The sequence below is a fragment of the Setaria viridis genome, chromosome 7, assembly GCF_005286985.2.
Source record: "Setaria viridis chromosome 7, Setaria_viridis_v4.0, whole genome shotgun sequence".
NCBI lineage: Eukaryota > Viridiplantae > Streptophyta > Magnoliopsida > Poales > Poaceae > Setaria > Setaria viridis.
Genome location: NC_048269.2, coordinates 7551323 through 7623411, shown reverse-complemented (window position 1 = coordinate 7623411; position 72089 = coordinate 7551323). Strand labels below are relative to the sequence as shown.

The window sequence follows — 72089 nt, the reverse complement described above, 5'->3', positions numbered from 1 at the left end:
CACATCTATTCCTCTAGTCTAAGGGTCAGATCATAAGTTTCTTCCCATCCAACCCTTTTATATTGCTCTCCACCAACCCAAGTACACTTCCCCACCTTTTCTGTAGCTTTGCTACCAGTGTCCGAGCTTTAACTTGCTAGTGTTGCTGTTGAAATAACCGTCTAAAGTGCTAACTCCTGCTTTTGCTTCGTGTAGAGTTGCATCTCGCTGATGGCGTCTACGAGCTGTACCCGGCGTCAGAAGACGGAGCTGTAGCCAAGCTACTGCTTCCAGAAGCCGAAGCCGCCCCAGCAGAAGACCAGTTCCCTTCCTCCTCGCTTGAAGGCAAGCCCCGGAGCATGAACCCATCCTTCCAAACTTGCACATGCCTTCCTTCTTATGAATGTGCATTTACGTATAGGAGTTGTTTGCAACCATAGATGCATGACTTAGTTCCCTTGATCTGAACACTAGTCTGTTGGGTTTGAGTAGTGGCAATGCTTAAAATAGGACTCGGTAAAAGTCGAGTGATTTCCTATCACTCGCGAGTTATAGGAGTTGGTTGTTTCTCTTCTGTTACAGCTATAAGGATGATGGACGGGGTAGGGTTCTGGTTAACTTTTGGTGGTCGGCTGATTGCCCCGTCCGTCTATGGAATCTGTTAAGGCCCGACAGTGGTGGTGTTCGTGATCAAGTGTTTGAAAGTACTAACCTCATACTCAGTATGGGATGGGGAAGCCTAGTACCTGATTGAACCTAGACGTGAGCGGTCGCCCCATTGTCCTTGGAACGGAGTTCCCCTGCGGCTGCACGTGGTGGCAAGTGTGGTCACAGAACAGCAGAGGCCGGGTCTGTTGAACTTTGCACCAAAGGAAATGGGCCCAACACGAGTTGGGGAATTGATGGGGAAGGCCGACACAGGAAGCAACCCTCGGTGGTGCGTGGATGTCGTGAGGTTAGGTTCACCATGCATGGTTAAAGAACTCGAATCGATTCGTCTGCCTCTCACAGTTTGAGACTGCTTGATCGCTATGCTACACTGAGTAATAAAGGAATCTGATGACGACATGGTCTTGATGATATTTTTATACCCTTTGGTTGGATCTATGTTGCTTAGAGTAAGTTGCCAACTTAGACCGGTTAATGAACCTAGAATCTGAGCTAAAACTTTGAAAATAAGGATCTACTTAGTGCTTTTGGCAAACAAACCCCTCAACCAAAGAGCCTCGCATGTCTAGAAGTGGTGGAGTAGTTTTACTCCCGGTCGGTTAAGTCTTGTTGAGCTTAGTAGCTTAGCCTTGTTGTGGCTTTCTTTTCAGGTGAAGTCGCAGCTCCTGAGTCTGCTCCTGTTGGCACTTGGCCGCCCCAACTCCCTCCGGGTTGGACGGTCGAGTGGGATCCCTCCTCGAACGGCGAGGAAAGGGATCACTGATGTCTTGGCTGGCCTCACCAAGGACGTCCAACCCTGACGCTAGCTTCCGTTGTTTTATCTTTCCGCTGCTTTTGAACCTTGTAAAACTCTGATTTTAACCAAGTGTGTAACAACTTGTAATCTACTGTTGGACCTGGTGTATTCTCTGGAACCACTCACCTTCGTGTGGGTTTGCTAAACTCGGTCCTGTCAAAGTGGTTAAATCGGATGAAATCCGACGGCATCTCGAGTTAGCACGATTAAGGCATGAGTATCGCATCTAAAGCGATTTAACTGTGCTTTAGTTGAGTTAATCCGAGGTGGTTCCGCCACACTCACTACGAGGAATCTTCTAGCACTGGGGCGCTCATTGGAAACTTGTTACTATCAAAGAAAAGCAACCTAAGGCCAACCATCGCTATACTCGGATCCATGTCTCAAGCAACGATAGCCGAGGGACTATTTATAGCCGGAAGGCCAGGCAGAATAAGTGCATCCGTGACTCCACAATAACTCGACTTGTCCTACTCAAGGACAACATCCACGTGAAAGCCTGCCTGAGCAAAATCAAAATTCACACATGAACCATTTAGAAAACAAACCGCCAAGTTCTTCATAGTACACTCGTGTGTCCTTGCAACTTTACGGCAATAATGCAACGACCACTGCGATCACATGTGCGCTCTCTACAACCATCTGCAGCAATTGGGGCCTACATGGATGACTTCTCACAAGACTAAACAATGGAGATCCGCAAGCAAGTACTCATGTATACAATAGTCAAACACCCCAAGAGAAATAGCAGATACTTGTTTAGACACATTAAGTCTACCAATAAAATTACAAGTCTATACAGCAACCAAAAACTACTCTACATTGATAAAGCCCGCTACACGCTCGGCGACCGGCTCCAGTTCCTCCAAATACCATGTATACGTTTCATCGCTACAATCACCGACGATACCGTCAGCAACCAGTGCCAAATTTGCCTTTAGATAAAAGGACTTCACAATTGCCAACACCTGCTTGCAAACGGACTTTGTCATATTGGTGATCTGGGCCGGTGCGTCCCTCAATCTAGCAATTAAGGAGTGGGACTCCAGTCCTTCTTCAAGAGGCTCTATCACATCAACCAAAGCTCGCGCTGCATCAGATAATTCTTTAAGATCTTGCTCTTTCTTCTGCAAAGTAGCCGCATGACTTCTGACAGCAAGCATAGCTTCGGCCAACAAAACAACAAAGTTTCATCACCGGCCCCTCTCTCTTTCACAGTTTTCCCTCACCTCTGCTAGCTAAGCCATGAGCTATTCAACCTCATCGACGGCGCGACTATGTGCATTCCTCCAATCCAAAACTTGGCTACTAAGTTTGGCTTCTTGACCCTTTAGCTCTACAAAAGAACGAAGACAACACAGTCAGAAAGATTGAGAGAATAATTTTGATCAACAAAATACGAGTACAAGTACTCACCCTCTAGCTTCTGCTGCAATATTTGTTGTGGGTTGCCAGACGACTCCTTTCAACTTCAAAATCGTGCCTTTCAATTCTAAAGGACTCAACGGCATCATGATATTTCTTCAAGAAATCAGTAGTGCGGTGGCACTCCTCAGTAATATCTTTTTCCAATTGTGCCACGCGGCGCACAACCTCACTCTGTTCTTGGAAAGTTTGGATATTCTTGTGGGATCTTTCATATAAATTTTGCACAATCGTACAATTAGTACTCTTCACGAGTGCAATTGGCGCTAGGCTATGTATTTAAGCTCTCAAAAGCAGTACCTGAGTATAGGCCATCATCTATTGATGCAAGTTTACAAAGTCCGATATCGGTGGCAGCTCTCCAAGGGCTTCTCAAAAGTTCAACTTTCTGTGGTAGCTCCGGGGCCTCGGTCACCACATTTGGTGTAAGGATTTGTTGCTGAGAAAAAGAAGCTCTAGCCTCTAAAACATCCTTCTTCGATGCACGATCAGCAACTGGCACAACTTCCTCCTCAGACGCCGTGACACCCTGCAAGACTACCAGAGCCCCCCTCTTTGATGCCCATCACTATTGTAGTCGCTGCATTTTGGCTGCGGGAGAAGGTTTTTCATTAACATTCTCAGGGGTTGGCAGCGCTGGATCCTCAAGCAAAGATATTACATCCCACAGTATGCCAGTTGTGATAGTTACTGCACCTGTTTGCGCCAACTCTTCGATAGTCAAATCAACAACGGTACCGCAGCAGAGTCAGCGCCTGATGGATTTTCAACCTGTTCTAAGTTTGTCTCTTCGAGAACAATATACTCGGAAGTCCTGACATCAAACACGATTCAAGATCAATAAAGTGAATACTAATCGAAGTCGGTAATCACACCATTACAATAGAATACTTACTTGGTGGATCAGGGAGGAACTCGTCGACATCTCTTCAGCGCGGGGGCTGGCTGTACACTTGGAGTTGGCTCATTAGCCGGTATGGCTAGTAATTCCTCAATGTCTTCACCAAGACCTGAAAGAATCATCTCAGAGACAACGTACGCACGACTACTACCAGTACTCGCGTACTCACCGCTAGCAGGGACTTCGGACAAGGCAGCATCAGAAACCGCCTCAAGTGTTTTCACAGGTTCACTTATAGCAACTTCTGACAGATCGCCTGCCCCGCCACTCGAAACTTCAAGTTCAATGGCCTTAGAAGATGTTTCCAGAGCAATCATGCTGGCAGCCGTGTCTTTCGCTATCGTGACTACATCATTAGAGGTAGTCTCAGTAGCTCCGTACGTCACACCCGCGGCCTCCTCAATGTCTTCATTCACATCATCAACAACCTACAAGCACAAAACAAGTCAATTAGACTACTCATAGAAGTTATATAAGTACTCATACTCCAAAAAGGTAACTACCGGCGGCGGAGCTTTTAACGTCTCCAAATGCTTGCTGACCAATCATTATGTATCTCGGTCTGTCTCTTTTTTGGGATTGGAGCCTGGACCTCTTCACCACCAACATCTTCCGCTGGACGCTTTGAAGTATCAGCCCCAATTTGATACCCTTTAAGAACTCAAGGCTGCACAAAAGTTTCATCAAACAACTTAGAGTCAGATGACGCTATATCTGAATCACCAAGCAGCTCAGAGCCCTCATCATCATCCTCCTCTTCTAAGGAATCATTAGGCAAGCGCACATAGTACACAGATCTCACATTTTTTGCAACATCAGCATTAGGAGGAGGAGGAGGAGAAAAGTATAAAAGAACATCCTCCTGCATAAGGAATTACTGGTTGGCAAACACGATGACTACTAATTATGGGCACTCAAAAGGAAAGCAAGTAGCAAGTTACCTCTCTGGGTTTATACCAGTTGTAAAACTCTTGAATAAACTCATCAACCTTGGAAACTCCTTGAAAATTCTTGAAAAATTTGCCCAACAACTCCTCAACTGCTTTATTAGATATATCATAAGCAGACATCCGTGAAGGATCATCAAAACCTGAGTACTCATAGCCCCAGGTTTGGCGCAACTGCAACGGTTGTACTCTTCTTTTCAAAAACCTGCGGCCATGTTAACCCCAGTCAACCTGGCCCTCTTCAAATCTGTGATCCTTTGCAGCAACTCGGCCACCTGATGACTATCCTCAATGCTAGGCTCTTCGAGCCACTTGCTCGAGTACTTCGGCTGGTACCCGGTGATCACTAGCATTGGAGGATCATGGTTCTCAATATAAAACCACTTTTCTTTCCAGACGCCGTGGGACGCCGGAGTCTCATACTCCAGATACAGATTGGAGTCCCTTAGCTGAAACCCCGCACCTCCAAGTACTGCCATCTTATCTTGAATAGGCTGGGGCTTGCAGTGGAAAAGCTTACGGAACAAATGTAAATGGAGCTGTATCCCCAAATATGCTTCATAGAGATGCACAAAAATGCGATATGTAGTATCCTATTGGGGTTTAGATGAACAAGCTAAAGGTCATAAAAGTTGAGGATACCTCTAAAGAACTCTGATGTAGGAACAGTGAGTCCTCTCTCCACAAAATGAGCCTAAATTACTATCTCTTTTGGATGGGTCTCAAAATTCCAGAGATTGGCATAGGCGCACCTCCAATTCACAATTGCCTCCGCCTGCAGCAGTTTTGCATCCACCAACTCTTGGATGGCCTCTTTTTTCATGGTGGACATCCTCCAAGCAGATGCTTGATTCGGCGGGGCGATCTGATCGGTAGGCCCACATTTGGGTGGGGAAGCTGCGGCTCTTTTCCTTTCTTGGACTCCTTCATCGATCCCCCCGCGGATCCCTCTACGGCCTTTCCCTTGGACTTCTTGGTTTTCTTTGTAACAACTCTACCTTAATTAGGTGTAGTTAAACTTAAGAAAGTCATTAGTCACTAAGTAGAGGAAGTGAAAGGTCCAATTTGCCCCTAAAAAGCTCTTTCTGGAGTTAAATAGGAAACTTGAGTTTTTATATACAAACTTGAAATTTTTCCCAAATAGGAGTTGTAAAACATTTAATTTCAAACAACTTTTATTAATAACACTTTGACTAATTTGGAGTGGGAGAAGGTCAAAAACAAGAATCAAATTAGGAGTACATCAAATTCCTACAAATGACATGTCCTGGAATTCATGTTTTTCTTCAACTTTGCGACCTGTTATCTCACAACTTTTCATACTGACCCAAGTCTAATTCACAACCAAACATGTTCAAAATCTTTGTCAAAGTTGCTCAAAATAGTCAAACCAGCACAAATGCTTTTCTGCGCTAAGTCTAGAAGGACACCCAGAGCGCGCATCTTGGCAAGCCTGTTTCTCCTAAAAATTGAACAGAACTTGAGAAAAGTCCCTGCGAGGAATTGGAGTCCTAAGATCAAAGAACAATTCCTTCAATTACATCTTGGCATGATTCAAATAGGAAGCTGATCAAAATCTGAGCCAAAGTTGGCCAAAATGCTGAAAAATAGAAAAACCAAATTCTGTCTAAGTCCTAGGAGGCTGCCACCAATGGAGCTCTGGCCCGCAGCCCACAGCGCCCCTCCGATCTTATCCGCCCATGCCCGGAGCAATGCCTCAACTGGCCGCTCCTCCTGGCCCGATAAAAGGACTTATGGCGCTACCTACACCGCCCTCCGCCACCTCTAGCCCCCTCTCCGACGCCCTAACCACCGCCAATCGACCCTAGGTAAGCACGCACTTCTCCCTGATAGCTTCTTGCCCTGGCCCGAGCCTCGCATCACCGGAATCGGGTGAAGATCACCGCCGGCCGCCGCCAGGGGCCCCCCTGTGTCTTTTATCTTTTTCTAGGGGCCTTAACGCAAGAACTAGGGACCTTCGCGTGATTAAACCTTAGACGCGAGGGTTAGATCGCAAGTTTGCCTCGGTTTATTGTTTTAAATCGGCAGAAAATAGAATAAATTTTGTAAATGCACCATAAATTTTGTAGAAAAATCAGAAAAATGCCAAATAATTTTGTTGGACTCAGTGAACTATCTAGTTTCATGTAAAAATAATCTTGCTCATGTTACTCTTGGAAATAATACCCTAGAGTTTTATTTCTTGCTTAGGAATTTTAAATCATAATAAATCAAAGAAAAATGCTAAAAAGGTAAATCCAACTCTGTAGTGTATGTTTATGAGTTTGGAAGCTTGGAAAAATAGTGAAGACCCTGGAGTAGAACTTTGACTGAAGCTTGGTGAAACCCACCTTCCTTTTTAGAGTAAGATAAATAGGAGTAAAATATGGCAAATAGTTTTCCTTTAGTAAAAATCATGAAAAATTCACCAAAGTCTCTATAACATGCCTTCAACCCATTGTTAAAGTTTCACCCTTAGAATCTGTGTAGGTTTTGAGATAAAAATGGTTAAGTACATGCTACCCTTGGTAATAAAATAGTTTTAATTGTTTTTGTGCTAATCCAATGGATCCCAAATTTTTACAGTAACTCAGTGATGACATGAGTGAGGTACTGCTAATTTCTCAGTGTCATACATTACTGTTTGCTTGTGGAAACAAATTTTAGCTGAGGAATCAGTTTAAATGAATAAGGAAATGTCAAATCCTAGTAAACTTAATTAGTAATTTTTGGAAGAGGTACAAAAAAACATTCAGAAATAAATGACTTTCCAAATGAACCCCGAACAATCCTAAAAGAGACCCCACCTTCCTTGTGAAACTCTAAGTTGTAAGAATCTTAAATATGTACACAATCACCATCAAAGTCAACCCTGAGTTTTAAACCACAACCCACCTTACTCCATGAAGATAATGAAAGTTAGAACCTTGTTTAGGTGAATGTGGTCGAAATGCACTTTCATTCCAGCAATAAGTCATGTCTTGCATCCTTCATACAAAAGCATGAAAAATTTGAACTCTTTGCATATGCATGTTGTGTAGAAGCTAATATCGCCGACGGAACCTACGAGCTCCACCCTACGCTGGAAGAGGAACCCGTCATAGAGCTACATCATGCGGAAGTTGAGCCCAAGCTAGATCAAGACCCCGAAGACCTGCTAACTTTTGCTGAACCTGAAGACAAGCCCCGGTGCATGCTTCTCTATTTTAAATTTATGCAATATGTTGATGCTTATGATTGTGCATTTATGTTTGTAGGAGTTGATTGAAACCGTAGATGCATGAACTTAGTACCTTTGATCTGAACACTAGCTGCTAAGGTCGAGTAGTTGCTGTGCTAAATAGGACTTGGTAAAAGTCAAGTGATTGCCTGTCACTCATAAGTTATAGGAGTTGTTTGTTTACTCATACTACAACTACAAGGATGACAGATGGGACTGGGAATGATTCCAATGTGGTGGTTTGCCCCATCTGTCTAGTGATGAACTTGCTAAGGTCCAAATGTGCCGGCGTTCATGATCAAGTGTTTGAAAGTACTACTCTTATACCTAGTATGGGATAGGGAAGCCTAGTACCTGATTGAACTAGGGTGTGGCTTATACTCCTGCTGTCCCTGGAATGAGGTTCCCATGGTGCATCATGTGGGTGCAAGTGCGATCACAGTACGGTAGAGGCCGGGACTATGGAGCATTGCATGCCAAGGGAAGTTTGGCCCTGACACGTGCCTAGGGATTGATGGGGACGACTGAGAAGTGAAGCGACCCTTCGTGGTGTGCGGATGTCATGGGATTAGGTTCGCCATGCATGGTTAATAAATTTTAATTGATCCATCTGCCTCCCACAGTTTGGAGCTGCTTGATCGCTATTTTGCACTGAGTAAAGATGGAATATGATTGCTTGTTCTTTAATTGTTTGGAAACTATGCTTGTTTAGTATAAGTTGCTAATCTAGACTGGTTAATGAGCTTAGAACTTGAGCTAAAATGTTGAAAGTAAGGACCAACTTTAGGCGATTTGGCAAAAACAAATTCACAACCAAAAAGCCTTGCATGTCTAGGAGTCGGTGAATAGTTATCACCTGTCGGGTCAGTCTTGCTGAGTATTAGTTGCTCAGCCTTGCTTGTGGCACCACTTGGCCCAACCAGCTCCCTCCAGGTTGGACAGTCGAGTGGGATCCCTCCTTGGACAGCGAGGGCAGGGGTCATTGATATCATGGTCGGCTTCACCATGGTATTATGTATCAACCTTTAGCTTCCGCATGTTTTACTTTTTCGTTATTCACAACCTTGCAAACTCTGTTTGAATTTTGAAAACTCTGATGTAATAAATTGTTGAACTATGTTAATGCAATGGGAATGTTGTAATGCCACTCACCTTCGTGTGAGCAATGCTTCTCGATCCTGAGTAAGTGGTTTATTGGATGAAATCCGACGGACGACCAAGTTGACTTGGTTAAAGTGCATGATCGCGTGTGAGACGACTTAAGTGCATTTTAGTCAGGTTAATCTGGGCGGTTCCGCCATAGCTGGCATCAGAGCTCGAAGCATGGTATGGAGAACAACATACCTTAAACACCTTTTTCTGAATAAAACTTACAAGAAACTAGTTTGAAAAATTCATAAGTTCGTTAAGGATGAACTTAGTACGAGAAGCCCTAGGGGAATTTTGGGTTATTTAAGGTGGCTAGTAACTATTGGTTATTTATACTGACTTCCAACACTTTTCGCCCACGTTTATCATACGTGTGCAGAGTTCCGCATCGCGAGTATGTGAAGGGTGATAGGATTCAAGTCGAACGAGTCTATCATCATGGTTGTTCGCCCACGTTTATTATACGTGCGCAAGATTCCACATCACGAGTATGCGAAAGGGTTATAGGGTTCCATTCCAAGGGACCTATTTCCACGGTTGTTGCGCTGTCCATGCAGTGTTAAACGCATGGGTGCCATTTCTATAGTGAACAGTAATGTTTGTGGATGCTTTCGTGATGTGCTGGCACGAAAGGTTCGAGTTGAAATTTTTCTGCTAGTACACTAGCCGCGTTGACGTACGAAGTGATGATTAGCAACTCGACTAGCTACTATAGTGAGAGCCGTATTGTTTGCCTTGCCACCGTCACTAACTATGTAAGTCCAAAGCTTTTGGCAATTATTTCAGTTGTGAGGCCAACTAGGACATACATGCATCATGAATAAAAAAAAATCGCAACATAAGAGACGCACTTAAACTCGCTTGTGAAATCTCCTAAAAATCTTAAGCGCGACAAGGATTATCTAGTTATCTTGCTCCGCTGTCCAAATGGGTTAAAATTTTGTTTAAAATATTTTCTTTAAGTCTCCTCCAGAAACTTTGTGTAAGAAAGTTGTTAAAAACTTCCTAAACAAAATACTGTTAAATTTGATGAAGTTTTCCCAAGTAAGCTGTGAGTTCTATTCAGTCTAAGTGAACCCTTGTTGCTGAGTGGTCAGTTGTGCACCAGTTGAAGTCTTTAATTTTTCGACCACCTTCAGGACTTTTTCTGTTATGTGTCCTTTAATAAAAGTTTCTAATAACTTAATGAAGAACTTTGTGGTAAAATTTCAGCTCCACTGGGTCTCTGGTTTGAGAGCTATGCTCAGTTTACTTCAGCTCTGTTTCTGAAAATTCCAGCATGTACCACTTGTTAGAAACCTGAGCTTATCACCGTGTTAAGTTTTGTTTTAGATCCACCTTTGCATACCAAACTTGTCACACACTATCTAAAGAACCTTCTGGTAAAATATGAGGAATTTTGGATGAATACTTGATGAGTTATGAGTTTTTCTCTAACTTACCAGAAATCTGTTTTGATTTTCGAGTATTGATTCCGTTTCTCACTTGTCCTTTTTGTTCCAGATGGCCGACCCTGTGTACGTCGTTGTTGGCATGGATGGCACCTTGCACTTGACGTGCCTCCACTATGAGGATTTTCCTGCCATACTATGGGACACTTTGCGTTCATTTAGGTACCCGTCACCGCCCGTTTACGCGCGACGCGCGTACTAGGATCACGGGATACCCCAAAGCTGCATGCACGTGAAGGTGCCCCACCCCCTGACCAGCCACAGTGGCCACCTTTGGAGGTCGTGGCTGAGGGGCATACGCTGGAGGATACATGGGAGTTTGCAGCTTTGCAGGCACTGATACTGTTTTGCAGGCAGCATCCCCTTGAGATTGTGTTGGACCCGATTGGCTTGTTCCCCACCAGGGATAAGAAGAATGCGGATTGGTTGGACCGCATGGAGCATATGGATTGGTTGGGTATCTTGGATCCACAACGCATGATATTTACTTCATCTTGCTGTATGAATGTGCCCTATCGGATGATTGGGATGTAGAGTAGAGCTATGACCACCGTGATTGGGATGGCAGTGGCCAATCAGGTTGCTCTCACCACCGTGCAGAATGGTATGGTGTATTTGTCGCTCGAGTTGGTGCATAAGGATGTCCAGATTTCTGACATGCAGACCCAGATTTCTAAGTTAGAGAAGGAGATAGAGGACATGGAGCATGACATGGAGTTGTTATCCAATCAGTTCTATGATGTGAACAAGGAGTTGGTAGATGCTAATGAGCATCTACAGGAGCACCACGCAGAGCTTAACGCTATTCACACCTTAGAGGTGCAACAGGATGAGTTCATGGCTAAGGAGGAGGAGCTCAAGGAGATTGAGGGCTTTTTGAGCACGGATTTTGAGGAGGCCGCACCATAGGCGATGCTTCCTCGCCTACACATAGCTTTGCCTCAGTAGGCAGCCTCGACGAATTCTAGATGTATCGTCGTGTCATGAGTAGTTTCTTTTTATTTTACTCCTCGGTGACCTATATTTTGGCTAGTGATGTAATAGGTTAGCTTTGAGTTGAGAACCCTTGTGTTGAAAAACTGGTTGCAAGCACGGACTTGCCGTTGTTATGGGTTAGTTGTAATGTCTAAAAAATTTGGCAGAATTTTAGTGGCTGTTTCTCCTCAGTTTTAACCCTATCTCCACTCATTTTTGATCTGAGGTTTGAATACCAAAGTTGTGAAAAAACTTGTTTTCTAACTGCTTGTAACATTCTAGCTGCCTTGGATCTGTCAAACTCGTGTTAGAACCAAAACTCTGCCGCTTAGCTTCCTGAAAAACGGCCATGACAGCAACTCGCTTAGTTGACTAAGCGACCCCTTTTCCCTCCTTTTCGGTTAGCAAGCATAGAATCACAATTGTTACATACGACATGACCTAACCGTTGACCAAGGATGAGAACCATTGTGTACTTCGAAGAAGAGATATGCACCTACTCAATAAAAGATATAATTGTTGTTTTCCCACTATCGGCAAGACCAACGCTTATGATTCCGCACATAATTTTTCCTTGTGATTAAGCAAGCTTTTGAATTATGTGACTAATGGGAAGATGAATCTTGCAGCTGGTGCATAGCACACGCTCCGGCTCTGTTCCCAGTAGCAGCAAGTAGAGGCAGGTTCCTCCACCGCCTCGCCTCCGCCCATGCTAGAGGCGATCTTGGCCGCTCAAACTGAGCTACTGAGGCACATAGCCCAAGGGCAGCAGCAGCAGCAGCCCCAGGGAGGAAGAGCTCCTCAGCAACCTCATGTGGCTCGCTATGAAGACTTTTGGGGGACACAACCTCCTCTGTTCTATAAGACGGAGGACCCGCTCGATGCCGACGCCTGGATTCGTGCTATCGAATCCAAGTTCTCCCTCCTCGCTGCACATTGCCGAACGAGAACAAGGTCCGGTTCACAGCACAATAGCTGCGTGGTTCTACCTCATCTGGTGGGACCATTATCACGCCATGCTGGCAGCCGACCACGTCGTCAGCTGGGAGGAGTTTAAGACAGCATTCAGGGGCCATCATATCCCTGAGGGTCTCCTGGAGCGCAAGCTCAATGAGTTCCTGGCTCTCACCCTGGGAAGCCGCAATGTCCTGCAATATGCACAGGCTTTCAATGACTTGTGCCGCTACGCAGGCTATCATGCGGATTCCGATGAGAATAAGAGGGATCGCTTCCACAAAGGCTTAAGTCTTGAGCTCAAGGAAAGACCGAATCCCATCAAAGTGGATTCTTTCAATGAGCTGGTGAACTTGGCAATTTCCGAGGAGGATTGCATGAAGGCCCTCAAGGCCGACATGAAGCGGAAGGCTCCAATGCTGTCACCCAGCCCGCTTGCTCAGAAGTACCGGATAGTTCCCGCTCAAGCACCTCACAGGCTAGCACAGCCTGGGAGATGGGTTGCTCAACCCCCACCGCAGGCAGCACCTCGTTTCCTCAGATTCCAACCATAGGGGCCATGGCCTACCCTTCCAATGCCACCGCACCCTGCCACTGGAAACCACTATTTCACCTCCGGGAATACGGGACACTTTGCCAAGGACTGCCCCCGCAACAAGAATCAATGGCCTGGCCAGAGCAATGTGATGGGCAGCAAGGGGAAGAAGCCCAAGGTGTAGGTTCGACAAGGTAGGTTGAACTTCACCAACCTTGCCGAACTCCCGGAAGGCGAACCGGTGATGACGGGTACATTTTCTGTTCATAACCAACCCATCCTTATTCTGTTCGATTCGGGAGCCTCTGATAGTTTCATCGGGACTAGAACCAATGCTAGGTGTGGGTTGAATTTCTGTCACACCAAAGGGTCATATATGATCTCTACCCTGGGTGGGAAAGTAGCCTCATACCAAATGACCCGCCATGTACCTATCAAGTTAGGAAGAACCCTTTTTAAGGAAAACCTCCTTATCCTTGGTTTAGAGGGGATAGATATTATCTTGGGTATGGATTGGATGACTCGGCACTAAGTGGCATTAGACATGTCTGCCCGAGCAGTCCACATAAATTCACCTAGATATGGTAGCTCAACCATACACTTACCCCACCGAGAGTGCAAAAATTCTTGTGCCTATCCCGTGGCTGAAGCTCGATTGGAAGACACTCCAGTGGTATGCGAGTATCCCAATGTGTTTCCTGATGACTTGCCGGGTATGCCGCAAGATAGAAATATCGAGTTTGCTATTGAGTTGCAACCAGGCATGGAACCGATTTCAAAAAGGCCATATTGAATGCCACCCGCAGAGCTGGCAGAACTGAAGACCTAGTTACATGAATTGTTGGAAAAGGGTTTCATTCGCCCAAGTACATCACCGTGGGGTTGTCCAGCCTTGTTTGTGAAAAAGAAGGATGAGAGTCTGCGCATGTGTGTGGACTACCGACCTCTCAATGCGGTGACAATAAAAAATAAGTATCCCCTACCCTGCATTGATGTTTTGTTCGATCAATTAGCTGGAGCTAGAGTATTTTCCAAAATTGATCTTCGCTCCGGCTACCATCAAATCAAGATCCGGCCGTGTGACATTCCCAAGGCTGCTTTCTCTACACGATATGGACTCTACGAGTACCTAGTTATGTCATTTGGGCTTACTAATGCACCGGCTTATTTCATGTATCTCATGAATTCGGTGTTCATGCCCGAGCTTGAAAAATTTGTCGTGGTATTCATCAACGATATCCTAGTATACTCGAAGAATGAAGAGGAACATGCAGAGCACCTTCACACTGTTCTCCAACACTTAAGGGATCACCAAATGTATGCCAAATTTTCTAAGTGTGAATTTTGGCTGGATAGTGTTAAATTCTTGGGACACACTATATCCAGCGACGGCATAGCAGTAGACCGAAGCAAATTCCAAGAGGTGATGGACTGGAAGCCACCCACTTCAGTTCATCAAATTCAAAGTTTCCTCGATTTAGCAGGCTACTACTGGTGATTTATTTCTGACTTCTCGAAAATAGCTAAGCCAATGACTGAATTGCTAAAGAAAGGAGTTAAGTTTGTGTGGAGTGACAAATATGAAGAAGCCTTCCACACATTGAGGAGATTGTTGACCTCCACACCAGTTCTAGCTCAGCCTGACACCACTAAGCCGTTCGACGTTTATTGCGATGCCTCTGGCACTAGACTTGGATGTGTTCTTATGCAAGACAACTGAGTCATTGCCTATGCCTCGAGAGCATTACGGCCACATTAGCTGAATTATCCTACTCATGATCTTGAATTAGCAGTGGTTCTTCATGCTCTAAAAATGTGGAGGCATTATTTTATGGGGACTCACTGTAATATCTATACGGATCACAAGAGTCTCAAGTACATCTTCACTCAAGCTGATCTTAACATGCGTCAAAGAAGATGGTTGGAATTGATCAAGGATTATGATTTAGAAGTGCATTATCACCCTAGCAAAGCCAATGTAGTTGCGGATACTCTTAACCGCAAGGCCCATTGTAACTACTTGTCGGCAACCAACTTTGCTGAGATATTATGTCATGAGATGGCAAAGCTCAATTTGGAAATTATCCCTCATGGCACCTTAAGTCATATTTCCATTGAGCCTACCTTGGATGACCAAATTGTCCTAGTGCAATTAGTGCAATTAGAAGATAAAGAAATCAAACTCATCAAGAAGAAACTTGCATAGAAAGATGAGGGATATAACACTTCCGATAGGATTGGACGGGAGTTGTACATTATGAAGATCGGCTAGTTGTTCCAAACAACCCCGATCTTAAGAAACAGATTATTGATGAAGCACATCTCTCCAAGTTCTCAATTCACCCTAGTAGTACCAAGATGTACCATGATCTCCGGCAAAATTTCTAGTGGTGTGGGATGAAACTAGATATTGCACGTTATGTCTTGGAATGCGATACCTATCAACGAGTTAAAGAAAGCCACTTGAAGGTAGCTGGCACTCTGCAACCGCTGCCTATTCCCTCGTGGAAGTGGGAGGATATAAGCATGGACTTCATAGTCGGATTACCTAATACCTCCTGCAACCATGATTCCATATGGGTTATAGTGGACAGACTTACTAAAATAGCACATTTCCTTCCTATGCACACCACTCACACCATACAGAAATATGAAGAGTTGTATCTTGACCGGATTGCTTCCCTACATGGTGTGCCGAAAATGATCATCACAGATCGGGGTAGTCAGTTTGTAGCACGCTTTTGGGAGCAATTGCAGTCTTCTCTTGGCACTAAGCTGATTCGTAGCTCCACATATCACCCCCAGACAGATGGACAAACTGAAAAAGTCAACCAGATATTGGAAGATATGCTACGCGCTTGTGTCATTCAGTACGACAAGAGCTGGGATAAATGTTTGCCCTTAGCAGAGTTTTCATACAACAATAGCTACCAAGCTAGGTTGAAGATGGCACCTTTCGAAGCCTTGTATGGACGTAGATGTCGAACCCCGTTAAGTTCATCACAACCAGGAGAAAGAACGGTTTACGGACCCGACTTGGTAATGGAGGCAGAAGAAAAAGTGAGAGTTATCCGAGAAAACCTTAACGCTGCCTAGTCCCGACAAAAGAGCTATTCCGATAAGAGGAGGAGGCCTATCCAATTTGAAGTTGGCAATTATGTATACCTCCAAGTATCACCAACTAAGGGCATACAATGCTTTGGAGTAAGAGGAAAGTTGGCTCCACGCTATATTGGCCCATATGAGATTGTGAAAATTTTGGACCTGTAGCGTACCAGGTTAAACTCTCGGAGAAGCTTGCCGCGATACACGATGCTTTCCACGTCTCACAACTCAAAAAGTGTGTTCGAATTCCAACAGAAATTCTTGGACCTAAGGAATTGGAAATCGAACCCGATTTGTCTTACAAGGAGTATCCTGTTAAAATCCTCGACCGGAAGGAAAGACATACTTGAAGACAAATGGTGAAAATGTTCAAAATTCAGTGGAGTAACCATACAGAAGATGAAGCTACGTGGGAAACGGAGGAATACCTCAACACTAATTTCTGCGGTTTTCTTTTCGATCAGGGAGGTACGTTGCACAAGCCACACTAGTTCTTTTTTCACTCGAATCTTGGGATGAGATTCCTTTTAAGGGTCAGGTTGTAAAAACTCTACCTTAATTAGGTGTAGTTAAACTTAAGAAAGTCATTAGTCACTAAGTAGAGGAAGTGAAAGGTCCAATTTGCCCCTAAAAAGCTCTTTCTGGAGTTAAATAGGAAACTTGAGTTTTTATATACAAACTTGAAATTTTCCCAAATAGGAGTTGTAAAACATTTAATTTCATACAACTTTTATTAATAACACTTTGACTAATTTGGAGTGGGAGAAGGTCAAAAACAAGAATCAAATCAGGAGTACATCAAATTCCTACAAATGACCTATCCTGGAATTCATGTTTTTCCTCAACTTTGCAACCTGTTATCTCACAATTCTATGTCTAAACTCAAGTCAGACCCCTAATAGAAGCTGTAGTGCTGCGAGTGTGTTACAACTTTGTTATACTGACCCAAGTCTAATTCACAACCAAACCTGTTCAAAATCTTTGTCAAAGTTGCTCAAAATAGTCAAACCAGCACAAATGCTTTTCTGCGCAAAGTCTGGAAGGACACCCAGAGCGCGCATCTTGGCAAGCCCGTTTCTCCTAAAAATTGAACCAAACCTGAGAAAAGTCCTTACTAGGAATTTGAGTCCTAAGATCGAAGAACAATTCCTTCAATTACATCTTGGCATGATTCAAATGGGAAGGTACTCAGAATCTGAGCCAAAGTTGGCCAAAATGCTGAAAAACTACAAAACCAAAATCTATCTAAGTCCCAGGAGGCCGACGTTCTGCCAGTTTTTGGAGCTTTGTATTTTCAAATTCGCTTCGATTTTGAGTAAAGACCTTTTGTAAGTTTTGAACTTGGTCAATAAGACTACAAGTTTTATAAAGGTAAATTTTGAAGTGCAGTACAAAAATGCGAAGTTAAACCTGCCCAAACCCAGCCCTGTTAACCGGTCGTTTACCTGGCTCGCGATGCCTTCAGCCAGAGCACGCCATGACGTGCATTCCCGCACGCTGCCCGCCACGTGGCCTCCGTCCACCGGCGAGCTCGCCGTCGCCCAACCGGTGGCCACAACATGACAACTCGCGCACCCGGCTGCCCAGTAGGCGAGCGCGCTTATCTCGCTCCTTGACGCCACGCATCCCCTTCACCACATCCCGAGCTAACTCCGCCCACCGGAGGATGCCACGTCGCTGCCTCGGACCGGCCAAGCTCCGCCTGCCTATCGACGCCCGAACAGTGACCGCACGAGCGCCTCGCTCCGCCAACCTACGGCCGTGGCAAAGCCACGCTTGCATGCTCCGAATCCCCCCAGGCCAATGACCGAGGAAGGATCCTATCCCGCGGCCTCTGCACCCTGGCCAATGGTGCCGCCGCCAATGGAGCTCTAACTCGCAGCCCATAGCGCCCCTCCGATCTTATCCGCCCACGCCCGGAGCCCCGTCTCGACCCGCCGCTCCTCCTGGCCATATAAAAGGACTTATGGGGCCGCCTACGCCGCCCTCCGCCACCTCTAGCGCTGCCGCTCCCCTGTTTTCCTTGCACTGCCGCTCGGTTTCTCGTGGAGCTCCCACCTCCGTGCTGCCCCGCACCTCATCGACACCGCCGCTCGCTCCGTCGCCCCACCGCGCACGTCCCCGAGCTGCCCGTTGCCCTCCCGGAGCACTACCGGCGCCGGAACACCTCGAGGACTGCCGCCACGACCCGCTCCTTATTCCCACGGCTTTCCACCTTCACTGAGCCCTCTTCCATGCCCTAATCGCCGCCAATCGACCCTAGGTGAGCATGCGCTTCTCCCCGGTAGCTTCTTGCCCTGGCCCGAGCCTCGCATCGCCGGAATCGGGCAAAGATCGCCGTCGGCTGCCGCTAGGGGCCTCCTTGTGTCTTTTATCTTTTTCCAAGGGTCTTAGCGCAAGAACTAGGGACCTTCGCATGATTAAACCTTAGACGCGAGGGTTAGATCGCAAGTTTGCCTCGGTTTATTGGTTTAAATCGGCAGAAAATAGAATAAAGTTTGTTAATGCACCATAAATCGTAGAAAAATTAGAAAAATGCCAAATAAATTTTGTTGGACTTAGTGAACTGTCTAGTTTCATGCAAAAATAATCTTGCCCATGTTACTATTGGAAATAATATCCTATAGTTTTATTTCTTGCTTAGGCCTTTTAAATCATAGTAAATATAAGAAAAATGCTAAAAAGGTAAACCCAACTCTGTAGTGTATGTTTATGAGTTTGGAAGCTTGGAAAAATAGTGAAGACCTGGAGTAGAACTTTAAATCACTGGTTTAGCTTCATATTTGAAATCTAGGGTTAAATCTTTCTTTTTGCATATGTTTTAATCCAGAGCTGAGAAAAATATGAAACCACTTGGAGTAGCTTAGTTTTGAAGTGTAGTTCACAGGGAAATTATGAAACCTTGACTGAAGCTTGATGAAACCCACCTTCCTTTTAGAGCAAGATAAATATGAGTAAAATATGGGAAATAGTTGTCCTTCACTAAAAATCACGAAAATTCACCAAAGTCTCTGTAACACGCCTTCAACCCACTGTTAAAGTTTCACTCTCAGAATCATGTAGGTTTTGAGATAAAAATAGTTAAGTGCATGCTACCCTTGGTAATAAAATAATTTTAATTCTTTTTGTGCTAATCCAATGGATCCAAAATTTTTACAGTAACTCGTTGATGACACGAGGTACTGCTAATTTTGCACTGTCATACGTTACTGTTTGCTTGTGGAAACAAATTTTGGATGAGAAATTGGTTTAAATGCATAAGGAAATGTCAAATCCTAGTAAACTTAATTAGTATTTTTTGGAAGAGGTACAAAAAAATATACAGAAATAAATGACTTTCCAAATGAACCCCGAACAATCCTAAAAGCGACCCCACCTTCCTTGTGAAATTCTAAGTTGTAAGAATCTTAAATATGTAGACAATCACCATCAAAGTCAACCCCGAGTTTTAAACCACAACCCACCTTACTCCATGAAGATAATGAAAGTTAGAACCTTGTTTAAGTGAATGTGGTCGAAATGCACTTTCATTCCAGCAATAAGTCATGCCATGCATCCTTCATGCAAAAGCATGGAAAATCTGAACTCTCTCCATGTGCATGTCATGTAGAATTTAATATCACCAACGGAACCTACGAGCTCCACCCTACGTTGCAAGAGGAACCCGCCGCAGAGCTCCATCACACGGAAGTTGAGCCCGAGCTAGATCAAGACCCCAAAGACTCACTAACTTTTGCTGAACCTAAAGGCAAGCCCTGGTGCATGCTTCCCTATTTTAAATTTGTGCAATATGTTGATGCTTATGATTGTGCATTTACGTTTGTTGGAGTTGATTAAAACCATAGATGCATGAACTTAGTACCTTTGATCTGAACACTAGTTGCTAAGGTCGAGTACTTGTTGTGCTAAATAGGACTCGGTAAAAGTCGAGTGATTGCGTGTCACTCGCGAGTTATAGGAGTTATTTGTTTCCTCATACTACAACTACAAGGATGATGGATAGGACCGGGAATGGTTCCAATGTAGTGCTTTGCCGTGTCTGTCTAGTAATGAAATTGCTAAGATCAAAACGTGTCAGCATTCGTGATAAAGTGTTTGAAAGTATTAATCTCATACCTAGTATGGGATAGGGAAGCCTAGTACCTTATTGAACTAGGGCGTGGCTTATACTCTTGTTGTCCCTAGGACGAGGTTCCCATGGTGCATCATGTGGGTGCAAGTGCGGTCACAGTACGGTAGAGGCCGGGACTGTGGAGCATTGCATGCCAAGGGAAGTTTGGCCTTGACATGTGCTTAGGGATCAATGGAGACAGCTGACAAGTGAAGCGACCCTTCGTAGTGTGCGGATGTCGTGGGATTAGGTTCGCCATGTATGGTTAATAAATTTGAATCATTTCGTCTGCCTCTCACAGTTTGGGACTGCTTGATCGCTATTCTGCACTGAGTGAAGATGGAATATGATGATGATTTTAATCTTGATGCTTGTTCTTTAATTGTTTGGAAACTATGCTTGTTTAGTATAAGTTGCTAATCTAGACCGGTTAAGGAACTTAGAACTTGAGCTAAAATGTTGAAAGTAAGGACCAACTTTAGGCGGTTTGGCAAAAACAAACCCATAGCCAAAAAGCCTTGCATGTCTAGGAGTCGGTGAATAGTTATCACCTGTCGGGTTAGTCTTGTTGAGTATTAGTTGCTCAGTCTTGCTTGTGGCATAAGTTTTCAGGTAATGTTGATAGTTTGGCTGCTGGCACCACTTGGCCTACCCAGCTCCTTCCGAGTTGGACAGTCGATTGGGATGCCTCCTCGGACGGCGAGGGCAGGGGTCATTGATATCATGGTCGGCTTCACCATGGTATTATGTATCGAAGTTTAGCTTCCGCATGTTTTACTTCTTCGTTGTTTACAACCTTGCAATCTCTGTTTGAATTTTGAAAACCCTAATGTAATAAATTGTTGAACTATGTTAATGTGATGGGAATGTTGTAATATCTGTGCCACTCACCTTCGTGTGAGCAACGCTTCTCGATCCTGAGTAAGTGGTTTATCAGATGATATCCGATGGACGACCAAGTTGACTTGGTTAAAGAGCATGATCGCTTGTCAGGTGACTTAAGTGTATTTTAGTTAGGTTAATTTGGGTGGTTCTGCCACATTCTTTCCCATCTTGTTTACACACATCACCACGGGGTGTGCAAGGGGAAGAAGAGAAAGGTACTTGAGACTGCTAGTTTTGGCTAATAGTGGTGGTGGCGCTAGGGTTTTTTCAAGATGGAGAGTGAGCAGATGTGAATGGCTGGAAGCGTAAACCACGGAGGTTACTACCCTTATATAAGGGTGGGCAGGGACCCCCTCCAAACAAGTTCAATCGAATACAAGCATATGATACGCAGGACGTAGTGTATTACACGATCTAGCGGCCCGAACCTATCTAAATCATGTCCCTGCATCACCATCGACTCCTTGAATTCGACGACACCCACCAACCAAAACTCTATTTCAGGTACTCCCTTGATAGGTTGCCAGGTTAAAACACTGACAATACCGATCAAATCGACTGACTCAAACTCACATCTTCATCCTTGATTATCGATAGATGGCCAATAGAAGTTATGTTTGCAATTCTTATTAAATAAACTTCTAGTGGAAGCTTGCGTTGGATCACTTTACCTTCCACATAAGGATGGGATGAGTTGAAAGAAACTCACATCCCTCATCACTCTCGCTTGGATGATTCCATTTTGCCCACAGAGTTTCACTCTCACATCACTAGGGGTCATGGACATTCTTGAGCTATCCTTACTGGAGATTGCGTTACCCACTCCGTGAGCATGAATTGATGGCGGGAAAATGGACAGTCTAGTGCTCGCCTCCACGTCAACAGAGACAAGTTTAATTTTAATGGGACAAATAAAGAAATATAGGTAATGAGAGTCCATACTTCCATATTTCTTAAATTTCCATAAAAATTATGTTAATTACATCTTCGTAGAGAACACCTTGATTAAGAGTTCCAACATGAGTACATGAAAAGAAAGATTACACTATTGGAAAACTCAGCATTCGTCCCAAGGCTCAGTACTGGTTGCATTTTGGCATGGTACTAACGTGAGCATTAGTACTGGGCCTAACCGCTAGTCCCCGAGGAGCCCCTGTGACCCCCTTTAGTACCGGGTGGAGGCTTCATCTCGTACTAAAGGTCACCCATTAGTACCGGTTGAAGCCTCCAACCGGTACTAATGTGTCTGAGGGCCTTTAGTACCAGATGAAGGATTCACCCAGTACTAATGAGTGACCTTTAGTACCGGGTAAAGACTCCACCTGGTACTAAAGGGGTACCTCCCCACACGTACTTATCCGCTCGTCCCCCTCATCCAGCCTCTCACCCGCACCTCTCTCTCTTCTTCTTCCCGCTGAATTCCCTCTCTCACCCACATAGATCGATCCCCTCACTACCCCTCCCGTCACCACCCCTCTCCTCTCCTCTTCGCTCGCCCCTCAGCTCTTACGCGAGGAGCGACGGAGGCAAGAAGGGAGGGTACGGCGAGGTAGCGGAGCGTTGGTAGGGCATGGTGGAGCATCGGTAGGCATGGCGGAGCAAGGAGCGGGTGGATCTTGGAGTAGTGACCACCTCTCCCTCAGATCCAGCGGCAGCGGCAACCAGCAGGTTGAGGAGCAGCAGCGGCGGCAACCGACGGTGGTGGCTTAGCAGCGTAAGTATGGCGCCTCCCTCTCTTCCTCTCCCTCTCTAGTGGACGGCGGCGGGGTGCGGCCGGGGCTCCAACGTTCGGGCGGACGGTGGCAGGGTGCGGCCAGGGCTCCGGTCAGTGGATTTCTTTTTTTATTTTTTAATACCCCTTTAATACCGGTTATTTGACTCGGTACTCCTTTAGTACCGAAATAGCAATACCGGTTGCACAATCGGTACTAAAGGGGGGTTAGGAACCGGTACTGAAGGCACTTTCCCCAGCAATGTTACATCATATGGCTATCCTATTACATAGTTATGAAAGAAAAGTTCTAAGTCTTCTTGCCGTAGAGATGAATGCTTGACGTAGACCAAAACATGGTAAATGGTTGAATTTACTCTTTTATGGAGCTCATGCACACTATTTTGCGTTTATGCATGAATAAGTATAAAACCGTCTATATATACATAGGTTACGGCTAGCTCCATTATTGCTTAGCACATCCTAGATGCAAGTGTTTTATATGTAACATTTCCCCTTCCCCGTCGTTTGTATAAGCCAGGGTATAGTGTTTCTCAGGGAAACATTGTGACAGCCTGTTACTTAGGCATTTGTCATCATTTAACAGCTTAGTCTGATGCAGCCTTTTGGGACGTAATTCAGTACTAGCAGGATGCTTTCGAGGCTTGACCATGTCATGATAAATATGTGTATAGTGGTATCTGGATGACATTTATTTTGTCAGAACTTCGATAAGTGACATGGTCACTAATGAACATATATATAGTAATCGGTAATTTTCCCATGCACAAAGGATTTCCCATGTGACATGACTACTGGAGACTATTCATTTTGTTTATCTCATCGTGGTTGATCAGAACAAGATGCAGATGTGCTGATGCCGTTTGGCTAAGTTTCTTTAATTTGACTAAGTTTGCATTAGCACTTAAGCATTTGGCTAACCACAGGATTTGAGGCATCTATGGTTTTCTGATGCATGCTAATTATTTCGACATGGGGCGGTTGAGTATCCGGACATAAAACTTGTATGGCGGCCAATTTTATAACTTGAGAAGTTGCTAGCTAATATTCCTGCTAAGCAACAGGATGCATGGATATGAGACTACTAGCCTGAAATTACATGCAGATGACACAGTGCATGATTGTTTCTTTCAACGGCATCTAGTTTGAACAGAGATAAACATTTCTCTGAAAGTGATTAACCCGCTTTTCCTACTGACAAGACAGCACGCTCGAGCCTGTCTATGTATGTAGAGTTTGTAACGCAGCCACTTGACCAGCACGCAAGTGACTTTATGTATGTGCTGCTGCTGCCGCTCGTTGCAGGGATTCATGATGAGTGAACCCGTATACGGAGTACAAGGAACACATGCTGGGACTGCTTTCAACATGTCTATAGCACTTGTTCCTGAGTTCGTATCAACAGACCACCGAATCAAAGAACAAGGGCTCACCCCATCCTGACATCATATCAACGGACTGAGCCGAGGATTGGGGCCTTCATACATCCTGCCTTGGTTTGTATCAAAAGACCAAACCGACGGGCAGGGCCTTGAGCCTTCTTTTGATTTGTATCATGGAGAAGCAAGAAAGATGGAGGACGAGGGGAAGATGATCAGGCTCCTCACCTTGCCGGCCGGACCTCCTGGGGCAACAGCTTCTCGCCGGACTTTGAGTGTTTGATGAGGACATCATTTGCTCGATACAACCATATTGGCAACTTTTGATTCAAAGGTGAAATAATTCTTTATCATGATTGTATTTGATACATTTGATGAATTGATGCTGCACACCGATATATGTTCATTGTCATTTTCAGAAATACATACATGGATCAAAAAGACTGTTAAACACATATGGAAGGTATGAAGGATAAAGAAGATGAATGTGGGCCAAGTCTAAGTATTCGCAACGTCCTCCACTAGGCTACCATGTCACTTTAGCCCAAGGAAAGAAAGAGATCAAATCCAACACGTTTTGAGGTTGGATTTGAACTGCAACACTACGCCAATTTGTGACGGCACCCACGACTTCGTCTGGACTCCGCTTTGGACGTTCAAGTACTTGATGGAAACCTTATCAAGTATACTTTCATATGGATCTGAATCTACTCTGAGGCGGCCACAATCGTTGATTTACTACAGAGACATTTTCTATCCACGGTGCTGCGTCACCTGATTTTGGCCTGATGGACCGTGTATCAAGTGGGGCCCAATAGGGGCACATCCTAGGGTTGTGGGATGACCCCCATCACGTTCTGGTCATTCTCTACCCTCTCATATACCACCATAACCACCACAAATAGATTGGAGTTTGTTTAGATGAAACTTTAGCTACTGCTACTTCCTTGCAAACGCATGTATCAATTAGACCACCCGATTTGCATGATTCAGAACCCCAAATTTGAGTGTATTAGATTCATATCTTGGGCAAGGTCTGTGCACTATTTGCTTTTCCACTTGTTCTTGCTTGTTCTTCGATTTACTTGTAGGTTTAGGGTTGTTCTTGGCACGACAAAAACAACAACAAATTGGAGCCGGTGTAAATGTCACTAAGGCACAGCACCCCTGTTGGTCGTTGTAGTTGGGCACCACAATGTTGGATCCACCCAAAATCGAGTTATCCCCCCACTAGTAGAGAAGAGACCTTCCATCCAATATTTTTTTGTCCCAGATATCTTTGGACCCGAGACTAAAGGTCCTTTAGTCCCGGGTCAAAAATGAACCACCGATGGCCACCAACGGGGGAGTTTTAGTCTTGGCTCGAAAGACCAACCGGGACTAAAGCCCCCCCCCCCCTAGTCATAGTTGTAACAGCTAGTGGGACGAGGGGGCGTTTTGTCCCGGTTGGAAACTACCCACCGGGACAAAACGCTCCTTTCCACACACCCCCTTTCCCTCTTTGTCTCCACCTTATCTTCTCCTCCTCTCCCTTTCTCCCTTATCCTCGCGCAGGCAGAGCTCTCCTCCTTCTCCCTTTCTTCCAGGTGCTTCCTCTCTCCCTCCACTGGCACCTCCTCTCCTCCTCTCTCTCCTCTCTGCACCGCCGGCGTTGACCACTGGCGTGGAGCCTCCCCGGCTGGGCTGCCTGGTCGCCGACGTGCAGCGCACAGCCCTCCCAGGCTGCCAGCCACGCAGGCGCACGGGGCCTCCCCGGTTGGGCCCCCTGGCCATCGGTCATCGACACGTCGAGCCTCCCCAGCTCGCCCCCTAGCCGCCGGCAGTGTGGGGCCGGTGGCTTCCGGTAGCAATAGCGGCGAGCGCGAGGACTGGGATGAGAAGCAGCGCGGCTTCCTGATTCCTGTTTGTTCGTGGGTTTCTTGTTACTTCTTGTGTTTGGGTTGTGCCCCGTTATGCTTGTTCCATCTTACTTTTTTTTGTGAAGGTGAATGCCAACGATGTACAATAGGTTCTAGCATATTTGTACAAAGTTCTTGAGAAGTTATTTTATGAACTGATGATGGCCATCTTCCTATTTTATGAAGTTCTTCGATATTGGCATACTTGTACAAAGTTCTTTGAGAAGTTCTTGAGAAGTTATTTTATAAAATAAGTTTATTGGATCAAAATCAGAAAAAAAAAGTTCATGGTAATACCAACCGAAACATAAGTCATTGGCCAGTTTTTTTTATTTTTTGGAATCTTTTAGATTACCAACCGGGACTAAAGACCCTCTTTAGTCCCCGGTGAATGACCTGGGGCTAAAGAGAGCCCCCTTTTTCCCAAATAATTAGTCTCGGTTGTTTTTTCAGGATCTATGTGGCTTACCAACAGGATTAAAGGTGAGTTTTCCACTAGTGCCTACTCACCAAAAGATCGGGAACAAACCCTAATAGATTTTAGATTTTCTTGTTCCGGCTTGTTGTTCTGCAGTGGCTTGGCTGTGCTATCCATCGTGGGATCACAGCAGCTGGCGGTGCTTTCCCTTTGGTAGGACTGAAGGAGTTTAGAGCTCCGGCAGCCTAATGGCTCTTCATTCTTCGGTGCAACAGTTGTTTCTTGGGGCTTCTGCTCTCCGTCGAGGGATCGCAGCAGCATTTCGGTGTTGTGTTGTGTGTCGCCGGGGGCTGAGCGCCTGCCGATGGCCGTCTATTTATAGGCCAGAGCCAAGGGCGGTTCCCTGGCTAATTGGCACTCTTTTCATTTGATTTTTGAATTCGCTAATGACACCGGCGCTATGTGATTTGAGCCAAACGCGTGCCCATTTGCAGAACATGGCTTCGTGGAGTTCACAGCTTGGACTTCGTCGGCGTCATTTGGAAATCCATCATGCGCACGAGAGGTACCTGCACATGACAGGTGGGCCTCCATCCTTTTCCCTTTAATTGTGTGATTAAGAAAATGCTTAACTATTTCCTGGCCTGGCACAAAGCAGTAACTTGTGCGCGTCACTACGTCAGAAACGATTTGTGCTGGCACAAGCAAATTAACGTGCTGGCGGGCGTGATTGGCACCCACCAGCACAAAGCTTCCTCGGACTGGGAGCTTGTCCGAGAGGAGCTCGGGAAAAGCTTCAAAAACACCAAATCTAAGGGGGAAGGTTTTGCTCTTAATTTCCTTGGAGGAGGTTGCTATATAAGGTGAGTTTGTGCCATTCCAACCTTCTTTTTCAACTTCTATCCATCATATCTAGCTTCATTAGCTTGTCATCTAGAACTTGGAGAGAGAGGAGGGAAGAGAGAAAAAAACTAGAAATGGATTATTTTTATGAATAAAATTCTATGATCATATTATAACCATTACAATACTATGTTTGTCATTTTAATGTAATATAGAATTGACTTTGATTATATTTTTCCTTCTTATTAATTATTACTTTAATTAATGAAGTTGATTATCTTAATATATAATTGAATTTGATTTTTCCCTTATTCTTATTAATTATTACATCCATGGTTCAATTGATTTTCATTTAGGGTAATATAGAATTGGTTTTTATTATATTTTTCCTACTTATTAATTATTACATCCATAGTTTCAATTAATGAAGTTGATTGAATTAATATATAATTGAGTTTGATTTTTTTCATTCTTCTTATTAATTATTACATCCTAGGTTTAACTGCTCGGGAAAAGCTCCAAAAACACCAAATCTAAGGGGAAGGTTTTGCACTTGATTTCTTTGGAGGAGGTGGCTACATAAGGTGAGTTTCTGCCATTCCAACCTTCTTTTTCAACCTCTATCCATCATTTCTAGCTTCATTAGCTTTGGGTAATAGATAATTACTTAATTGAGTTTCATTTAGGATAATATATAATTATTTTTATTAGATTTCTTCCTACTTATTAGTTAATGCATCCATAATTTAATTTAGTTTATGGAATAGCTCATTAAATTAGTTAATATAACATAGAAATCTTGTCATAGGTTGTTAAAGATGGATCAAAGAGCATGGATCTATGGTATACGAAGACATTCTCTAACTTTCATGTCAGAGGTATCGAAGTTTGTGGAGGCTGTGAAGAAGCACGCTCACATTTGCAAGACAAAGCAAATACGTTGTCCGTGTTTTGACTGTAATAACAAAATTGTATGGGAGGATACTAATGTCATCAAGAGGCATTTGATAAAGAAAGGTTTTATGGATGGATACACAATTTGGTCCCACCATGGAGAGGCAGGAGGTACTTCCAACAACACAGACATCGATACTGGCTGTGATGAAGTGGGTGGTGATGATGCAAACGACAATGATCATGTTATGATGGATGATGATTACGACCGTGGAGATAAAAATGGTGATCAAGCAGATGTGCGTGTGGAACCACAGGTGGACGAGGAATGTGATGTTGATATGGAGGACATGTTGCGCCACATTGAATCAGAAGTGTTGCTAGGGAGTGCCAAAGGGTTAGAGAATTTCGAGGCACTCAAGAAGGCAGCAAAGGACCGTATGTATGTGGGATGTGGGAAGGAGTGGACAATACTATGTTTCATCCTTCATCTTCTGATCCTGAAGGCTAAATTTTGCTGGTCAAATAATAGTTTCAATGATCTCCTTACTCTACTAAGCAATTTGCTCCTGAAGCCTAACTTTGTGCCAAAAATACATACGAAGCAAAGAAGATTATCAATCCATGGAAGATGCGTGTGCAGAGAATACACGCGTGCAGGAACCACTACATATTATTTCGCGGTGAGTACGCAGTATTGGAAAAATATCCAAATTGCGATGCTAGCCATTACAAAAGTAATGCTGATTTCTGTGAGGACCGTGACGGTGAGTACGCAACATCTGTATTTACATCAATGGCTAAACTTACATCTAAACAAAATCCAATCTATTTGTGGTGGCTCTAATTCTTATTAATACCTAGGAGGATGAACATGGGGGTCCTGGTGACGTGCTCCAACCCTAGAACGCGTCCACATTGAATCCAACTTGATACAAGGCCCATCGGCCAAAATAGGGTGATGCAGCACCATGGGCAGAAAAGGTATCTGCAATAAATCGACAATTGTGGGAGACTCTGAGCAGATATGAACTTGAATTTGGATCCATATGAAAATAGACTTGATAAGGATTCCATGAAGTACTTGAACGCCCCAATCTGAGTCCGTATGCGACCATGGTGACCGTCACAAGTTGGTGCTGTTCTGCAGTCCGAATCCAACTTTGAAATGTGTTAGATTTGATCTCTTTCTTTCCTTGGACCAAAAGTGACATCGTGGTCTGGTGGAGGACGTTAGGAATACTTGGACTTGGTTCCCAATCAACTTCTTTGGTCCTTCATGCCTTCCATGTGTGCTTAACACTTTTTTAACCCACGTATGTATTTCTAAAAATGTCAATGAACAGACATCATGGTGCAGCATCAATTCATCAAATGTATCAAATACAATCATGACAAAGAATTATTTCACCTTTGAATCAAAAGTTACTAATGTGGTTGTATCCAAGCAAGTGATGTTCTCATCACTTATGTTTATCATAAATATTACAAATCTCGTGGTTGCACTATGACACTAACCTTGCAGCTTGAACTTCGATGATAAATTAACAAATGGTGGTGAAACTGGGAACTACACCACCATTGTAGCTGTAATGTGAAGATTTCCCATGGTCGAGCTTTTGACCATAAATAAAGCATTGCCGGGAGATGGCCCAAACTTTCATTTCCCTTTCCAATAAAGTTTCTCTTTATCAATAAAAGCAAGAACATATTTTTAGGATAGTATGCACCTTCGGGTATTTTTAGTCGCTAACCATTTCAGGTTGAGATTCAAAAAGAATAGGGTCATGCCATGCCCAAAAATAAGGGAGCTGCATCAATTGTACACCTGGTACTCTTTGGTGAAGGAACACACTCTGAAGGAGACACTAACATTGCACACTTGACTCTTGGTGTCCTGAGACACAAAATTCCAAGTGTGGGGGAAGTCGGTGAGCATCTCGCTGCAAGTTCCACTCATACCAAAGATGATTCTAGTTCTGCCCTTGCTAAAAAAAGGGGAAAAGAAAAAAAGAGAGAAGGAGATAAAAAAGAAAAGGAGACGAAGAAAAGAGAAAAGATAGATGAAAGAAGAAGAAAAAAGAGAGAAGAGAGATGAAAAAAAAGAAAAAAGAAGAAGAAGAAGAAAAAAGAGAGACAAAAAGAAAAAAAAGAAAGATAAAAAAAAGAAGGAAGAAGAAGAGAGTGAAAGAGAGCTGGCAAGCTCTCCATGGATCAAAGGCAGCTTTATGAGCGTGCCTTCAAGCTGTGGCGTTGCACCATGATTGATATCATTTCGCCACTTGGCTCCACCTACCCTTGCTCTCGCGCATGCGTGAAGCCTTGGCTTAGCCTTCATCCGATCCCGACTCTGCATAGCTTCGCTCTAGCAGCTCATACGCGCATACAAGCAAGAGGAATGCTTCTCTTCTTTTCCAGGCCTTTGTTGCTCCACTCCGTTTAGCACTTGCCCACATGCACAAGAGGAGATGTACTTTGCGTCTCCAATCCTACAGCATGTGCCAACAGAGCATACCACCAAGGCCCATGGTTCCTGCACACTAGGCTCATATGAGACCTAGCCGTGTTGCTTACACGAATTGTCATGGTCAAGTGCCTTCCTTCGCTAATGAAGGAGTCATCGATAATCATGAGATACCATGTCGCTGCTACAGCAATTCCAAAGTATCCATCCATACATGCTGCCGGTAAGCTCACTCAGGTACGTACAAGGTAACCCAAAGTTCACCGATCATTCTCTCATTTTTACCTCCATATGAGTATATCTTGATCATACAAATTCATGCTTCCCTTGTTAATCTTCGTATGCTTTGGTTTGGGTGTTTTCATATGGTACATCCATAAGCTTTTTAAATTAAGCATGGTGCTTAGGTTAAAATATCCTTGTTTAATCAGAGAAGACATGGTGTCGATTGATTAATGAACCGTTGAGTTAATACTATCATAGACTTTAGATGTATATCTTTTGTGGACTGACCCCTGCAGAGAACATTTCAATTAGATGGGTAAGTGCTCAAACTAAACTCATACTAGAGATAAACCAAGCCCCGGGACACACTTCAACAAAAAAATTGCACGACATACAAAGGAGGCACAGATCACCTTTCAAGGTGCACCGTGAGTATAATGCAAAAAGCTCCTTTGTTTTTGTTCATGCAATTTTATCTCTGCCTTATTTGAGTTATGTTGAAAAGATAAAAATTTGGTGAACAATAAAATTTCAAAAAAAACATTTTATAAAAAAAGCCCTGTTGGAAAAAAAAGTCTCTTGGAAAAAAGATGATTTTATGAAATAAAGCGATGGCAAGCATTTTGGGATCCATGCTTCTTGATTCTTGAATGTGATTTTCCTTAAGCATGGATATAGACAACTAACCTTGGGGCAAAAGTGAAATCCTTTCAAAACCCTTAGCATCCCTCGAGTATTTGTTGTCCACTAACAATTTGTAGGGAATAAAAAAGACAACCAAGGAGCAGTATTCAACAACTCTGACACTTCTACAAAGCTCCTTGGTCCAATAGGAAGAAAGACGCATGAGGACCAAGCAAAACAAATGCAAAGCTTTGTTACATTCATAACTCTTGCATTTCCTTCTAAGCTTGGGAAGACCTGTCCGGTAAGTATTCAAAACCTGACGCATCCTTTCCTCGTGTTTCCACCCTGCTAAGTTACTCATCATGCCCTATTTGCCATGATAAAAAGAAAATAAGAATAAATAAAAATAAATAACATAATAATAAAAAGAACTTCGAAATCTTCAAAACACTTCTTGTGCCTTGATTCAATGAAATTTATACTCCTCGATGTTTAAAATCGGCAGAGTCCTTGTATTTCCATCTTTGTTTTGTTCAATAAAAATATATACAAGAATAAGTGTGGGGAAGATCTCTCAAGCTTACCAAGTGCAACTTATTCAAGATCTCCCCCACCGATGTGTTGCACAAACATCAGATGGACCAAGCGAACAGAAGAATAAGACAGATGGAGTCTAGAGAGGGCTGGTCGAACCTCTAGATCAACCAAGTCATCTCTGACTCCCCTCATCTCCCTCTTCATCCTAAATGATGGTTTGCGCAACACAACCTTGAAACTCCCTAAGTTCTTGAGTTTAAACAAATTTTACCTTGCTCTATAAAATTAAACTCAATGAACCTTGCTATCTCCTCATATTGAACATGCCTTTTCTACGATTGGCTTGCATATGCTTTATTCCTCGCTTATATTCCTTTTACTTATGAACAATTTATCATAGGGAAAGCATGTCATCTAAGTAGTTGATGAATGAGATATGGTATGATGAAAGAAACCTTCAGCAAAGTACTTGGGAATTTTATCTTGTAAGAACAAAATTAGCTTGGCTCCTCAATGATCTAATAAGTTCCTACCAAAGCCATATGTTGATCTAATTGAAAACTTTATACATATGCTGCTTGTTTTTGCATTGAGCTTTGTCAAACTGTTGTGACTCGTGTGAAAAACTTTTCATACTTTCATGATCAAGATCACGTACACTCCACCTTTATATGCTAACATATACACTAAAAGTTGCGCAAAACATTTCATCCATCCATCCATTCCACAAAATAAATGCCCCACTATATATGTTGATCTATCTCTCTTATCATTATAAAAGAGACATGGGCTATTAAAAAATAGAAAGAAAAAAATATGGACACATGAAGGTCCAAGTAAAAAAAAAGATAATTGGACACAAGAAGATCCAAATATATGAAAAAGAAAGATAGCCCTGTTCTCAAAATATTTCAAAAGGGAGAGAGATCATATAAAAAGGAGTTTTCCCAACATCTTCCATCCACCATCCACATATTCAGACACATGCACATCTTGATCAGATTGTATGATTTGTTTCTCCTTGGATCCAGTTTTTGACCTTGCAATATATGTAATACAAGTATGCTTCCTTTTCATCCCCTACCCTAAGCTCCACAAAAATTCTTATTAGAAGTAGGAAGAAAAGAGGCAAATCAATGTCTTGGTGAGGAACCGTACACATTGAGCGATTTGAGTGAATCATTTGAGGAGCCAGGCAATATTTTGTGTTGAAAATCTTTCAAAAATCCAAGTTAACTGAGCAGGAGAGGTAAAGGTTACTAGATTCTAATCTATTCCAATCCTCAACCACCCAAGATGGCATGGTAGACACTTCAAAGTTTATAAGTAAAGGTGAGGCTCGGAATAACTTATATGCAGGCATCATACCAATTGAGGAGAAGTTCCACCTTAGTCCTCAAACCTTTACTCGAGGACGAACAAAGGGCTAAGTGTGGGGGTGTTGTTGATGGTCCTTATCACCAAATCTGGCCGTCAACTTCACTATCAAAACAGTGAAATAACAAATACTGGACTAGAGATAGGGGATTAATTCAAACTATTTCCACAAGCTTTGGTGAAACACTATTTATAGGAGACTGTGTCTACATATGTGGATAAACTATGCAAGACATATCAAAAAATACATAAAAGTGGTATAGTTGGAATGCACCATTGCAAAGTCCTCGTCGAGATGATTGAGATGGATATATTATTTGCCTACTTTGGAGCTCGGGTGAAAAAGATATTGAATACAGAAAATAATAAGAGGTGCTGCAACCATGCTATACCGTACCGGGCGGGCCTACCGCAAGCGGACCCAGCAACCAGCGTAGCTTGGTAGCATGCGCTAGCGTGGGTCAATGCGACGGAGGTAGGGCGCATGCCCGAAGGGCCCCACAAGCCAGCCCGGGAGCACCCCAGTGCTAGGCGTGCGAGGCGTGGGAGCGCGCCAACACGTAGGAGGCCGGGCACGTGGCAAGAGGCCACTGGCCAATGCGCCGAGCCGCAGATCACTCCTAGCGATCACGCACGCCTGCGCAGGGGGAGCAGGCCGGGCCTGGACCACGTGGCGGTTGGCGATAGAGGACGGAGCGGCCTGGTGCCAGATGAGGGACAGCCGAGGCACGGGTCAGCGCACAGGAGGCTGCCCGACCGGGACAGATGGCACCTAGGCAGAGGCCCAACAACCAGTTTTTCTTGTGCCGACATACAGACGTGTGATTCAAGTACCTGGATCCGGTTTTCTTTCGGTTCTACGCCCCACCACCTCCAGATACCTTGGCGCTAGAAGCCCTCTCCACACACTATCACACGCACCAAGATGTGATAACATGTGACACATATACCAAGTTACACCAAAGCACACAAGAGAAGAGAGGGAATCTACACTAGAGCTACTTCGATAGCATAGGATAGGGAGTGAGTGAGGATGTAGTCCAAAGGAGGAGCCCTGGGTTTGTCGGCGACCGTCCTCGGCTTGTACCTCGTTGGATATGATCCACTTGAGTAAGTATCCAAGTTCGTCTATGGTGGTGAATTCCTTGGTAAAGTTACACTTCTATTATTATTCACTTGCGAATTCATTATTTGTCCTTGTGGCGTTGCTCTAGTAGAGGACTCCTGGTAAAGATGGATAATCATGTACATCACTAGAGTAGTAATCGATAGCATAGACGTGGTGCCTAGGCTAGAGATTACCTTTGTTTGCTACCTTCCCCCACTGTTTGAGAGGTAGACGACAGGTGGTGACAGCCATGTCCGTCCTTTGTATCCCTCCACGTTCATGTTCGGCGTAAGGTTAAAAGCCGGAGGCACTTGGCTGACCAGGTGTAAACCGGTGCTCCAAAGCAAGTGTTTAGTAGCCAAGTTTATCCTTCCATGATCTTTATCCTTAAACAACATCGCTACCTAGGCCATTCTCCCTCTTGTTGTCTTTAGGTTAATATAGTTAGAAGACCTGTACATTCACGTTCCTCGAGAAAATACGATACCCTGAATACTCTCTTGGTGAAGTGCTACAACGGTATATCTGTGCGCTTGCAAATTTATTCATGAACGTTAAGAAATACCAACAATCATACTCATCATTTGCCAACCATGTGCAATCTGATAATGAGGACTTTATTTGTGCCTTGGGATCATTCTTTTGCCACTTGCACATGTCCACCTATCTAAATGTGTGTGTTTCATCTCTCCCTCTCCAACATTTATTTTTATTGACGCTCGCTATTGACACACTTTTACCCCTGTTTATCTTCAATAATGATATGAATTTAATACCTAAACTATTGATCACACCTAATAAACCGGTCATTTTCACATGTGCAACATATTTTGGAGGATATTCTATTTTTGTAGGAAATTAGACTTAAAAGCATACTTTTGGAAAAAGCACTCAATGAGCAACGAACCAGTCAAAGACGAATTTCAATGGGCCCAGGAAGGGTCTAGGTTGATCAGCCTAGGGTCCTCTGGCGCCCCCTAATACCCATTTTTGGTAAGCATTCCTCCAAGATGACTTAAGGGCTAAGTTTGTGAAGATAAGGCAAGGATCACTTCGGGATCTAAGAGAAATCAAAGAAGATCAAGCGGAGATTTGGAAAGTTATTGAAGATCAATCTCATCCCGAAGCTACCGATGTGCCAAGCCCACATGCAAATAAAAATAAGACTTTTGAGCACCTAAGAAGACTTGGGATGAAACATGATGCAAGAGGGCAAAAGGAAGGCCTAGGCCGATCGACCTGGGGGTTTCCTTCGCCCCCTCATCTTCCAATTTTTGCAACGCGCTCTTTAGACTATAAATACCCTGAAAATCCACCGAGTCCCATATCCAAGACGACGTACTCGATGTGAAGCAGCAGAGAAGTAGAAGGAGCTTGAGGGACACCTCTCTGGAGAGCCGAGGGTTGTGCAGTTGTTGGGGGTTAGCGTAGCTAAACCTCTATCGGCGTGATCATCCTACGATGAAGATCAAACTGGAGTTCTGGAGCTAGGAGTCATCAAGATCAAGGTAGGATCCCGGTGGTGATATTGTGATGTAGAATCATTCATGGTGAAGTAATAGATGTGTTCATATTCTTAGCGATCTAAGTATCTCCTTTGATGGTTTTATGCTTTTTATCAGGTTTGCTTGTTTTTCAATCTATGAATCGATGATAGATTGTTTAGGGTGTTCTTATGGTCATGGTGACTAGATTTGTATGCTTGATCTACCGATGAGTATGACACATTCCCTTGATCGTGCCCTTAACCTGCTTGCACTAATAGAGGTGATCGTGATAGGATCTTTCTTGTGTAAGGTGGAAGATTTCGAGATCCGGATTGGATGTGTAGATTTAAAGATGCTTTTTACTAGGATCATATCTGTGTTGCTTTGGTATCCATACTCAGAATTACAAGATATGCATAGTCTAGGTTGCTCTAGATTGGTTATCTCTGCTCTATCTGTTATTTGTCTGTACATGCTTAGAAGATTGGATTTGAATCACACATGAACACCAAGTTAATACTAACAATGCTAGTTGAGATATATCTTGTGCTATAAGTTCCACAGATTGATAAACATTGGGGGAATACTCTGAGGGAAGAGTTACAACTGATCCGTATGCTTGTGGTTTACAATTGGCGTGCTAACAGCCATCAACAATTTTCCATGGCCTTTTTGACAAGTCTCAGTAAATCCAATAGATCTCTGAATTTGACAATATTTCAGATATAATATTTTGCTAGGATTATTTTTACCTACCAAGCTTCACATAAGCCTTCCACTTTTATACATGAGTAGAATAGGTTGAAATAATCTAGTATAGGCTTGATTGACTTGATGACATGAGTGTTCCATAAACTTCTGCAAGAGAATCTCACTTATGTTGGATATGCATCTTTTTTCCTCTTCACGATGAAACAAGGTAGGGTCTAAAGTTCACTTAAGTTTGAAGAGCATTACATTTATTTTATTGTGGCTTGTTCTTTATTGCTAGTCTATCTTCCATAATGAAAAAGAAGGTGGTCACAACTTGAATTTTAATGCTAAACACTTGAAAGAGAGCAATATATATTGTTATGAATTAACTAAGTGCAGGGATGACATTGGAAGGCTCTTACTTTTCCCTTTGCTCCTTGTCTAGTTTAGATTAGTTTGTCTCTCTACACAACTCATATTGCCTGGTTCCGTTAGTAAGATTAGTATAAAGTGAGAGCCAGCATCCCACTTGTTCCACGGATTGATAAACCTTGGGGAATACTCTAAGGGAAAGCTACAACCGATCCGTGTGCTTGCGGTTCTCAAATTGGCACGCTAACTGCCATCAACAAAGCCCACTGAATCAGTCGGTGACTTTGGGCCCAGGCGTCAGTGGCTCAATAGCTAGCTGGATTTGGATCACCGATTCATATGGTGGTGCACACAGAGGTGCACCGAATCAGTCGGTGACTACAGTTTTGGTGACCGTTGTAGCAACAACTAGTTTTTTGGGTTGGCTCTATATACACCCCATTATCCAGCCATTTGAGAAGTGTTAGAGCTTAGAGAAGCTATAGGCTTGATTTCCACATTCACACAAGTGCTCTATCCACCAAAGTGCTCAAGAGAAGATTAAGATAATTAGCATAAGGCTTAGGTCTTGATTAGTGTGGAAAGCATTGCTTTCCGATATCTCAGTAAAAATCGACTTGTCGCCATACTGGGAGTTTGCCTTCTTTACCTCATTTACCTTTCACATTTCTTATTGCACCTACTTTCCGCATTTACCTTTCCTAGAATTGCCTTGTGTAGTTTATGGGATTGGAACCTAGGGTGCAAAACTCTTTTGCGGTAGACATAGCAACATATAGAAAAACCTAGTGCACATCTCGATAGAATTGCTTGAAGCCTTAGTTTTTAGAATACCCAACATTCAACCCGCTCGCTCTTAAGGTGTCACGGTCCCTTCAACCTTCATTCAAAAATTAGAAAGACAAAAAAGGCAAACAAGTGCTTTTTTAAGAGTAAAATCCATGAATGCCCACTCTAATTGTTAGCATATTTTCAAATTGGCCATCGTACTCGGAAAAGTGTAAATCATGGCCATTAAAGTTGCTTGACTCTATCAATTGACTCTATCAATACGTTCATCAGCTCTTTAGCCATACCATATTTGGATGATACGGCGGCCAACATGACCTGATCTGATTACTTTCTTTTTTTCAAAAAGGTGCGGGCGTGTTTGGTGGCCAGCCACGGCTGGCCACGCCTCGTTTGCGACGACGCAGAAGGTGCGGCGCTGGAAATCGGCGCCTCAAGTTCGGCGAGAAAATGAATTGCAAAAGCTGTGGCGACCGTAGGTTTGTCACAAACTAATCACTGCCATTCTGTTTGTGGTGCCGCCGCAGTTTAGGTGTGGATGGTTGCGGCGTGCAACCAAGCACTTTCTGCATGTATAATTACGAATTACCCCCTCCGCTTCGATAGATTGCTAATCAAAAAGAATCAAAACATCGGTCAGGAAAGGCCTCACCATCCACGTTCCGCTACCAGACTTCAACTATTCAAAGCACATCCGACCTCTCTAACAACTAGACTAAAGGCACTTTCACAACACGCTAACAATTACAGTACTATTTATGCATTTTACTCTTTTTTTTAAAACCATCAAACTATTTCTACTACATTCCTCATGGTGCTTGTGGTATTTTGCACTGGTGTGTACTAATCATTAGATATCATGTCAAATTTGACAAAAAGGACAGGGGCGAGCCAGAACCTAATGTTGAGGGGACCAAAGTGTAGTAAATAGACCATTGGGAGGTTAATTTTTTTTGTGTGTGCACCTAGCATAGTGGCCCAGGTGCCTCCAGCACCCCTCTGGCGGTCTGGCGGTCTTGCCTCGTCTTGCAAAAGGTCGACCCAAACTGCCAGGAGAATCAAATATTGGTGTCCTCTTCGTGGCTACGTGGAGGAAGGATCCGGAAGCTAGATTCTATAACCCGTAATGTTTTTTTTCCTGCATACTCCAGTTAACTATTTCTACTTTGTTCTTAAAAGCATTATTTCATCACAAGATTATATCTGTTTTGATCTTTCATAATCATTAACACAAATAATACATCAAAGCTAGGGTGACAGCTGTAACGACCTAGCCCAATTAAACCATATTAAATCATAAGTAAAGTCATTTGAGTATAAAGAAGAACAATTGGTAGTTGTGAAGACAGGTAAAAAGATATTTTTACCCTCACAAGATAAACAACTGTTTAAAACATAACTCAAATTTTTGCTTAAGAACTTAAAAATCTATCCAACTAAGAGTTGTAGAACTCAACTTTCCTAACAAATTTTATTTTTAGTGTGTTGCTTGAATATGAGCAGAAGACCTTCAAAAACTTGAAGATCAAAACTGTGTCAAATAAAGAAAAACAGATAGAGCCCAACTTTGGAGCTCTTTATCTAAATTTTTGCCAAAATAAACTCAAGCTGAACTCTATAAAAAAGTTTTAGAGCTTCAAGCCCTTAACAACTTTGACTAAAGGAGTAAGGTCGAAATCCACACAGAAGGCTTCCAAAACCTAGGTCAAAGTCAGCTAGTTTGGTCAACCCAACCTCAATCAGCAATCTAGGCAAAGTCTAGAAGCAGTTCAACCATGCATCTTGGTTTAAGCTTATCTCACTAAACTTGAACAAAATGCCAGCAAAACCCTTTATAAGAGTTGGAGAACTAAGTTTGTACAACAACTTCCTCAATTCGACTCTGGTCAAATTCGCATCAGAAGCTTTTCAAAATTGGGGCTCAAGTCAGCCAAAAACCCTGAAATTGGCCAAACTGTCGTTTTTGCTTAAGTCTGGAAACCCGGCGTTCCTTCAAACTTTGAAGCTTTGTACCTTCAAATCTGCTGCGAATTTCAACTCGGTTCAATTATGAAAGTTGAACTTGGATCTGAGGACTATGACTTTTGTAAAGGGAGTAAAGATCGCGCAGTTCAAAATCGGGAGATTTTGGTGCTTAAAGATCGGCCCGGCGAAGCGATCCCGCGGATCCCTCAGCTAGAACGCGCCAGAGCACGCGTGCGCCGCGCTCCACTCACCGCCCGTCGCATGGACGCCGCTCACCGGCGTAGTGCCTCCGCCCGGTCTCCGACCGCGGCAGGGAGACGCCTCGCGCGCCCTGCGGCCAGTGAGCGCGCGGTCACCCTGTCGTGCCTGTGCCACCCCGCTCTGCCCGAGGGCATGCCCCACCCTGAGAGCGTGCCCCCCTGGAAGCCTACTCAACACCGCCGTCTCCACCAACTGCCGCCCCGGCCACGATGCCTCGAGCATCCACCTCGCCAACCCGACGCCCCAGCAAAGCCGTTCCTCGCACGCACGCTCGTTTCGCCCGACTCTGTCACCTCACATGCCGCACCCCACCGGTCACCCCCCCTGTCCGCCAATGGCGCCGCCACCATTAGTGGCCACAGCAGCGTCCCGGCTCCCCTCCGACCCCCAGCTGTCAGTCCTAGCCCCGCCTCGCTCGCCTACTCCGCCTGGCTCTATAAATGGAGCCCCTACAACGCCTGAGCCCCCTTCCACGCTCGCCCTTGCCACCCGCCAAGCTCCCCTGCTGCACATCCAAGCACCGCCGCTCGGTCCTCCTGTGGAGAGCCCACATCCGCGCAGCCTCGCTCTCCGCTGACACCGTAAATCATTCCACCACCACCTCACACAGCTCAAGCCGTTGACCGTTGCCATCACCAAGCTTCGACGCTGCCGGAACCGCCACTGCCCAGCTCCGTCACAGCCGCAGCGCCTCCTTTCGATGTTCCACCTCCACCGAGCCCCCCCCTGCACCCCAACCGCCGCAATCGACTCCCGATGAGCTCCCGCGCCTTTCCCGTGACTTCTTGCCCTGGATTGGCCAGCGCATCGTCGGAATTTGGCCGGACCGCCGCCGGGTGCACTGCCGAGGGCACCCCTATGTCTTCCCATTTCTTCAGGTGCCTTAGCGCTAAAGTTAGGGACCTCTGCGCGTTTAACCTATAGACCTAGGGGCTAGACCGTAAGTTTGCCGCGGTTTTCTTTTAATATCGGCAGAAAATGTACTTAAATTTGGAAATTCACCAAAACTCGTAGAAAATTTAGAAAAATGTCAAACAAATTTTTCTAGACTTGGTATAAAGTGTAATTTCTAATAAAAATACTTTTGGCACATATCTCTGCTAGTATTGATGTTTTATGTTTTAATCCTTGTTTAAGCCATTTAAATCATAATAAATTGCAGGAAAAATGCTAAAATGGTAAATCCAACTCTCAAGTGTTGTTCCAAAGAAGGGAAGCTTACAAAATGATGTGGAGCCTAGCTCACATGTTTAAATCTCTGTTTTAGTTTTATCATGGAAATCTGAGGTTGCTTTTGTCTTTTTGCATAATAATTAAACCTGAGATGATAAAAATGTGAAACCAATTGGAATAGGTCAGTGGTGTAGTGTAGTTTGTAGGAAAAATGCAGAACCTGATCAAAAGCAGAAAGAAAACCACTTTCCTTTTTAGGGAAAGATAAATATGGTAAATGTATGGAAAAAGATGCCCTTCACTAAAAATTATGAAAACTTCACCAAAGGCTCTATTTCACCTCTGGAACCTACTGTTAAAATTTCATACCCAAATTCATTATGGTTTCTATCTCAAAAAATAGTTAAGCACACACTACCTTATCATAATGAAACAATTTTAATTATTTTTGTGCAACTCTAATAAGCCTCAAATTTGTGCAGTAGCTTAATCATGGCAAGATTAAGTTGTTGGTAAAGTTTCAACACCACAGCTTGCTGTTTTGAGATCGAAATAAAATTTGGGATATGAACCAAATTAAATGGAAGAAAGAACCTTAAGTAAAGGTAATAGTCTTTTTCGGAAGAGGTACAAAATAACATTTAGAAATAGGATAACTCTCCGATCTAAAGTTTAATAAAGTTAAGTGTATATATGTACACAATCACCATCAAGTCAACCCTGGGTTTTATACCATAACACACCATGCCTTATGCAGATAAAGAAGGTGTAGAACCTTTGTTTAGGTGAATGTGATCATAATCTAATTTATACTTCAGTGCTAATTCGTGTTTTGCATCCTATATGAGAAAGCATGGAAGTTGAACTTGATGCATTTGCATTTCGTGTAGAGCTGAACCTCGCTGACGGAACATACGAGCTTTACTCGGCGTCAGAAGGAGCCGTCGCAGATCTGCATCAAGTCGGAGCCAAGCCCGTACCGGAGCAAGCTGAAGACCAGTTCGCTAACTCCTCGTGTGAAGGCAAGCCCCAGAGCATGATTTCCTATCTTTAAATACTTGCAATGCAATTGATTGCTTGATTGTGCATTTACATTTGTAGGAATTGATTGAAATCGTAGATACATGAATTAGTACCCTTTTGATCTGAACACTAGTATGATAGGCCGAGTAGTGCAATGCTTAATAGGACTCGGTAAAAGTCGAGTGATTGACTGTCACTCGCGAGTTATAGGAGTTGTTTGCTTTTCTTTTGTTACAACTATAAGGATGATGGACGGGGTAGGGCTTTGTGAACTGTATTTGGTGGTCGGTGGATTGCCCCGTCTATCTACCTGAAATTGGACTAAGGTCGAGATGTGATAGTGTTCATGATCAAGTGTTGAAAGTACTAATCTCATACCTAGTATGGGATGGGGAAGTCTAGTACCTGATTGAACCGGAACGTGAGCGGATCGTTCCACTGTCTCTGGAATGGAGTTCCCTTGCGGCCACATGTGGTGACAACTGCGGTCATAGAACGGCAGAGGCTGGGTCTATGGGGCCTTGTACCTGTTGGAGGTATGCCCTAGAGGCAATCATAGAGATGATGATATTCCATTTGTATCCATGATTTGTATATTGTGTTCATTGAATTTCCATTGAAGGCTACTTGAATTGATTTGCAATTATGTAAATTGTATGTGAAACTCTTTACTTGTATGGTTATTCTAAAGTTGTCCCTAGTCAGAGTTCATGTGAGGACACACATGAATATTAGACTAGCACATGTATTAGTTGATGACTATGTTTCACAAGTCATGGACATGGAGATGTTGAACTAATAATGTGGACACATGTGGAGACATGTGTTAGGACTGACCCAACACGAGAAGTAGTTCTCTCTTTAAACAACATATACGCTTTGTCCTTAGACCTGAGATTGTCGCATGTATTCTAGATGTGGATCGACCTACTTAGGGGCTATCAAACGCTACGCCGTAACAGGGTAGTTATAAAGGTAGCTTTCGGGTTTGTCGAGAAGCATGCTATGAGACATGGTCAATCAAGATGGGATTTGCCCCTCTCTGATTGAGAGTGATATCTCTGGGCCCCTCGAGTGATCGGATCCAAAAATGCATGGCCATGCTACGTACGGTTAAGAGTTAACCTGCAAAGGGATTCCGAATCACAGGATCGAGAAAGAGCGGTCGGCTTGTAGCTAGACCAAATATCGTGAGGCAAAGGGAATAGCATGTATATTATGTTGTGATGGTTCGTCCGATATGATCTTCGTGTGCGTATAGGAGTTGGCACGTCTTGCTAGAGGCCGCTACCGACTATTGGGCCGAGTAGGAGTACTCGGGCCATGTCTATACGTATCCGAACCCATAGGGTCACACACTTAAGGGGCTGGAAGCCCAATTCGGATCTGATCCGAGTTGGATTAGGTTTAGAAGTACTAATGGGCCTCGGATCTAGAGGCCCGTCAGGAACCTCTATAAATAGAGGGGTGGAGGCGCCCTAGGGTTTACACCTTTTGGCGAAACACACCTGCCGCGCCTCCCACGCCCTCGCCTGTTGCAACTCGCGGATCTAGCAGTCCGGCTTGCGACGCTTCCTCCCTGCACGTGTGGATACCTTGGAGGTGTTGCGCTTGCAGCACTTGGACGAGCCGACGACAAGCCGCGGCACCGGAGGTGATCTTGCTGCACGTGGACGAGCTGCTGAGGAGCTGCTGGACGTGATCGACTACGTACGACTACGTTGATCGACTACGTACGACTACGTGATCGTCTTCACTGCATTGACGCATATCTACATCTTCCGCACCAGTAGTGCGTCGAGTGGTAATCCCGTGATCCTTATACGGCAGTTCTTCCTGGTTATACGCGGTAGAATTTTGATTTGCGCTAGTGTAGCCTACCTCGTATCCCAACAGTGCTATCAGAGCCGTAGCTGCTTAGTTTTGGATTCGGGATGTGTGCATATGGAGATATGCGAGTTTTCCGTTTGATCTATGTCCTGTTTTCGTGCCCTTGCTGCAATGGTAGTGTAACGACATACTCCTACCGGTCGGTTTCCGCCATCGGAGTTAAGTGATACACGTAAATCCAGTTGCAATGAGCGAAGATCAATATGATTGGTCGAATCGAAATCCAGGGTCACGCCAGGCGCATTAGATGTGCAATAGTAGATGGGATCTACTGTCGGGGTCGGGATTTTTGCCGTATGCGTATGCTTCGGTGAATCAGCCGTAACTTTTCGGTACGATCTCGGATCGGGGCGAATTTTATATGAAAATTGATCTACAGAAAAAGTTACACATGAAATTCGACCGCATTGCCGTTTTCGGTGAAATTAGATTTCCCAAATTCGGCTTGGAAGATGGAGTTTCGGGCCTCCAAAGTTTGGAACGTTAGAACGCCTAACTCTGTTTTGCAGGATGTATGTATGTATGTTGTGATCAGTATGGCCCCCTTGTGTATGTGATGCATGTGTGTAACTCATTCGTGACCTGCGTGTCGCGTGTACGGCAACACGGCAGGAGCCATATGTGTTGTCACTTTATTGTATTTAATGGTCTGCGTACCAACCTGTGATGATCCAAGCAACTATGTAATCTTCATTACTAGATTTTTACTAGCTATTAGGTGTAATAGCATGTTCTAGTTCTTGGAGGACTCATCACCAGGAGGATGGCGCACATGGAACATGGAGATGGAGATCACCATGGTGAACAGGTTCTATGGAGATGGAGATCACCATATGAAAACGGGCCATACTGTGTCACAACTGTGTGAATGCTATTCTGTTTATGTTTTACTTTCTGCATGCTGTGATGTTAGAAGTAGAATGATCCCTCACAAAGTTTAAGTTAGTATTCCCTCCCAACTAAAACTTGCACCGTCCCATGTCTTGTACAATTAGTGGTGGGTCTATGAAATTAGGGTGCCACTAGTTTTCCTTGACTAGACGGGTTTGTGTCGGACACTTACACGCATAAGGGTTGGTTTGCTTAACAAGGTTATCTTAACGGTTAAGGACCTTGGGGCATAAAGGTTGGGCGCCGAGACATAGAGATGTCACCCAACAACAGGAGTCATATGTGATATGATTAGCAAAAGTTGCTTACCGATCTACCTCGTTTGCTAGCGGTGATGCTAAAGCTCACTAGTAGACTTGTTAGTTGTGGATCCTGAATCACTAAGTTTCAATAGAGGGATATTGATTTTAGTGGGAGTAGATTCTGTTAAAATAGTTTAATGTAATTTTCTCTATCATGGATACGTTTGTCTTAGTGTATTTTGCATTACTTTTGTTGTAGATTAAATGGCACCTAGCAACACCACCACATCGTTTGCTTTGCATTCGGTCCTTGAGAAGGACAAGTTGAATGGAACAAACTACTCGGATTGGATCCGTAACCTGAGAATTGTTCTCAGGGCTGATAAAAAGGAAGATGTTCTAGACACCCCACTACCACCAGTACCTGCTGATGATGCATCTGCTGCCGTTAAGGCTGCTTACAAGAAGGCATTTGATGCTAATCTTGAGGTAAGCTGCCTTATGCTTGCTTGCATGGAACCCGAGCTGCAGATGCAGTTCGAAACAAATCACGAGGCACACGATATGATCGTGGCGCTCAAGGACATGTTCGAGACACAGGCTAGGACCGAAAGGTTCAATGTGTCCAAAGCCTTTCTGGAGTGCAAGTTAGCAGAAGGCGCAGCAGTAGGACCACATGTAATCAAGATGGTTGGTTAAACTCAGCGATTGGAGAAGCTGGGCTTCCCAATGGGCAAAGAGTTGGCCACTGACTTCATTCTTTCATCTCTTCCGCCTAGCTATGGGAACTTCATCTCGAACTACCATATGCATGGGACGGAGAAGGGTTTGAATGAACTGTGTGGTATGCTCAAGACAGCAGAGGTAGACATCAAGAAAAGCGCTAGTACCAGCCATGTGATGGCTATACAGAACAAGCCTAGCTTTAAGAAGAAGGGCAATTCTTGGAAGAAGAAGGGTAAGGCTGGAGTGTCCAAGCCAAACCCAGCGCCCAAGGCTAAAGCTGGACCTACTCCAGATAAAGAGTGCTTTTACTGTCATGAACTTGGTCACTGGAAGAGAAACTGCAAGCAGTACCTAGCTTCGTTGAAGAATGGCGGAAGTAAGAGTACTTCTACCTCAGGTACGCTTGTTGTTAATGTTATAGACAACATATTTCTCGCTGATACAATTATTAATTCTTGGGTATTTGATACCGGATCGGTTGCTCATATTTGCAATTCGATGCAGGGAATGATAAGAAGTAGAAGCGTGGAAAGAGGAGAAGTTGATTTCCGTGTGGGCAATAATGCAAGAGTTGCTGCGTTGACCGTCGGGACGATGCAACTCCACCTCCCGTCAGGATTTATTATGGAGTTGAATAATTGTTATTTTGTTCCTAGTTTAAGTCGAAACATTTTGTCTCCTTCATGCTTGATGAAGGATGGTTATTCATTTGCGAGTGAAAACAATGGTTGTGTGATCTCTAAGAATAATATGTTTATGGCTTTTGCACCCATTGTGAATGGATTATTTGTTTTAAATCTTGATGGTTCACCTATCTGTAATGTAAATGCTAAAAGGCCTCGGCCTAATGATTTGAGTCCTACCTACTTGTGGCATTGTCGTTTGGGTCATATAAGTGCAAAGCGCATGAAGAAGCTCCATTCTGATGGACTTCTAACTTCGTTTGATTTTGAATCATACGAGACATGTGAGGCTTGCTTGCTAGGCAAGATGACTAAGACGCCTTTCACAGGATTTCCTGAGAGAGCAGTAGACTTGTTGGAACTTGTACATAGTGATGTATGCGGACCAATGAGCACGACGGCTAGAGGAGGATTCCAATACTTCATAACTTTCACTGATAATTTTAGTAGATATGGCTATGTCTACTTGATGAGGCACAAGTCTGAAACCTTTGAAAAGTTCAAGGAATTTCATAATGAAGTTGAAAATCAGCGTGGCAAGAAAATTAAGGCCTTACGATCTGATCGTGGAGGCGAGTATTTGAGCCACGAGTTTAGCAATCATCTAAAGAGTTGCGGAATTGTTCCACAACTTACGCCGCCTGGAACACCTCAGAGAAACAGTGTGTCCGAGCGACGTAATCAAACTTTGTTAGACATGGTTTGATCAATGATGAGCCAATCGGACCTACCGTTGTCATTTTGGGGATACGCTCTAGAAACAGCAGCTTTCACACTTAATAGGGTACCATCTAAATCTGTAGTTAAGACACCATATGAGATATGGACTGGAAAGGTTCCTAGTTTGTCTTTTCTAAAGATTTGGGGATGTGAAGTGTTTATCAAGCGACTTCAGTCGGACAAGATCACACCCAAGTCGGATAAGTGCATTTTCGTGGGATATCCAAAGGAAACTTTGGGATATTATTTCTACAACCGATCAGAAGGCAAAGTGTTTGTCGCTCGGAACGGGGTTTTCCTAGAGAAAGAGTTTCTCAAAGGAGAAAAGAGTGGAAAGACAGTGCATCTTGAAGAAGTTCAAGATGAGCCGATCGGGCAAGAATCAATGAGTGATGCTAACGTAGCAGAACAAGTTGAGATACCCATGGCAAGAGAAGCACCGCCACAACCACGAAGGTCGGCAAGGCTCCGCGAAATGCGGGAAATATTATTGTTAGACAATGATGAGCCTGCGACATATGCAGAAGCAATGATGGACCCAGACTCCGAAAAATGGCAGAGTGCCATGCAATCTGAAATAGAGTCCATGGGAGACAATCAAGTTTGGAACTTGGTTGACCCGCCTGATGGTGTTAAAGCCATAGAGTTCAAGTGGATCTATAAGAAGAAAAAGGACATGGATGGAAATGTTCACATCTATAAAGCACGACTTGTTGCAAAACGTTTTCGACAAGTTCAAGGAGTTGACTACGACGAGACCTTCTCGCCCGTAGTGATGCTTAAGTCCATTCGGATTATTCTAGATATAGCTGCATATTTCGATTATGAGATATGGCAGATGGATGTCAAGACAGCTTTCCTGAATGGAAACCTAGCTGAGGACGTGCATATGATACAGCCCGAGGGTTTTGTCGATCCGAAAAATGCTGGAAAGGTATGCAAGCTTCAGAGATCCATTTATGGGTTGAAGCAAGCATTTAGGAGTTGGAACATTCGTTTTGATGAAGTGGTCAAAGGGTTTGACTTCACCAAGAACGAAGAAGAGTCTTGTGTTTACAAGAAGGTTAGTTGGAGCTCTGTAGTATTTCTAATCTTATATGTGGATGACATATTACTGATTGGAAATAACATTCCTATGCTTGAGTCCGTAAAGACTTCACTGAAAAATAGTTTTTCGATGAAGGACTTAGGGGAAGCGGCATATATTCTGGGCATTAAGATCTATAGAGATAGATCGAGAAGGATTATAGGTTTAAGCCAAGATACTTACATTGATAAAGTGTTGAAGCGGTTCAGCATGGAAGAGGCAAAGAAAGGGTTCTTGCCTATGTCACATGGCATACATCTCAACAAGACTCAGTGTCCTTCGACTGCTGATGAGCGGGATCGCATGAGTAGAGTGTCATATGCCTCGGCTATTGGATCTATCATGTATGCAATGATAAGTACTCGCCCAGATGTTTCATATGCGCTAAGTATGACAAGCAGGCACCAATTTGATCCAGGTGAGAGTCACTGGACAGCGGTGAAAAACATTCTTAAGTACTTGAGAAGGACTAAAGATATGTTCCTCGTCTATGGAGGTGAGGAGGAGCTCGTTGTAACAGGTTACACCGATGCTAGTTTCCAAACCGACAGAGATGATTCAAAGTCACAATCAGGATTTGTGTTCACACTAAATGGTGGTGCTGTTAGTTGGAAGAGTTCCAAGCAGGAGACGGTGGCCGATTCTACGACAGAAGCCGAGTACATCGCGGCTTCGGAAGCCGCGAAGGAAGGTGTTTGGATAAGGAATTTCCTCATTGAGCTTGGTGTGTTCCCGAATGCGTCTAGCCCATTGAATCTCTACTGTGATAACAATGGGGCAATTGCGCAAGCAAAGGAGCCAAGGAACCACCAGAAGAACAAACACATAATGCGGCGATTTCATCTCATTCGAGACTTCGTTAACCGGGGTGAGATCAAGATATGCAAAATACACACGGATCTGAACATTTCTGATCCGTTGACAAAACCACTCCCGCAGGCTAAGCATGATGCGCATGTAAGAGCTATGGGTATTAGGTACCTTCTAGATTGACTCTAGTGCAAGTGGGAGACTGTTGGAGGTATGCCCTAGAGGCAATCATAGAGATGATGATATTCCATTTGTATCCATGATTTGTATATTGTGTTCATTGAATTTCCATTGAAGGCTACTTGAATTGATTTGCAATTATGTAAATTGTATGTGAAACTCTTTACTTGTATGGTTATTCTAAAGTTGTCCCTAGTCGGAGTTCATGTGAGGACACACATGAATATTAGACTAGCACATGTATTAGTTGATGACTATGTTTCACAAGTCATGGACATGGAGATGTTGAACTAATAATGTGGACACATGTGGAGACATGTGTTAGGACTGACCCAACACGAGAAGTAGTTCTCTCTTTAAACAACATATACGCTTTGTCCTTAGACCTGAGATTGTCGCATGTATTCTAGATGTGGATCGACCTACTTAGGAGCTATCAAACGCTACGCCGTAACAGGGTAGTTATAAAGGTAGCTTTCGGGTTTGTCGAGAAGCATGCTATGAGACATGGTCAATCAAGATGGGATTTGCCCCTCTCTGATTGAGAGTGATATCTCTGGGCCCCTCGAGTGATCGGATCCAAAAATGCATGGCCATGCTACGTACGGTTAAGAGTTAACCTGCAAAGGGATTCCGAATCACAGGATCGAGAAAGAGCGGTCGGCTTGTAGCTAGACCAAATATCGTGAGGCAAAGGGAATAGCATGTATATTATGTTGTGATGGTTCGTCTGATATGATCTTCGTGTGCGTATAGGAGTTGGCACGTCTTGCTAGAGGCCGCTACCGACTATTGGGCCGAGTAGGAGTACTCGGGCCATGTCTATACGTATCCGAACCCATAGGGTCACACACTTAAGGGGCTGGAAGCCCAATTCGGATCTGATCCGAGTTGGATTAGGTTTAGAAGTACTAATGGGCCTCGGATCCAGAGGCCCGTCAGGAACCTCTATAAATAGAGGGGTGGGGGCGCCCTAGGGTTTACACCTTTTGGCGAAACACACCTGCCGCGCCTCCCACGCCCTCGCCTGTTGCAACTCGCGGATCTAGCAGTCCGGCTTGCGACGCTTCCTCCCTGCACGTGTGGATACCTTGGAGGTGTTGCGCTTGCAGCACTTGGACGAGCCGACGACGAGCCGCGGCACCGGAGGTGATCTTGCTGCACGTGGACGAGCTGCTGAGGAGCTGCTGGACGTGATCGACTACGTACGACTACGTTGATCGACTACGTACGACTACGTGATCGTCTTCACTGCATCGACGCATATCTACATCTTCCGCACCAGTAGTGCGTCGAGTGGTAATCCCGTGATCCTTATACGGCAGTTCTTCCTGGTTATACGCGGTAGAATTTTGATTTGCGCTAGTGTAGCCTACCTCGTATCCCAACAGTACCAAGGGAAGTGGGCCTGACACGGGTCTGAAAATTGATGGGGACGGTTGACAAGTGAAGCGACCCTTCGCGGTGCGCGGATGTCGTGGGATTAGGTTCGCCATACATGGTTAAGAAATTCGAATCGATTTGTCTGCCTCTCACAGTTTGGGACTACTTGATCACTATGCTACACTGAGTAAGAGTGAAAGATGATGATGATCTAATATTGCTACCTGTATTATTCGCTTGGAAACTATGCTTGGTTTAGTATAGTTGCTAACTTAGAATGGTAAAATAACTGTAGAACTTGTGGTTAAAATATTGAAAGTAAGGACCTACACTAGTCGCTTTTGGTAAAAACAAACCCCAGAGCCAAAAAGCTTGCATGTCTAGGTGTTGGTGGAGTAGTATCACCGGTCGGTTAAATCTTGTTGAGCGTAGTCACTCAGCCTTATTGTGGCACATCTTTTTCAGGTGATGCTGTTGAAATAATGGGCCTAGCCCATAAGCAATTTCAGAATTTCAAATAAATCTCAAAGGCCCATGTGGGCAAGAGGTGGAGTGCAAGTCTTTAGTCCCACATTGCTAGTGGAGGGGAGGGATGACCAACTTAAATATGGAAGTTGTCTCCACTCCTCCAAGCTATGTGTGTGGGGAGGGAAGGAGAGCTCCACACGCGCGCGCTCGCTCGCCTCGCCACGCCACGCCTCGCCTCGCCTCGCCTCGTCGGGCGGGGCGGGGCGGGGCGAAGGGCGCGGGCGCGCGGCACCTGCGTGAATGGTCCGCTGAAATCCGGCCCCTCGCCTTGCGGGGGCGCGGCTTCCTTTTGTCGTTTTATTTTTTGGTTACTTGGTCGTTAAGTCAGCGAGATATATGGAATCCTAACCGGTTTAGATCACGATCGCGACGTGAGAATCGTTGGCTCTCCTATATATGCGACCTACCGGCCTCTACCAGAAACAGATCTATTCGAGCTAGGGTTTTTGCCTCCTCTCGCTGCTGCGCCGCCACCGTAGTCTACTCCATCCCGATTGTCGGCGTGCACCGGCGATTGGGAGAGCAGGTCTCCGGAACCGTCGTCTTCAGCGATCCTGCACCGGGAGAGGGCGAATAAGGTTTTTGGGAAGCGCTCTGCGCGACTGCTCGATCGCTTCCTCCGCTTCGTCAAGTTCTTCGTCGACTCCTTCACCACGGCTCGTCTACCTCTTCGTCGCTCGGGCCTCACTCGTCGTCGCGAACAACGTCAGGCTGCTGATCGTCGTCGCCTGCTGTATCCGGTAGTCGTCCAGGAACCGGTTTTCATCAAGAAAGAAACGTACGTTCTCTTAACTCACATTATGTCTTCCATACTAGCTATTATGATCTGTTGCAGTCTGATAGCACTGGATAGTATGGTAGAATGTCTGGTTCTATTTGCAATGATAGACTTGTCTAGATCTTGCGTAGACATGTCTAGTTTAATCTGCTGCTTGTTCATCATATTCATGATTTATTTCTGGATTAAGTTAAAACTAAAAGTGCTTATATATCCAACAATCCAAAAACCTTATTGTAGGCACTTTAGTTTTATGGCTGGATTTCTTGATGCACTGAGGCCAGCACCGTTTGCTGGCGTGCACTTCAAGAGGTGGCAGGTGAAAGCCACGCTATGGCTTACTGCCATGAAGGTGTTCTGGGTGTCCAATGGCAAACCGGAAGGGGTTCTCGCTCCTGAAAAGGAGAAAGAATATTCGGAAGCCAACACAATCTTCTTGGGCGCTGTGATTGGTGCACTTGCAGAACATCTGCAAGATGTGTACCTTCATCACACGGTCGCAAAGGAGTAGTGGGATGATCTAACTGCCAACTACGGTGGCTCAGATACTGGCACTGAACTGTACATCATTGAGCAGTATCATGACTACAAGATGGTTGACGGAAAATCTGTAGTCGCTCAGGCTCATGAATTACAGTGCATGGTGAAGGAACTCGATCTGCTAAAGATTGTCGTGTCTGACAAGTTTGTGGCTGGGGGCATTATTGCCAAGTTACCTCCATCCTGGAGGGATTTCGCCACTTCTCTCAAACACAAGAGGACAGAAATTTCTGTTTCAGACTTGATTGCGTCTCTTGATGTTGAGGAGAAAGCTCGGGCTAAAGATGGGCGATCTAAAGCTGTTGAGGGTCAGACCAGTGCCAATATGGTGCACCAATCACATCACAATGGCAATGGTGGTAAGGGCAAGGGCAAGAACAATAAGCCTAAGCAGTCCACTACCTTCAAGAAGAAGAAGAACAAGGAGATTGAGGGATGCTTCGTGTGCGGTTCTACTGACCATTGGGCAAAAAAGTGCCCAAACCGCAAAGGAAGAAAACCTCCACAGCAGAAGTCTGTAAGCATGGTGACCAGCGCTGAAGATGGAAATAGTGGGTATGGTAATTTACCTTCTGTTTTTTCAGTGTTTCATTCTACCAATACTTGGTGGCTTGATACTTGTGGCGTCCCGCCCCCCAGGGGCCAGGCCCGCTTACACCTGGCAGCTCTCTAGAATATCAAGAATTCCCTCACAGACCAACACACGTCTTTTCTGTGCACTTTGTCCTCACTCGTGCGCACCCGGGAAGAACTTCCCGGTCGGTCACCCATCCCGAAATTGCTCCGGACCAAGCACGCTTAACCCCGGAGTTCTTTAAGGATGAGCTTCCGGAAAAGAAGTTGCAACTTGTTGGTATGAATATTCTATCAATCCTATTAAGCCTTGGGCCGGGATGTCACATACTCACCCCCTTAGAAGACCGACGCCCTCGTCGGTCAACCCCAAGCCAGGAACGTCCCCTCTTGGCCACGTCCGTGTGTCCAGTGCCAGCGCATGTGCCATGCTATGTGACCACTCTGGGCCCACACCAGCCATGCACACCATGCCTGCGCAACTGCGACCGCACGCGCCCGTGAAACCGCGAGAGTCGACTCTGATACCAACTGTGGCGTCCCGCCCCCCAGGGGCCAGGCCCGCTTACACCTGGCAGCTCTCTAGAATATCAAGAATTCCCTCACAGACCAACACACGTCTTTTCTGTGCACTTTGTCCTCACTCGTGCGCACCCGGGAAGAACTTCCCGGTCGGTCACCCATCCCGAAATTGCTCCGGACCAAGCACGCTTAACCCCGGAGTTCTTTAAGGATGAGCTTCCGGAAAAGAAGTTGCAACTTGTTGGTATGAATATTCTATCAATCCTATTAAGCCTTGGGCCGGGATGTCACAATACTGGTGCTAATGTTCATGTGTGTGCTGATGCCTCCTTGTTTTCATCTTACCAGGTCGCTCGGGATTCCTCCGTCCTAATGGGGAATGGGTCACATGATTCTGTTCATGGTGTTGGTATGGTAGATCTGAAGTTTACTTCGGGAAAGATCGTGCAACTGAAGAACGTGCAGCATGTCCCTTCTATCAGGAAGAATCTAGTTAGTGGCTCCCTTTTGTGTAGGGATGGCTTTAAGGTAGTGCTTGAGTCTAATAAAATTGTCGTGTCTAAGAGTGGACAATTTATTGGTAAAGGCTATGAGTGCGGAGGCTTGTTCCGCTTTTCCCTTACAGATTATTGCAATAAGTCAGTGAACTATATTTGTGATGGTATTAATGAGAGTGATGCTAGTGTTTGGCATTCACGTTTATGTCATCTGAATTTTGGTTCTATGTCTCGACTTTCCAGCCTGTGTTTAATTCTGAATTTTTCCATTGTCAAAGGTTCTAAGTGCCATAGTTGTGTGCAATCTAAACAACCTCGAAAACCTCACAAGGTAGCCGAGGAGAGACACTTGGCACCACTTGAACTCATTCATTCTGATATATGCGAGATGAATGGTGTGTTGACCAAAGGTGGAAAAAGATATTTCATGACTTTGATAGATGATGCGTCTAGATATTGCTATGTATATTTATTGAAAACGAAAGATGAGGCTCTTAACTACTTTAAAATCTATAAGGCTGAAGTTGAGAATCAGCTTGAGAAAAAGATCAAGAGAATTAGGTCTGATCGTGGTGGCGAGTATTTCTCTAATGATTTCGACTTGTTCTGTGAAGAACATGGTATTGTACATGAGAGGACGCCTCCCTATTCGCCCCAATCAAACGGGGTTGCCGAAAGAAAGAATCGCACTTTGACTGACTTGGTGAACGCCATGTTAGACACCAGTGGATTATCTAAGGCATGGTGGGGGGAGGCTGTATTGACTTCATGTCATGTCCTGAATAAAGTACCCATGAAGAATAAGGAGAAAACTCCCTATGAAGAATGGATTGGAAGAAAACCATCACTTTCATACTTACGCACTTGGGGTTGCTTGGCCAAAGTTAGTGTGCCAATCAACAAGAAACGTAAGTTGGGACCTAAAACTGTGGATTGTGTCTTTTTGGGATATGCTCATCATAGCATAGCCTATAGATTTTTAGTGGTTAAATCAGAGGTGCCTGATGTTCATGTTAATACCTTGATGGAGTCTCGTGATGTTACTTTCTTTGAGAATATATTTCCTATGAAACAATTGCATAGTATGTCTAGACTATCTTTTGATATGATTGCTGAGACAACTCCTGAACCTATTGTGCTTCCTGATCATGCTGAACAAACACTTGAGCCAGTTCATGAGGAGGTTAACAGTGAAGCTCCTAAGAGGAGCAAGAGACAAAGAACTGCAAAGTCCTTTGGTGATGATTTCACTGTCTATCTCGTAGATGATACTCCTAAGACCATTTCAGAGGCATTTGCATCTCCAGATGCAGATGATTGGAAAGAAGCTATCCATAGTGAGATGGACTCTATTCTTTCTAATGGAACTTGGGAGGTTGTTGATCGACCGTATGGTTGTAAACCTGTGGGTTGCAAGTGGGTGTTCAAGAAGAAGCTTAGGCCTGATGGTACTATTGATAAGTACAAGGCTCGACTTGTGGCTAAGGGTTATACCCAGAAAGAAGGCGAAGATTTCTTCGACACTTACTCACCTGTTGCGAGATTGACCAGCATTCGAGTATTACTTTCCCTTGCTGCCTCACATGGTCTTCTCGTCCATCAGATGGATGTTAAGACAGCTTTCCTTAATGGAGAGTTGGATGAGGAAATTTATATGAATCAGCCTGATGGATTTGTAATAAAGGGTCAAGAGAACAAGGTGTGTAAGTTGCTGAAATCTTTGTATGGCCTGAAACAAGCACCTAAGCAGTGGCATGAGAAATTTGATACTACACTCATATCAGCAGGCTTTTCTGTCAATGAGGCTGATAGATGTGTGTACTACCGCCATGGTGGGGGTGAGGGAGTTATATTGTGCTTGTATGTCGATGACATACTGATCTTTGGTACAAATCTTGACGTGATCAAAGAGGTCAAGTTATTTCTGTGCCAAAATTTCGACATGAAAGATCTGGGAGAGGCTGATGTAATTCTGAATATCAAGTTGATCAAAGGAGAGAATGGGATTACTCTCACGCAATCTCATTATGTGAAAAAGGTCTTGAGCCGGTTTGGCTTTAAGGATAGTAAGCCTTCTCCCACACCTTATGATCCGAGCTTGATACTTCGGAAAAACAAGAGAATTGGTAGAGACCAATTAAGATACTCTCAAATTATTGGATCACTTATGTATTTAGCCAGTGCTACTAGGCCTGACATCTCATATGCTGTTTGCAAACTGAGCCGGTTTACCTCTAATCCGGGAGATGATCATTGGCGTGCGCTTGAGCGAGTCATGCGCTATTTAGTTGGTACTATGGATTACGGAATTCACTACTCCGGGTATCCTGCGGTGCTGGAAGGCTATAGTGATTCAAATTGGATATCTGATGCTGATGAACTGTATGCCACAAGTGGATACGTCTTCACTCTGGGTGGTGGTGCTGTTTCATGGAGGTCATCCAAACAGACTATCTTAACGAGTTCTACCATGGAAGCAGAACTTGCAGCATTAGATACAGCCACAGTTGAGGCTGATTGGCTACGTGAACTCTTGATGGACTTGCCTATTGTCGAGAAACCTATGCCGGCAATACTTATGAATTGTGACAATCAAACGGTGATTGTCAAAGTGAACAATTCTAAGGACAATATGAAGTTATCAAGACACGTTAAGAGACGTCTGAAATCTGTCAGGAAAATGAGAAACTCCGGAGTAATATCAGTGGATTACATCTCAACTGATAAGAACTTGGCAGATCAGTTCACTAAGGGGCTGTCACGTAATGTGATAGACAATGCATCAAAGGAGATGGGTATGAGACCCATATGAGCTACACCATGGTGGTAACCCAACCTATGTGATCGGAGATCCCGTGAAGTAGGATCTGGGAAGAACAAGCCATGGGATAGCATGAGAGTATCCTACTAACCCACTCGAGAAATGATGCAACACTCTCAAACCACTGCATGGCAGGCTGGCTACTGCCTTAATATATTTTGTTGGCTTTAATTAGCAAAGATGTTGCCCTGCAGAACATCTTGGAAAAATATACCTATATGAGCCCGACTGTTGTAAGGTCGCAGTCTGTGAGACTTGGGTGATCTCTATTAAGCTCATGAAGAGACCAGGGGGGTACGACCTATATGCCCCACCCGCGGGGTAGGCTACAGGCAGCCAGGTACTAGTCCCGACTTTGAGTGAAACTTGTCCGCACAAAACTTGCAATTCAAGGCTTTGTCCATTGTTCAAGTTGTGGATGAATGTAGCTTGAAGCTCTAGGTGAGAGTTCAACTTAACAGTCCTCGCCGAAACACTAGTATATAAACAGCAGTGAGAAACAGGCAAAATCTCTGATGGGCATTTGAGATCTGGTGGGGGATTGTTGAAATAATGGGCCTAGCCCATAAGCAATTTCAGAATTTCAAATAAATCTCAAAGGCCCATGTGGGCAAGAGGTGGAGTGCAAGTCTTTAGTCCCACATTGCTAGTGGAGGGGAGGGATGACCAACTTAAATATGGAAGTTGTCTCCACTCCTCCAAGCTATGTGTGTGGGGAGGGAAGGAGAGCTCCACACGCGCGCGCTCGCACGCCACGCCTCGCCTCGCCTCGCCTCGCCTCGCCTCGCCAGGCGGGGCGGGGCGGGGCGGGGCGAAGGGCGCGGGCGCGCGGCACCTGCGTGAATGGTCCGCCGAAATTCGGCCCCTCGCCTTGCGGGGGCGCGGCTTCCTTTTGCCGTTTTATTTTTTGGTTACTTGGTCGTTAAGTCAGCGAGATATATGGAATCCTAACCGGTTTAGATCACGATCGCGACGTGAGAATCGTGGGCTCTCCTATATATGCGACCTACCGGCCTCTACCAGAAACAGATCTATTCGAGCTAGGGTTTTTGCCTCCTCTCGCTGCTGCGCCGCCACCGTAGTCTACTCCATCCCGATTGTCGGCGTGCACCGGCGATTGGGAGAGCAGGTCTCCGGAACCGTCGTCTTCAGCGATCCTGCACCGGGAGAGGGCGAATAAGGTTTTTGGGAAGCGCTCTGCGCGACTGCTCGATCGCTTCCTCCGCTTCGTCAAGTTCTTCGTCGACTCCTTCACCACGGCTCGTCTACCTCTTCGTCGCTCGGGCCTCACTCGTCGTCGCGAACAACATCAGGCTGCTGATCGTCGTCGCCTGCTGTATCCGGTAGTCGTCCAGGAACCAGTTTTCATCAAGAAAGAAACGTACGTTCTTTTAACTCACATTATGTCTTCCATACTAGCTATTATGATCTGTTGCAGTCTGATAGCACTGGATAGTATGGTAGAATGTCTGGTTCTATTTGCAATGATAGACTTGTCTAGATCTTGCGTAGACATGTCTAGTTTAATCTGCTGCTTGTTAATCATATTCATGATTTATTTCTGGATTAAGTTAAAACTAAAAGTGCTTATATATCCAACAGATGCTGATACCTCTGAGCTCGCTGCAAGTGGCACTTGGCTTCCCCAACTTCCTCCTGGTTGGATGGTTGAGTGGGATCCCTACTCGGACGGTGAGGACCGGGACCATTGATGTCATGATCGGCTTTGTCATGATATCCTGCAATGACGTTTAGCTTCCGCTCAGTTATTTCGGTTATTTGAGAACTCTGCAAACTTTGCTTGAATTTCGAACTTGAGGTTGTAATAACTTGATGCACTTATTTAATTAAGATGGATAGTTGTAATTTCTGTAACCACTCGCCTTCGTGCGAGTCTTTACTTTCTCGATCCTGAGATATGTGGTTTATCGGATGAAATCCGACGGACGACTAAATTGATTTGTTTAAGGTATATAAATGTGTATTCAACGGCTTAAGTATACTTTAGCCAAGTTAATTTGGGCGATTCCGCCACATCATCACCTCTTACCAACCCGTATTATGTTTACCTGTTGTCGGCAGAACCGGTATTTTGTTCTGTGTATGGTGCTGGTTAAGTAGCTTAAATCAGGCTTCCGTAACTCTTGAGAAACGGTGGATTTTATATTGATCCTGTCCTTTGTTCTTTCTTATTTCACTCAGACTGGCTTCATAAGTTGCATCTTCAGTTCATCATTGGAGCTCCTTTGGTGCGGCCCTGTTATGAATATCTTATGAAGAACAGTTGCTGCTTTTCGTGAATTTGCTAGTCTGGGTTGGTCTCACGATTGGACAACGCGTCCAATAGATTCAACGATCTCTTAATGCTTCTGGCAAGTTTATGCCCCATATGCATTTTCTAAATGGCCGTAAGCTCCATAATATTTTCCTTGTGATGCTTTGATGATACGAACTTGACAAAGTTCAGAACAGAAGCTACAGATCACAACAATGCTTTCATATTTTTTTATTTTGATTTAAAATGCATCGCTAGAGCTGCTTCGACATCAGAGCTGTTTAGTGCACCAGCAGGAAAGCAGGCAACGCATTAGTGATACCAAATCACATCTGTCCTGCTATTAACATGCCAAACTGAAATCAGAGTTGCAGACCATGAATATGCTACATGTTGTACTATCATATTGGCGAGACTTTATGTGTTCCCCAAGCTTCATTCAAATGTGCATCTACTGAATTTCGACACTAACAGTCCCATAAACTCACCATTAAGCCAAATATGCACATGGATCAATTACTTGCCAATGTACAAAGAATGCAAGTGATAGAAGGTGAGAGGCTTCAGGTGGCTGAAACTGATCAGAAATCAGTGGCTACAAGCCTACAACCCCACAATGACAGATACAATAGACTAGGAGGATGTTGAACACCAGAAGATACTATTACAGATAATATACAACCTAGCATGGGGACATATCCACAAAATCGGATAGGCACATGGTTCCACCCATCCATCCCCATTCACATTGGTCTGAACATAGATACTACCAAACATGTCAACTTACTCAGTACTACCAAGTATCCCAGACATAACACATCAGCTATACACAACTGCAATTCACAGCAATAATCATGTAAACAACATCTTGAGCTGCTCGATGCGAGCACCGCGGACCTCCTCATCTGTCAGGGCTCCAGAAATCATCCTTTGCTTGCGCACTTGCACCTGTTGCATTCGCTCCTCAACAGTATCCTGAAAAGACAAAGCATTTGAGGTTGCAGTAGCCTGGAATAGTTCAGGTGAATATCTCAAGAGGTTAGTGAATGTCATGGTTATTTACCTTCACGATGAAGCGTCTCACTTGGACCGCTCTTTTTTGCCCAATCCGATGAATTCTCATGATAGCCTGCTCTTCCACTGCAGGGTTCCACCATGGATCCTGCATAAACAAATAGCAGTGCCAGATAGCCAGTGGCCTATTAGTTAATGTCAAGACTAAAAAAAATTGTCATTTCACTGGATTGACAGGGTGTAGAATAAATACCATCAGGAAAACATTGGATGCTGCAGTAAGATTTAGCCCTACACCTCCAGCTTTGAGTGACATCAGTAGCACCTATTTTTTCATACAATCAGCATGCATAAAGAATTAACTTATGCAAAAAGGAAAGGCGGAGCATGTCTAAATATTGCTCATGCATACCAGCTTGTCCTGACTTTCACTAAACTCCTTCAGAACTTTTTCTTTATGCTTCTGGTTCAACTTGCCATCATATCTAAGGAACTTGATACCCTTATGATTGAAGGGGATCTCCAGAAGATCAAAGAATGAAGTAAACTGGCTGAATACAATGCTCTTCTCCCTTTTCTTCTGCAAACCCTCCAGAATCATGATAAGTTTGCTCACTTTGCAAGAGTCCTTCCAGTTATTTTCAGCATCAACCTGGAAGCGACACTGAGCAGGCAATATGATCAGGTCAGATTTGCTGATGTGACTTCGACAGAGCGGACATGGCCCTCCATCTGGAGTTCTCCAGCTAGAAAGAAGGCACTCGCGGCACATCCGGTGCGCGCAAGGCGTGAGCACAGGATCATCAGAAGCTGACTCAAGGCAGATAGGGCACTCGGTAGTAGCACCCTGGCGAATCTCTTCAGCCACCTCTTCCACATAAGCACGTGAGGGTAGTGCATTCTGTCTTCCAGAACAACTTTGGACTCCTTCAAGGAACCGCTGTGCTAGCTGGTCAAGGTCAGCATACTTTTGAGGATCAGCTCGGCTGCACATTAAGAATTCAGCAAACAATTAGACAAGGCAACGATGGAATGCAAAACAATAGGATATTGTTTCATGATGCAAGGCTAACCTGAAAACTAGAAAAGGGTGATTGCAGCATTGTCTTAGCCGGAGAAGTAGCTCAAGAATATTAGCATAGTTGTTATGAACACTGCCTTGTGCTACAAATTTGTCAAATTGAACCTGTTGGAGGTACCATTTTGTGTTAGACATGCACAAAACATTATTCATAAAAATCTCAACTACACGATATTGAGAAGAGCAATTCAATTTGACCAAGATAAACAATAATCCTGCCATTAGCACCACCAGTTAACTCAACCAACAAATATTGAAAACTAACTACAAATCCATACTGTAGTTGCAAATGAGCTAACAGTGAAACAAACATATACATTTTCATCTTGTATCATGTAAAAACAAAATTTAAACATAAATATACCTTTGATCTCCTGAAAAGCGCTTCATAGAAATCACGTTCCTGTTCAGATTGTTCACATTCTACAACTTCAATATGAGCTGGAGGGAGGACCAGTATTGGCCTGAAGCAAATATTTGAGCATCGTGAGACATTATATATGCTTATTTATGCAGTTGTGAACTTTAAAAGTATGAAGAAAACACATACTTTCCAATCTTGTCTTTTGTTTCCTTGGTCCTCCTCAGCATTAGTGGCCTGAGAATAGCTCTAACAATTTTCAATCCTCTATCATCACCATTCTCATAAGGTTTCTGAATAAGTTTCTGCCACCTAGAGAGATCAACAAAAATATCTCAAGTCAGGATTTTCAAAAAGAGATACTATAGCAGAGACAAGAAGTAAGATTCCATCCATACCAATTTGCACTGCACCATGGCTCAACATGTAAGAAGCAGAAAAGACTGTAGAGGTCCTCCAAATTATTCTAGAGCAAATGCGACAAAAAATATATACTTAGATCATGCTTACAAAAGTTGACACGTAAGATGCTGCCAGTTCAACTGAAAGTACTGAAAACAAATGTGAATATCAGTGGTGAAAGCATACTTGCAACGGTGTGCCTGTAAGGCACCATCTGCATTGTGAGTTTAATCCAAAAGCTGCTTGGGCCCCTTTAGTTTTAGGAGATTTTATTGTGTGAGCTTCGTCAAGCACAATCCTATACCAATCCATCCTGTGGAAGATGCTGGTGCGATCCTGTTAAAGTTAGCGTTTTCCATTAGTGTAAAATTATGATGGCCTTATTACTTCCAAAAATATAAAAATACAAAAAAAACTGGCAGCAGAGGGCAAATGCCAAACACATACAGCTTTGTATGCAGCTGAAAGGACACCATAAGTCGTTAACACAACATCATGCTCAGCCATCAGCATGAGGTTATCAGTTTTATCACCACCATAGTGCACAAAAACAGAAAGAGCTCCTTGCGTTGAATGTGCCTCCAGTTCATCCTGTGAGAAAGAACAATACTGTGTAATTATTTCTCTTGTGAGATTAAAGATCATTGAAAGAATTATTAAATTGGTTCAAGTGCACTGCATAGAAACAGAAAAAAGTGCAACTTAGCAGTGATAACGTCAATTACAGTGATAAAACAATGCATACTGAAAGACAAATGGTTGAACATAAGACGTTGGAAATGTACAAAAACAGAAGATGCTTACCTTCCATTGACCCAATAACGGCATGGGACAAATGATAAGGGTACCTCCTCTTACAGAGGATCTTGAGGTGTGTGCTCTGGTTCCATGATCTCTCAGAACTCTTGTATCTCTTTCTGTATAGTTGGAACACTCCCCCCTAGGGTTTGAAAGTATAAGAGCAATGGTCATCACAGTTTTGCCAAGACCCATTGCATCTGCCAGTATCTGCAAAGACAGGTAACACATAAATATGTTTCATAGTACGGCATCTAACTGCAGTGCAATTATGAGAAAGCAAACAATCATATTCAGGTAGATAAAGAAAATTGGAAGGACCATTCTGTTAGGATTAGGTTTATATCTAGCATCAATTTGCTGAGGAAAATGATCAAGCACGCAGAAACAAACATTGTCCCAAAACATCAAAGTGCAAGCAAGAGTATAACGTATAACACACCAATCCTCCATACAGAAGTAAAATTGATGTTATTTTTTGTCAAACAATTTAATGGCAGCATATAACATGGCATTATAACTGTTAACAGACAAGAAGTCGAAGAAAATGGAACAGCTACCTTTGAAAATATAATGCAAAGAAAGCACATGAGCAACTGAAACAAACTTACCCCTCCTCGTGCAGTCCCAGTTGCACTTGGAAATTGTGTTGTTGTTTGACCAGTGAAAATATTCACATATACTTGAGGAGCTCTCCTGTAAACAACAATAATTTCTTAGATATAACTATAACCCAATCACCATTTCTGCACTATTGTACAAAAGATGCTGAATAGAGCATACTTGTCTGCAATATTGTAGGCACTCCAACAGGGATGGAGAGTTTTTGTAGCCTCATTAGCATCCATTCCCTTCTCCAATTTAGACATCCAGAAGAGAGCTTGTTTTTGGTATGGTTTTAGAACAGAGACAAGGGTACTCGGAGGTTCCGCTTCCTGTTTTTACAGTTATGTAACTAAATATTTAGAAACAAACAATTCCACGAGCTTCTATTGTTACCTCCAAGTCAAATGTTTCAGCAGTGCCAACAAGTTTGTTCAAGGCCGCCTCTGAAATAGCCTGTTCATCAGGGCCTTGCTCTAGAAAAGTTTGGCCAAGCTCAGAAGTGGATTCAGCACCGTTGTTATGGTTCCCCTAATCCATATATCAAGGAAAATAATGCCAATGATGAATGAACACAAAGAAAAAAGCAACCGGCAATAATGCCAAGAAAGCATTAGTACAAGAAAAAGCTATAATTTTCAGCACTGCTAAAACACAACAATCGATCCAGTTCATTGGAGGAGTGCCCAAGTAGATGCTACAGTAAAGGAAAACATACTAATAATTGGTAACGGTAGAAAAACAGCGAGAAGTCTTGTTGCTTACCCTTAGAATTCTCTGCAGCTTTCTTGAGCTGAGGTCACCAAGAGAGAAATCATCCTGCGCATGGTAGGCATATAAACATTAGGAAAAAAACATGACAACATTCTAAAAACTAACAGAAGGAATCGATCAATGAGATACCTTGTTGGACGCCTTTAGCTTGAGTAAAGTAAGCAATTGATGAAGAGGACTGGAAGAGAAACTGACATTCACATGATAAAGCATGTCACAGGATGAGTTGTCCATTTCAGTGAACACAGATTTGTGGATGTATAAGCTGCACACAAAAAAACATTCAGCATTAGTACAATCAGATAAAATCTTAACAACTTGCTGACTAACATAACAACAAGAATGTCTCATCATCAGCCATTACCTAACATACAGCATAACCTCCTGCATCAACCTCAGCTCAATTGTTGGGAACACAACCTTCCCGTGAATCTTCACCTTGGACGAGTTGACAAGTGGGACAAGGCATTCTGACCACTCTGGGGGTAGCTTCCCAATCTACAAACACCATCAGGGAGAGTGAGACAGGATCGAAATTATAGTAATTTACTCGAATCATTCATTGGCAGGTTTATTCAAGAGTAAATAGGCATCACAAGATGAATTGAGAAACAACCTCTCCGGCTCGTTTGGTGGAGAAGCGCACAATCCCCGCCAGAGCCTTCACCTTCTTGGCTGACAACTTTAACCCCCCATAGCTCCTCTCGTACGAAGGGAAGGCGAAATGGACGATTTCCCCGGCGTCCATCCTCCTCCTCCCACGGTTGGTGGACAAGCCGGGCACATAGGACTTGCCAACGAGAAAAAAGTCGCGCTCCTCGGGAAAGTCGCCAAACTCAGCGTCCGGCGGCGCCACCACCATCCTCAGGTCCGTCACCGGGGCGGGCGCAATCGCCCTGAGAGGCCGCGGCAGCGTAGGCGCCGGTGCCCGCGCCCGCGGTTCGTACATCTCGACGTCCACAGGCGGCGGCGGTGCAGGCAGGACGGGCCCCGCGTCGTACATCTGGACGTCCAGGGGCGGCACCACCAGGATGGGCCTCGGGTCGCACGTCTCCGCGCCGCCGGGCGGCGGCAGCGCTCGGATGGGCCGCGGGTTGAGGTACGGCACCGGGTGGGTGGTGGTGAGGTCGATGGTCTCCACCACCTCCTCCCTCGGCCTCTTCTTGGGCCGCGGCACGAGGCTTATGCCGCCGCCGACGCTCGCCGCAGCCGCAGCCGCGCCTCTCCTGGGCGCGTCGCGGGCGTCGGCGGCGGGCTTCTCCTCCTTCTTGACCCGATGCGGCACCACCAACGGCTCGCTCTTCACCTTGGCGGCGGCCTTCGCGGAGGCGGCGTCGGAATCTTGGCTCCCCACGTCCTCGTCGACGGGGTCCTCGGCCTTCACCTTCGCGGGCGGCGGGGCACCGCCGACGTCGCGCTCCGCCTTGACCGGCTTCGGGGCGCCGCGGCCCTCGCTGGTGGGCCCGACCTCGGCGGCGCCGGCGGAGTCGTCGAGGAGCGCGTTGACGGCGCGCTCGGTGTTGCCGCCGCACCGGGAGAGCGCGGCGACGACGCGGGCCTCGGGGAGGCCCGCGCCCAGGACGGCGCGCACGGCGGCGATCTCGTCGGCGAAGAGGACGGCCTGGGACGGGGACACCTGCCAGCCGGAGGAGTCGTCGTCGACGGAGACCGGCATGGCGGCTACCGGCGCGGTGAGAGCGAGCCCGGGGAGTAGTAGTGGGCGGCGGCGGCGCGAAGCGGGCGGGAGTGGGAGAGGTTGGAGCGAGGAGGGAGGGGAGGTTCGGGGACGGAGGGAAATGGTGGATTGGCGGGGGTTTGGAGCGGGGGTTTTAAGGGATTTGGGGGATTTTTTTTGGCGGGGAAGGAGGGAAGGAGGGAATTTGGCGGGGGAGGGAAAATGGAGGAGGCGGCGGTGACGGTGAAATTTTGACGAGAGGGGTGTTTGTTAAACTTTAGCCCTATCACATTGGATGTTTGGGTACTAATTAGAAGGACTAAATATAAGTTAATTACAAAACTAATTGCAAAACCCCTAGGCTAAATCGCGAGACGAATCTATTAAGCCTAATTAATCCATCATTAGTGAATGGTTACTGTAGCACCACATTGTCAAATCATGGACTAATTAGGTTTAATAGATTCGTCTCGCAATTTAGTCTAGGGGTTGTGTAATTAGTTTTGTAATTAGTCTAGATTTAATACTCCTAATTAATGTCCAAACATTCAATGTGACGGGAGCTAAAATTTAACCCCCTACTCCCAAACATCCCCGAGGAGTTATCGCCTGGCGGTCGCGGGAGAGACTGGGGACGAACGACAGGGGCGGTGAAAAGGCACGGGCGGCCGCGCGTGCGCACGGGGGGGTCTCCCGGTGTTGTCGCACCGCGTCTGTCCTCGGGACCCGCCCTAGTGGTCTTCTGTGCCGCGTTTAGCAGCCCGTACAGAGGTTGAGCCTGGTTGGCCTCCCGGTCAGGCCCGCGTGGTAAAAAATAGCCCGCCAGCTTGCACCGTACGGAACACTAAAGCCGACTGTTTCACGCGGTGCAGGCTTGTGTGAGCACGTTTTCACACACGTGGAGGAAAGCGGGGGAGACGGACGTGGTCTAGCACCATTATTTGAGCTAGTTAGGGCTACCACCACCGGTATATAGCGATGGCCTCCTGGCGTGTTGCCCTCCTCCGCTGCAGACGCACCGCTCCACCGACTCCTTCACTCCTCTCTCTTATCTCCCTTTCGCACTTGACTCCTCCACTCCTCTCCTCTCATCGCGGTAACTTAAGGGCGGAGGCGACGGCGCGGCTGGTAGTGGGGTGCCTGATCTGGAGGTGTCCGTGGTCGCCTGCATCGGCGGCCGTGGGTACTTCTTCACCGGCGAGCGTCGGGTCTCCGTCAGCAACGAACACTGAATCCGTGCTTCGTCTTCGTCACTGAGCAGATCTGCTACCTCTTCGTCCCCAACAACTTGAGCAACATTTCATCCCCAGCGTGACCTGCTTCTTCCTCTCCACCGAGCAGATTTGCGTCATCTACTTGCTGTTCTAGGCATCCCTCGGCTCGTCCACCGGCACACGCTACTTCTTCATCTTCCCCATGACAGTCGTCTTCATCTTCACGGAGGTATGGCTCGGATCCACTATCCTCTTGCAGTTAGGGTCCCCACGGAGTGGATCTGATATTACAATTTCTTTGTGCGGTTAGTGGGGTGTCCTCACCGAATCTACATATCTATTTGATGCACTGTCCTAGCTTCTATGCCTTGGTTTGTTGTTTACTGTCGATTCATGAGGTTATTTACCATTCATGTGTAGTTACCACATGGATGTGGACTTGTTGCCATGAACATGTCTCTAATGTCGGTCTGTGTTGATGATGAGGAGCCTGCCTAGGCTAATAAGGTTGTTCTGTGAAATAATGAGCCTCTAGAGGCTACCTTGGGTAGCAGCCGTGGCAATGATGCTGTTGTGGGGTTTTCTTTGTTCGATGACGTTGAGGAGAAGCCTCTGGGAGGCTACTTTTTGTAGCTGCTGGGGCAATGATACCTGTGGACCTGTTTCCTTGTATGCTATCTGGTTTTGGAGGATGATGTGTTCAAGAGGAGCCTTTGGGAGGCTACTTTGGCAGTAGCCAAGGTAGTGATACCTGTTCGACCTGTTGACTTGTTTGTTGGGTGTTTTTGGTCGATCATGTGTTTAGGAGGAGCCTCTGGGAGGCTACTTTGGTAGCAGCCAAGGCTGTTGGAGGTATGCCCTAGAGGCAATCATAGAGATGATGATATTCCATTTGTATCCATGATTTGTATGTTGTGTTCATTGAATATTCATTGAAGGCTCCTTGAATTGATTTGCATTCGGTCCTTGAGAAGGACAAGTTGAATGGAACAAACTACTCGGATTGGATCCGTAACCTGAGAATTGTTCTCAGGGCTGATAAAAAGGAAGATGTTCTAGACACCCCACTACCACCAGTACCTGCTGATGATGCATCTGCTGCCGTTAAGGCTGCTTACAAGAAGGCATTTGATGCTAATCTTGAGGTAAGCTGCCTTATGCTTGCTTGCATGGAACCCGAGCTGCAGATGCAGTTCGAAACAAATCACGAGGCACACGATATGATCGTGGCGCTCAAGGACATGTTCGAGACACAGGCTAGGACCGAAAGGTTCAATGTGTCCAAAGCCTTTCTGGAGTGCAAGTTAGCAGAAGGCGCAGCAGTAGGACCACATGTAATCAAGATGGTTGGTTAAACTCAGCGATTGGAGAAGCTGGGCTTCCCAATGGGCAAAGAGTTGGCCACTGACTTCATTCTTTCATCTCTTCCGCCTAGCTATGGGAACTTCATCTCGAACTACCATATGCATGGGACGGAGAAGGGTTTGAATGAACTGTGTGGTATGCTCAAGACAGCAGAGGTAGACATCAAGAAAAGCGCTAGTACCAGCCATGTGATGGCTATACAGAACAAGCCTAGCTTTAAGAAGAAGGGCAATTCTTGGAAGAAGAAGGGTAAGGCTGGAGTGTCCAAGCCAAACCCAGCGCCCAAGGCTAAAGCTGGACCTACTCCAGATAAAGAGTGCTTTTACTGTCATGAACTTGGTCACTGGAAGAGAAACTGCAAGCAGTACCTAGCTTCGTTGAAGAATGGCGGAAGTAAGAGTACTTCTACCTCAGGTACGCTTGTTGTTAATGTTATAGACAACATATTTCTCGCTGATACAATTATTAATTCTTGGGTATTTGATACCGGATCGGTTGCTCATATTTGCAATTCGATGCAGGGAATGATAAGAAGTAGAAGCGTGGAAAGAGGAGAAGTTGATTTCCGCGTGGGCAATAATGCAAGAGTTGCTGCGTTGACCGTCGGGATGATGCAACTCCACCTCCCGTCAGGATTTATTATGGAGTTGAATAATTGTTATTTTGTTCCTAGTTTAAGTCGAAACATTTTGTCTCCTTCATGCTTGATGAAGGATGGTTATTCATTTGCGAGTGAAAACAATGGTTGTGTGATCTCTAAGAATAATATGTTTATGGCTTTTGCACCCATTGTGAATGGATTATTTGTTTTAAATCTTGATGGTTCACCTGTCTGTAATGTAAATGCTAAAAGGCCTCGGCCTAATGATTTGAGTCCTACCTACTTGTGGCATTGTCGTTTGGGTCATATAAGTGAAAAGCGCATGAAGAAGCTCCATTCTGATGGACTTCTAACTTCGTTTGATTTTGAATCATACGAGACATGTGAGGCTTGCTTGCTAGGCAAGATGACTAAGATGCCTTTCACAGGATTTACTAAGAGAGCAGTAGACTTGTTGGAACTTGTACATAGTGATGTATGCGGACCAATGAGCACGACGGCTAGAGGAGGATTCCAATACTTCATAACTTTCACTGATGATTTTAGTAGATATGGCTATGTCTACTTGATGAGGCACAAGTCTGAAACCTTTGAAAAGTTCAAGGAATTTCAGAATGAAGTTGAAAATCAGCGTGGCAAGAAAATTAAGGCCTTACGATCTGATCGTGGAGGCGAGTATTTGACCCACGAGTTTAGCAATCATCTAAAGAGTTGCGGAATTGTTCCACAACTTACACCGCCTGGAACACCTCAGAGAAACGGTGTGTCCGAGCGACGTAATCGAACTTTGTTAGACATGGTTCGATCAATGATGAGCCAGTCGGACCTACCGTTGTCATTTTGGGGATACGCTCTAGAAACAGCAGCTTTCACACTTAATAGGGTACCATCTAAATCCGTAGTTAAGACACCATATGAGATATGGACTGGAAAGGTTCCTAGTTTATCTTTTCTAAAGATTTGGGGATGTGAAGTGTTTGTCAAGCGACTTCAGTCGGACAAGATCACACCCAAGTCGGATAAGTGCATTTTCGTGGGATATCCAAAGGAAACTTTGGGATATTATTTCTACAACCGATCAGAAGGCAAAGTGTTTGTCGCTCGGAATGGGGTTTTCCTAGAGAAAGAGTTTCTCAAAGGAGAAAAGAGTGGAAAGACAGTGCATCTTGAAGAAGTTCAAGATGAGCCGATCGGGCAAGAATCAATGAGTGATGCTAACGTAGCAGAACAAGTTGAGATACCCATGGCAAGAGAAGCACCGCCACAACCACGAAGGTCGGCAAGGCTCCGCGAAATGCGGGAAATATTATTGTTGGACAATGATGAGCCTGCGACATATGCAGAAGCAATGATGGACCCAGACTCCGAAAAATGGTAGAATGCCATGCAATCCGAAATAGAGTCCATGGGAGACAATCAAGTTTGGAACTTGGTTGACCCGCCTGATGATGTTAAAGCCATAGAGTGCAAGTGAATCTATAAGAAGAAAAAGGACATGGATGGAAATGTTCACATCTATAAAGCACGACTTGTCGCAAAAGGTTTTCGACAAGTTCAAGGAGTTGACTACGACGAGACCTTCTCGCCCGTAGTGATGCTTAAGTCCATTCGGATTATTCTAGCTATAGCTGCATATTTCGATTATGAGATATGGCAGATGGATGTCAAGACAGCTTTCCTGAATGGAAACCTAGCTGAGGATGTGTATATGATACAGCCCGAGGGTTTTGTCGATCCGAAAAATGCTGGAAAGGTATGCAAGCTTCAGAGATCCATTTATGGATTGAAGCAAGCATCTAGGAGTTGGAACATTCATTTTGATGAAGTGGTCAAAGGGTTTGACTTCACCAAGAACGAAGAAGAGTCTTGTGTTTACAAGAAGGTTAGTGGGAGCTCTGTAGTATTTCTAATCTTATATGTGGATGATATATTACTGATTGGAAATAACATTCCTATGCTTGAGTCCGTAAAGACTTCACTGAAAAATAGTTTTTCGATGAAGGACTTAGGGGAAGCGGCATATATTCTGGGCATTAAGATCTATAGAGATAGATCAAGAAGGCTTATAGGTTTAAGCCAAGATACTTACATTGACAAAGTGTTGAAGCGGTTCAGCATGGAAGAGGCAAAGAAAGGGTTCTTGCCTATGTCACATGGCATACATCTCAGCAAGACTCAGTGTCCTTCGACTGCTGATGAGCGGGATCGCATGAGTAGAGTGCCATATGCCTCGGCTATTGGATCTATCATGTATGCAATGATAAGTACTCGCCCAGATGTTTCATATGCGCTAAGTATGACAAGCAGGCACCAATCTGATCCAGGTGAGAGTCACTGGACAGCGGTGAAAAACATTCTTAAGTACTTGAGAAGGACTAAAGATATGTTCCTCATCTATGGAGGTGAGGAGGAGCTCGTTGTAACAGGTTACACCGATGCTAGTTTCCAAACTGACAGAGATGATTCAAAGTCACAATCAGGATTTGTGTTCACACTAAATGGTGGTGCTGTTAGTTGGAAGAGTTACAAGCAGGAGACGGTCGCCGATTCTACGACAGAAGCCGAGTACATCGCAGATTCAGAAGCCGCGAAGGAAGGTGTTTGGATAAGGAATTTCCTCATTGAGCTTGGTGTGTTCCCGAATGCGTCCAGCCCATTGAATCTCTACTGTGATAACAATGGGGCAAT

The 72089-nt window shown here is 44.7% G+C and overlaps 1 protein-coding gene across 1 annotated transcript; it reads right to left on the bottom strand.

The window, feature by feature from the left end:
* Nucleotides 1–60003: 60003 nt before the first annotated feature.
* Nucleotides 60004–66348, bottom strand: LOC117865542 (DNA repair protein RAD5B). Its single transcript, XM_034749765.2, has 18 exons — nucleotides 65163–66348; nucleotides 64911–65044; nucleotides 64676–64811; nucleotides 64538–64591; nucleotides 64169–64303; nucleotides 63953–64104; nucleotides 63781–63865; nucleotides 63176–63379; nucleotides 62819–62962; nucleotides 62558–62707; nucleotides 62368–62435; nucleotides 62159–62281; nucleotides 61973–62072; nucleotides 61601–61713; nucleotides 60940–61513; nucleotides 60781–60852; nucleotides 60577–60675; nucleotides 60004–60488 (listed from the first exon to the last, which is right to left on the bottom strand). The coding sequence occupies exons 1-18, from the start codon at nucleotides 66219–66221 to the stop codon at nucleotides 60366–60368; spliced, it is 3525 nt and encodes a 1174-aa protein (XP_034605656.1). The 5' UTR covers nucleotides 66222–66348; the 3' UTR covers nucleotides 60004–60365.
* Nucleotides 66349–72089: the final 5741 nt, after the last annotated feature.

Bases quoted from the DNA above. Each gene is read 5' to 3' on its own strand.
- LOC117865542 (XM_034749765.2), bottom strand. From the start codon at position 66,221: ATGCCGGTCTCCGTCGACGACGACTCCTCCGGCTGGCAGGTGTCCCCG. The intron at 62,073-62,158 runs GTATGTGTTTTC...TATTTGCTTCAG, and splicing joins ACAAAAGACAAGATTGGAAA to GCCAATACTGGTCCTCCCTC. The intron at 60,489-60,576 runs GTAAATAACCAT...TTGTCTTTTCAG, and splicing joins TGAGACGCTTCATCGTGAAG to GATACTGTTGAGGAGCGAAT.